The sequence below is a fragment of the Pristis pectinata genome, chromosome 37 (assembly GCF_009764475.1).
Source record: "Pristis pectinata isolate sPriPec2 chromosome 37, sPriPec2.1.pri, whole genome shotgun sequence".
Classification (NCBI taxonomy): domain Eukaryota; kingdom Metazoa; phylum Chordata; class Chondrichthyes; order Rhinopristiformes; family Pristidae; genus Pristis; species Pristis pectinata.
Window position 1 is genome coordinate 9,678,783 of NC_067440.1, and position 70,507 is coordinate 9,749,289.

Genomic DNA, 70,507 nt, shown 5'->3' on the forward strand with positions numbered 1-70,507 from the left:
CGTCACGCTTCTATGCCTTTTTTTGGAATATGGGAGGAATCTGGTCAGACCACACTTGGAGTACTGTATTCAGTTCTAGTCGCCTCATTATAGGAAGGATGTGGAAGCTTCAGAGAGGGTGCAGAGGAGATTTACCAGGATGCTGCCTGGATTGGAGAGCATATCTTATGAGGATAGGTTGAGTGAGCTGGGGCTTTTCTCTTTAGAGAGGAGGAGGATGAGAGGTGACTTGATAGAGGTGTACAAGATGATAAGAGGCATAGATCGAGTGGACAGTCAGAGACTTTTTCCCAGGGCAACAATGGCTAACACGAGGGGTCATAATTTCAAGTTGACTAGAGGAAGGTATAAGGGGGATGTCAGAGGTAAGTTGTTTACACAGAGAGTGATGGGTGTGTGGAACGCACTGCCAGCAGAGTGGTGGAGGCAGATGCACTAGGGACATTTAAGAGAGATAGCCACATGAATGATAGAGAAATGGAGGGTTATGTGGGAGGGAAGGGTTAGATAGATCTTAGAGCAGGATAAAATGTCAGCACAACATCATGGGCTGAAGGGCCTGTACTGCGCTGTAATGTTCTGTGTTCTATGAAACCGGAGCACCCGGAGGAAACCCACGCAGTCACGGGGAGAATGTACAAACACCTTACAGACAGCAGCGGGAATTGAACCCGGGTCGCTGGTGCCGTAATGGCATTACGCTAACCGCTACACTACTGTGCCAACATTACACAACTGTGCTGCTTCATGTCTTGCATTGTACTGCTGCCGCTAAACAACTTTCACGACCTTTGTCAGTGATATGTCAGACCTGATTCTGATTCTGATCTTATTCTCTCATTTGCCCATCTGATTCCTTTTGAAAGTCCAGTCATCCATAAACTGCAGACGACTCACAGCGTAAAAAAACACCTCTTCCTTTGAAACTTTTGACCAAGTTTTTAAACCATGTCTCCTGGTCCTTAATTCATATGCTAATGAGAACAGTTTCCCACTACCTCCCCTCTCTAAATCTTCCATAATCTTCTCATTGCTACACAACATGGGAACAGACCCTTCGGCCCACTGATTCCCTGCCAGCCATCAAATACCAACTGACTCTAATCCTACACTAATCCCATTTTATTCTCCCCACATTCCCATCAACTCCCCCCAGATTCTCCCTCTCACTTACACACCAGTGGCAATTTACCCACCCACCCGAACGTCCTTGGGATGTGGGAGGGAACAGGAACACCCAGGGGAAACCCACGCGGTCACAGGGAGAACGTGCAAACTCTGCACTGGGGATCAAGGTCAAACCTGGGTCTCTGGAGCTGTGAGGGAGTGGGTCAACTGGCTGTGCACAGTGCTGTTCTAACCTGTTCTCCCCTCAAACTCCTTTCCTCCAGGGAGAACACCAGCTTCTCCTTTCTAACAAAATTCCACATCCCTGGAGTCTCTCTGGAAAATCTTCCCTGCACAGGTTTGCAGTGCAGGGAATTATGACTTATTGGGAATTTGTGAAGGGACAGAGGGTGTTGAACCAACGGCATGTGACCAGTAGGGGGTAGCAAAGACCAGGGGGTGTCCCTGATAAATGCACAACTTCATTGAAACAGAACTGGTAATCCCAAAGGTGATCAACATTCAATTTGGTCTCATGAGGAGACATTATAGCAGATGGCCAAAGATGTTGTCATGGAGGTAAATCTTCTGAAAAGAGGAGAGGGAAGTTAGAAGCAGAAACAGATTTATTATCACTGACATATGTCGTGAAATTTGTTGTTTTGCGGTAGTAGTTCTGTGCAAGGCATAAAATAATTACCATAAATTTCAAAAGTAAATAAATAACACAAAAGTGGAGAGGTTGAGGGAGGGGTTGCTGGAGTTTAGGGCCTGAGCACCTTCATCAGAAGGAACAGCAGTGGTCTTCATCCATAATTGTAACCACATTCCTGTCAACCCTTCAGTAAACTTTCACCGCTTGGCCCTGACCTCCCAGTCGCTGTCACTTTCATGCTCCGTCCCACACTCATTCTCTTCTCTGCTCTTACACTGTTCCAATGAAGCTTATTGCAAACTCAAGGAACAATATCTCTTCTGCTGTCGGGTCATGTTACAGCCCTCAGAACGTACTTTGCCAATTTCAGATAACAAGCCATTCCAGTTTGTTTCTCACATTTCCCAATGCTTCAGATTTTCTCATTTCACAGATACTTCTCATTATTCACCAGCTTTCACCACTCTCATTGTTTGGCACCATCTCTGCTGACCACATTCTCTCAGGCTCCCCACCTCTTGTTCTCATCACTGCACTCCCCCCGCCCCCCACCCTCCCCCAATCACCTACCCACGATCTCTCTCATAATCTGTTTTGACTTCAAAGAAATCTGGTGAATGTAGATAAAGATCTGGAATATAAACAATGCCTCAGTTACAGTAACCCTCCAAGTACTGGATTGTCAAATGGCTTGTGAATGTCATTTTTATTTTTAGATTTTGAAAATTTATTTTCATGTAGAGTTCTACAGCACAGAAAAGGCCCTTTAACCCAACTTGTCCGTGCTGACCAAGATGCCCTTCTAAGCTAGTCCCATTTGCACATATTTGGCCCACATCCTTCTAAACCTTTTCTATCCATGTACCTGTTCAAGTGTCTTTTAATGTTGTTAATGTACCTGCCTCCACCACTTTCTCTGGCGGCTCGTTCGGTCTGGGTGAAAAAGTTGCTCCTCAGGTTCCTATTAAATCTCTCCCCTCTCACCTTAAACCTATGCCCTCTTGTCCTTGATTCCCCAACCCTGGGAAAAAAACTGTGTGCATTCACCCTATCTATGCCCCTCATGATTTCACACACCTCCATAAGATCACCCCTCAGTCTCCTACACTCCAATGAATGAAGTCCAAGCCTGCCCAACCTCTCTCCATAACACAGTCCCTTGAGTCCTGGCAACATCCTCTTAAATCTCTGCGCACTTTCTAGCTTAAATGGCATCTTTCCTATAGCAGGGTGACCAAAACTGAACACAATATTCCAAATGCAGCTTCACCAACATCCTGTACAACTGTAACGTAACATCCCAGCTTCTATACTCAGTGCCATGACTGATGAAGGCCAGTTTGTCAAAAGCCTTCTTCACCACCCTGCCTACCTGTGATGCCACTTTCAGGGAACCATGTACGGTTATTGGTATTGGTTTATTATTGTCACTTGTACCAAGGTACAGTGAAAAACTTGTCTTGCAAACTGATCGTACAGGTCAATTCATTACACGGTGCAGTTACATTGAGTGAGTACAGAGTGCATTGAGGTAGTACAGGTAAAAACAATAAATGAACAGAGTAAAGTGTTCCTTGGTCCCTCTGTTCTACAACACTCCCCAGGACCCTACTGTTCACTGTGAAAGTCTTACCTTGGTTTTGTCTTCCCAAAATATAACGCCTCACACTTCTAAGATTTCTTTATTAGTCACATGTACATTGAAACACATAGTGAGATGCATCTTTTTTGTGTAGAGTGTTCTGGGGGCAGCCCGCAAGTGTCGTCACGCTGCCGGCGCCAACATAGCATGCCCACAACTTCCTAACCCGTACGTCTTTGGAATGTGGGAGGAAACTGGAGCACCCGGAGGAAACCCAGGCAGACACGAGGAGAACGTACAAACTCCTTACAGGCAGCGGCCGGAATTGAACCCGGGTCACTGGCGCTGTAAAGCGTTATGCTAACCGCTACACTGCCTGCCCTCCGAATTAAACCTCATTTGCCATTCCTTGGCCCACTTACACAGCTGATTAAGGTCTCTCTGTAAATCCTGAGAACCACCTTCACTGTCAGTGACACTACCTATCGTAGTCAAAAACAGTTTCGGATTATACCTGAAACACTTGCTCTGCGATCTAAGGCACCTAACAAAATGACACTCGACGCAATTGGTATAACTGATGACAAGTCCGAGACATCTTTGCTCCATTCACAGACGTTTAGCTGTTAAGATGCCTCCAGGATCCTTTTAGCACGCGAGCTCTCAGCAGTCAAACCAATCAGATGGTTAATAGTCTAATTCATTATTTGTTTGACAAGATCCATGAAGGGAAAATACAGGGTGGGGAAGGAATGGGGAAGGAACCAACCTGTTCACTCAATCCGATCACATTGGATCCAAAGGTTCATTATTTCCTTTGATAAAAAGACGTAGCTGGAAGGCAACACTTGTGGAATGTACGATACAAACGAGACAGCCGGTCTCGTTGTCCTGATGCAACTTTCAATGCTTTCCTTTCTACTTTAATTGTGGCTGCCTCTGACAACCTGATCTTTTCCTCTGTCTTAGTCCAGTGGAGAGTTTCAGGGGACAAGAAATGTCACCCTTACCCTATCTGTGACTGTGGACACGCCGATCCGGTTGATGTTTAACTGACCCCTCATTTCAGGGGGAGCTGGGGATGGACAACAAACAATGGTGTCGTTGGCGATGTTTACGGGGTGACACAGTGCCACAGCTGGTAGAGATGGTTCGATCCCAACCTCCGGTGCTGTGTGTGTGTGTTTGTGTGTTTGTGTGTTTGTGTGTGTGCATGCGTGTGTGTGTGTGTGTGTGTGGAGCTTGTATGTTCTCTCTGCGACAGCACGTGTTTCCCCCTGGTGCTCCAGTTTAGAATGTAGAACATAGAACAACACAGCACAGGAACGGGCCCTTCGGCCCACGATGTTTGAACCAAATAAACTAGTAATTAAAAGCCAAACTAAACTAATCCCTCCTGCCTCCACAAGGTCCGTCTCCCTCCATTCTCTGCACATTCATGTGCCAATCTACAAGCCTCTTAAATGCTTCTGTTGTATCTGCCTCCAACACCACCCCTGGCAGCGCATTCCAGGCACCCACCTCTCTCCAACACCACCCCTGGCAGCGCATTTCAGGCACCCACCTCTCTCCAACACCACCCCTGGCAGCGCATTCCAGGCACCCACCTCTCTCCAACACCACCCCTGGCAGTGCATTCCAGGCACCCACCTCTTACACAAAAAGTTTGCCCTGCACATTTCCTTTGAACTGACCCCCTCTCACCTTAAATGCATGCCATCTAGTATTAGATATTTCGACCCTGCAAAAAATACACCGGCTGTCTACTCTATCTGTGCCCCTCATAATCTTATAAACTTCTATCAGTCTCCCCTCGGCCTCCGCATTTCCAGAGAAAACAACACAAGTTTGTCCAACGTCTCCTTATATTTGCCCTCTAATCCAGGCAGCGTCCTGGTGAACCTCTTCTGCACCCTCTCCAAAGCCTTCACAATCATATAACGCGGCGACCAGAACTGAATGCAATGCTCTAGATGCGGCCTAACCAGAGTTTTATAAAGCTGCAACATAACTTCCCGACTCTTGAACTCAGTGCCTCGACTAACAAAGGCAAGCGCGTCACACACCTTTTTCTACCTTTATCAACCTGTGCAGCCACTTTCAGGGAGCTGTGGACTTGGACCCCAAGCTCCCTCTGTACATCAACACTGTTAAGGGTCCTGCCATTAACAGCGTACTGTCCCTTTACGCTTGATCTCCTGAAGTGCAACACCTCACACTTGGCCGGATTAAACGGTATCTGCAACTGATCTATATCCTGTTGTATCCTCTGACAGTCCTCCACACTATCCACACCACCACCAATCTTTGTATCGTCTGTGGACTTACTAACCCACCCGTGTACAATTTCATCCAGGTCATTTATATATATCACAAACAGCAGAAGTCCCAGTACAGATCCCTGCGGAACACCACTTGTCACTGACCTCCAGCTGGAATAAGTCCCATCAACCAATGTCCTCTGCCAATTTTGAATCCAAACGGCCAAGTCACTGGGGATCCCATGCATCTCAATCTTCTCAATGAGCCTACCAGGAGGGACCCTGTCAAACACCTTACTAAAGTCCACGTAGACAACATCCACAGCTCTGCCTTCGTCAATCATGTCGTCACCTCCTCAAAAAACTCAATCAAGTTAGCAAGATAAGTCTCGCCCCACACAAAGCCCTGTTGACCATCCCTAATTAGGCCATGGTTTTCCAGTGCTGATAAATCCTATCCCTAAGCATCCTATGTAATAGCTTCCCTACCACTGATGTGAGACTCACCAGTCTATAGTTACCAGGATTGTACGTATTTCCCTTCTTAAACAACATTAGCTACTCATCAGTTCTCCAGGACCTCACCTGTACCTAGGGAGGACAGGAAGATCTTGCTCAAGGCCCCAGCAATCTCAGCTCTTGCCTCTCTCAATAACCTGGGGTATATCCCATCAGGGCCTAGGGACCTATCTTCCTAAATGTTCTTCAAGAAACTATCTTCCTTAATCTCCAAATTTCCTCGCATATTAGCACGCTCCACACTGATCTCCCTATCCTCCACTTCCTCCTCCTTGCTAAACACCAGAGCAAAGTACTCATTTTGGACCTCACCCACATCCTCCACCTCCAAGCACATATTCCCTCCTTTATCCTTGACTGGTCCTACCCTCTCCCTTGCTATCCTCTTGCTTTTAATATAGGTATAGAATGCCTTGGGACTCCCTTTAATCCTACTTAATTCACGGCTCCTCCTGGCTCTCCTAATTCCCTTCTTGACTTCTTTTCTGGCTTCGTTATAATTCAGAAGAGCTCTGTTTGACTTTAGCTTCCTAAATCTTACATACATTTCCTTTTCATTCTCGACTAAACTCACTACCACTCTCGTGATCCAAGGATCCCTTTCCTTGCCATCCTGGTCCTTCCTTCTCACCGGAACATACCCGTCCTGTACTCTGTGCAGTTGGTCGTTAACCACCCTCTACATGTCAGATGCGGACTTGCCCAAAATCAGCTGCTCCCAATGAACTCTCCCTAGTTCCTGCCTGATACTCTCGTTGTTTCCCCTGCCCCAATTTAATGCTCTCCCGTAAGGTCCATGTTTATCCTTATTCATAGCTATCTTAAAACTTATGTTCACTGTTCCCTAACTATTTTCCCACTGAAAGGTCGGTCACCTGGCCAGGCTCATTTCCCAACACCAGGTCCAGTATGGCCCCGTCTCTAGTTGGACCATCTACATACTGATTTAAGAAACCCTCTTGGATGCATCCAACATATTCTGCCCCGCCTAAACCCCTTGCACTAAAGAGGGTCGCAGTCCACACTGGCGAGGTTCAAGTCACCTGCGACAACAACCCTGTGGTTCCCTCCCACATCCCAAAGACGTGCTGGTCAATGTAAGTTGACCAACTGGCTGCTGTAAGTTGTTCCTGGTGCTCAGGGAGAATAGTTACAGGGACAGTTACTCGGGAATGGAATTGCTCTGTGTGCCGGCATAGACTCGACGGGCTGAATGGCCTTCCTGTGTCTTGTTGGGAATTACAGAATAAAAATGGGATTAATTTAGGATTAATGCAATTGGATGGTTGATGGTTGGCATGGACTTGATGGGCTGAAGTGCCTGTTTCTACATCCAGAGGAACATTTCCTTTCTTTCTACCTGTCATACTGGCATTGGTATTGGTTTATTATTGTCACTTGTACTGAGGTACAGTGAAAAACTTGTCTTGCAAACCGATCGTACAGGTCAATTCATTATACAGTGCAGTTACATTGAGTTAGTACAGAGTGCATTGAGGTAGTACAGGTAAAAACAATAACAGTGCAGAGTAAAGTGTCACAGCTACAGAGAAAGTGCAGTGCAATAAGGCGCAAGGTCACAACAAGGTAGATCATGAGGTCATAGTCCATCTCATTGTATAAGGGAACCGTTCAATAGTCTTATCACAGTGGGGTAGAAGCTGTCCTTAAGTCTGGTGGTACGTGCCCTCAGGCTCCTGTATCTTCTACCCGATGGAAGAGGAGAGAAGAGAGAATGTCCTGGGCGGGTGGGGTCTTTGATTATGCTGGCTGCTTCACCAAGACAATGAGAGGTAAAGACAGAGTCCAAGGAGGGGAGGCTGGTGTCCTTGACACGCTGGGCTGTGTCCACAACTCTCTGTATTTTCTTGCGGTCACGGGCAGGGCAGCTGCCGTACCAAGCCGTGATGCATCCAGATAGGATGCTTTCTATGGTGCATCAGTAAAAGTTGGTGAGAGTCAAAGGGGACAAACCAAATTTCTTTAGCCTCCTGAGGAAGTAGAGGCGCTGGTGAGCTTCCTTGGCCGTGGCATCTACGTGATTTGACCAGGAGAGGCTGTTGGTGATGTTCACCCCCAGGAACTTGGAAGCTCTCAACCCTCTCGACCTCAGCACCATTGATGTAGACAGGTGCATGTACACTGCCCCCTTTCCTGAAGTCCATGACCAGCTCTGTTGTTTTCAAAAGTTTAAAACTAAGGTTGATTTTATCGAAATTCAGGAGATGGATGTCAGTGGCAAGATCAGCAGTTATTGTTCATCCCTAATTGCCCCTTGAGAAGCAAAATAACTTCCACAACAAACTAAACAACGATAAACATAACGACACTAGTGCAAGTTGAGGGAAATCGAATCTGAGGTAGTGTTGGGGGTTTTTAGGTGGGTTCAAGAACCTGACGGCAGTGGGGAAGAAGCTGTTGTTGAACTGTGAGGTGTGGGTCTTCAGGCTCCTGTACCTCCTGCCTGATGGCAGCATCGAGAAGAGGGCACGGCCCGGATGGTGGGGGTCCCTGATGATGGATGTCGCCTTCCTGAGACGTCGCCTCTTGTAGACATCCTCGACGGTGGGGGGAGCTGTACCTGTGATGGAACTGGCCGAGCCCCACCACTCTCTGCAGCCTCTTGCGATCCTATGCATTGGAGCCTCCGTACCAGGCTGTGACGCAATCAGTCAGAACGCTCTCCACTGTACATCGGCAGAAGTTTGTCAGCACCTTCGATGGCAGGATGGCCGAAGCCTGTGGTCTCTGGGCCTCCTGGATCGATTTACTAACTTGATTGAGTTTTTTGAGGAGGTGACGAGTGTGATCGATGAAGGCAGAGCTGTGGATGTTGTCTACATGGATTTTAGTAAGGTGTTTGACAACGTCCCACATGGTAGGCTCATCCGGAAGATTGAGATACATGGGATCCACGGTGACTTGGCAGTTTGGATTTGGAATTGCCCTCCCAGTAGAAGAGGGCAGGGGTGAATGGGACCTATTCTGACTGGAAGTCCGTGACTAGTGGTGTCCAGCAGGGGCATAAGAGGCATAGATGGACAGTTGGTATCTTTTTTCTGGGGTCAAAATGTCTAATACTAGAGGCCATGTAGTTAAGGTGAGGGGGGAGGGGTGGGCAAGTTTTTTTACACAGAGAGTGGTGGGTGCCTGGAACGGGCTGCCAGGGGTGGCGGCAGAAGCAGATACGATAGAGGGGTTTAAGAGGCTGTTAGATAGGCACGTGAATATGCAGAGAATGGAGGAATGTGGACGTTGTGTAGGCAGAAGGGATTAATTTAGTTAGGCATGTAATTCCCAGTTTAATTAGTTTAGCGCAGCATCGTGGGCCGAAGGGCCTGTTCCTGTGTTGTACTGTTCTATGTTCTGTGTCCTGTGGCAGTTCTCACCCCTCTCTCCTGAGCCAGTCCCACCTGAGGCTCTGGCAGAGTGCCTGCACAGTCCCTTGCAGGTTGAGGCAGGAATGATTGCACAGAACTTAAGTTGCAAATTAATCTTTCCGTGAAACACAGGCTCCCAGGTAACCTGACACGACTTGTCAGTGGAATGTGCAAAGAACTCAACATATTGGATTTGCGGTTGGCCTAAACTCATACAAATTGGTGGTTTAGTCCTTTCCTCTCTCTGTAACCACCCACTGCATCTGAATTCGGAACAGATAAAGGCTATTTGGCCCGTCAAGTCCACTCTGCTATTTGATAAGCTCATGATCTGATGTGACTTCAACTTCACATCCCTGCCTCTCCTCAATCACTTTTCACCCATCGCCACTTCCCTCCATCTTAATGATGTTCACTTCCGCTGCCCTTTGAGGAAGAGAGCTCCAAAGACTCACTGCCCTCTGGGAGAAAGAAAACATTCGTTCCATCCCACACGTCTGCCCTCATCTTCCCAAACAGAACAGTGATAGAGTTCCCTTGGTCTTCACATTTCACCCCGATCAGCCGCCGCATCCAACACATCATTCTCCACAACTTCTGCCAGCTCCAACGTCACCCTACCATCCTGAGGAAGGGTCCTGACCCGAAATGTTGACTGCCTGCTTTTCTCCACGGATGCTGCCTGGCCTGCTGAGTTCCTCCAGCATCGTCGTGTTCTTCATCTAGATTGCAGCATCTGCAGTCGAAGGACCCCCACCATCTTCCCCCCCTCCTCCCCTTGCTGCCTACTGCAGGGACCACTCTCTATATGACTCCCTGGTCTGTTTGTCACCTCCCACCCACCCCTCCCCATCCCCATGCCCAAGCACTTGCCTCTGCAGCCACAGGAGGGGCAGCATTCGTTCCTTCACCTCCTCCCTCACCACCCCCCAGGGTCCTAAACCACCCTTCCAAGTGAGGCAGAGAACCCGGAGGTTCACCTGCACCTCTTCCAACCTGCTCTGCTGCATTCAGTGCTGATGTGGCCTCCTCTACATTGGTGATCATCTTACAGGGCACCTGCACTCTGTCCGCAATGGCCGTCTGCAGCCTTGCGGTGCGCGTCAGTTTAACCCTCCTTCCCGTTCCCACGCTGAGCTGTCTGTCCTTGGCCTTCTCCATTGCTGCAGAGAAGCCAGACACAAACTGGAAGAACAACGTCTCATATCCTGCTTGGGTAGCTTACAACCCAAGGGTATGAACGTTGAATTTTCCAATTTTTGGTAACCCTCGCCCCTGCTAATTCTTCTCCATTCCCTGCCCATCTAGTTTGCTTCTCCCTTTGCTCACCTTCCCATCCCATACTCCTCCCCGCTTGGTACCATCTGCCCGTCATTCCCTCTCCCAATATGGTTCCACCAATCAGCTACCAGCTTCTGTCCCTCTCTTCCCCCCCCCCCACCTGGTTCCATCTGTCCATCATCTCCTCCTCATATGGTTCTACCAATCAGCTACCAGCTTTTGCCCCTCTCCTCTCCCCCACCTGGTACCATCTGTCCATCATCCGCTCCCCATATGGTTCCACCAATCAGCTACCTGCTTCTGTCCCACTCTACCCCGCCCCCCCCACCACCACCACCTGCTTCCATCTGTCCATCACCCCCTCTCCATCTGGATCCACCTATCACCTACCAGCCTCTGTCCCACCCCTCCCTTGTACTGCTATATACTGGCAATCAGAAGTCCTGGTGCAAGGCCTCGACCTGAAACCTTGATGTACACCTTCTGCCTCCACAGATGCTGCTTGACCTGCTGAGTTCTTGCAGCGTTCTCTTTTCTTTGTTACAGACTCCAGCATCTGCAGTCTCTTGTGTCTCTGCATCATCTTTGCCTTAAATAGGTGGTCCCTTAGTCTTAAAGTGTCTCGCAGTTGTTGGTTCTCCCACAAGAGGAAACATCCTCTCCACACCCACACTGTCAAGACCCCTCAGGATCCGATATACTTCAATCGTCCCCCCTCACTTCTCTAAACTGGTACCTAACCTGGCCAACGTTTCCTAACAAGGAAAGCCACTCATTCCAGGTGAGAGGGAGTGGTTGAAACAGCTAAGATCCGAAGGATGACGGTGAAGATGTTTCTTCCTCGTGGGATAATCCGGAACTAGAGGTCACTGTTTAAAAATAAAGTCGCCCACTTAATGCAGAGAGGAAGTAGATATTCTTTCTCCCAGAGTGTTGCCTGTCTTTGGAACTCTCTTCCTCAAAAGGACAGTATTTTTAAGGCAAAGGGAAATAGACTCTTGACAAGCAAAAGGTCACTCAGAGGATAGGGAGTAGAATGGAGGGGAGGCTGCAAACAGACCGGCTGTGATCTCATTGAATGGTACAGCAATCTTGAGGGACTGAGTGACCCACTCCTGCTCCTAATTCATGTCATCATACGAAGCGTTAACCATCCCCTCTCCTCTCTGCGCCAGTGCTGTCTGAGGTTCCCAAAGCACGACCAGCATTGGTGGCCCTTGGGGAGTTGTTTGTGGGATCCTGCTGTGCGCAGGCGGCAGGCTTCCTGGCGCCTGTATAACCCCTGCAGCTCTGGGTCAGATGAAACCTCTCGTGACATCGCTCACAGATTTGGAAGAGAGTTAGTCTGTGTTTATTTCTAGGAGCGTGGGATCACTACAAGCCAGGCATCTGGAGCACATCCTGAGCTGTCCCGTTAATTATTAAATTCCTAGCAGACGTCCTGTTGAACGGACATGGGCGCTGTGTGATAAGAGGATCCTTCTTTATCTCCCCAGCCAAAGGGAATGGTACTGAGCGTCCCACTGGGCTAGTGGTTCAGAGACTTGACCCTACCAGGGGTAGTTCAGAGGGGCAACAGATGCCAGGACTGGGTATACTTGCAGCCTCTGATGAGGGTAGTTGAGGCGTAGATGCGATGACCACGTACTCCCCCAGCCCCTCTTCAGGGGGCAATACATGCTGGAGGTGTGTATTCCCTTCACCTCTATGCAGGGGTGGATAGAGGTGTAATAGACACTGGGACTGACCTCAGGATCTACCTTGTTGTGACCTTGCACCTTATTGCACTGCACTCTCTCTGTAGCTGTGACACTTTACTCTGTACTTATTGTTTTTACCTGTACTACCTCAATGCACTCTGTACTAACTCAATGTAACTGCACAGTGTAATGAGTTGACCTGTACAATCGGTATGCAAGACAAGATTTTCACTGTACCTCGGTACAAGTGATGATAATAAACCAATACCAATACCAATGCTTGCAGCCTCTGGAGGAGGGTAGTTAGTGGGGTAAAACCTCTTCTGCCTACACTTCTCGCTGCCTCGGTAAAGCACCCAACTAAGACCCCTGGACATTCTCTCTTCTCCCCCCTCCCATCGGGCAGAAGATACAAAAGCCTGAAAGCATGTACCACCAGGCTTAAGGACAGCTTCTATCCCGCTGTTATAAGACTACTGAACGGTTCCCTTTTACAATAAGATGGACTCTTGCCCTCACAATCTACCTCGTCGTGGCCCTTGCACCTTATTGTCTGCCTGCACTGCACTTTCTCTATAACTGTAACACTTTATTCTGCATTCTGTTACTGTTTTCCCTTGTACCTCGATGTACTGATGTGGTGAACTGATCTGTATGGATGCATGCAAAACAAAGTTTCCACTGTAGCTCAGTACATGTGACAGTAATAAACCAATTACCAATAAACTCTGGGCCTCATCCACAACATCCTGCATTTAGAGAAATAAATGTGTTATGGCTTACAAGGAGGCCACTCGGCCCACTGAATGTATGCTGGATCACCATCTGTCCCATTCCGCCACCTATGTCCCTGTAAACCACTCTCTCCCGTGCCCCATCAACTCCCCCACATTCTGCCCCTCACCCACACAACAAGGGGGCAATTTACAGTGGCTGATTAACCCACCGACCCCGCACGTCGTTGGGATGTGGGAAGGAACCGGAGCACTCGGGGGAGGAAAACCCACAGGGAGAACGATATCTTTATTAGTCACATGTACATCGAAACACACAGTGAAATGCATCTTTTGCGTAGAGTGTTCTGGGGGCAGCCCGCAAGTGTCGCCACGCTTCCGGCGCCAACATAGCACGCCCGCAGCTTCCTAACCCGTATGTCTTTGGAATGTGGGAGGAAACCGGAGCACCCAGAGGAAACCCGCGCAGACACAGGGAGAACGTACAAACTCCTTACACACAGTGACGGGAATTGAACCCGGGTCACTGGCGCTATAATAGCGTTACGCTAACCACTACGCTACCTTGCCTGCCCATCGAACCCGTGTCTCTGGAAATCTGAGGCAGCCAATTCTTGTGACACTTTCTGCCCTTTTCTTGGCCTCTCCCAAGGCTATTTGGTCTTTTCCTGCATTCTGGGTTGCAAGAGTCACAAATTCAGCGTAGATGGGGGGAAGGCACCTTGTTTCCGGTCTCCTACTAAAGACTATGAGGTCGGAAGCTGCCAATGGCAACTTCCAAAGCAACTGGAGCCAAGTCCACAAAAGGCACTGGGAGTGTCCTGACAGACTGCGCTCGTTGCAACAGGAATGCAGCTGTTATTTGTACAAAGTGCTCCGGCCCTGCCTTGGAAAGTGTTTTATCTGTAACAGGACCCAGAGTGCTGGCATTCACTCCTCTGGTACTGCCTTTGCCGCAGTCAGGATCTCCTTCTGTCGCCAGGAGAGATGGTCACCTACAAGGTCACGGTGGCCACTGGGACTTCATACTACTCAGGAACCAATGACTACATCTATGTCACGCTGGTGGGAGAGAAAGGATCGAGCAAGAGAACCATCCTGGATAAATGGCTGTTCAATGACCTGGAGAGAGGAAGTGTAAGTGGAGGGAGGGAGGGATGGAGGGAGGGAGGGAGGGAGAGAGAGTGAAGGAAGGAGAGTGTGGTGAGAGAGGGGGAGAGAGTGTGTGAGGGTGAGAGACAGTATTGTGAGAGAGAGGATAGGGTGAGAGAGTGTGTCTGAGGGGGAGAGTGAGAGAGTAGGTGAGGAAAAGCAGGGTGTGTGAATGTTTGAGAGCAAGAGAGAGAGTGTGAAGTCTATGTGGAGAAAGGACATGTGTGCAGAGTGTGTGGAGGGAGAGTGCGTGCGTGGAGGGAGAGAGTGCGTGTGTGGAGGGATAGAGTGCGTGTGTGGAGAGAGAGTGCGTGTGTGGAGGGAGAGAGTGCGTGTGTGGAGGGAGAGAGTGCGTGTGTGGAGGGAGAGAGTGCGTGTGTGGAGGGATAGAGTGCGTGTGTGGAGAGAGAGTGCGTGTGTGGAGGGAGAGAGTGCGTGTGTGGAGAGTGCGTGTGTGGAGAGTGCGTGTGTGGAGGGAGAGAGTGCGTGTGTGGAGGGAGAGAGTGCGTGTGTGGAGGGATAGAGTGCGTGTGTGGAGAGAGAGTGCGTGTGTGGAGGGATAGAGTGCGTGTGTGGAGAGTGCGTGTGTGGAGAGTGCGTGTGTGGAGGGAGAGAGTGCGTGTGTGGAGGGAGAGAGTGCGTGTGTGGAGGGATAGAGTGCGTGTGTGGAGAGAGAGTGCGTGTGTGGAGGGATAGAGTGCGTGTGTGGAGAGTGCGTGTGTGGAGAGTGCGTGTGTGGAGGGAGAGAGTGCGTGTGTGGAGGGAGAGAGTGCGTGTGTGGAGGGAGAGAGTGCGTGTGTGGAGGGAGAGAGTGCGTGTGTGGAGGGAGAGTGCGTGTGGAGGGAGAGTGTGTGTGTGTGTTCGGAGAGGGAGTGTGCATGTGGAGGGAGATCGTGTGGAGAGTGCGCGTGTGTGGGAAGAGAGAGTGTGTGAGTGTGTGTGTAGAGAGTGTGTGTGGAGAGGGAGAGAGTGTGAGTGCGTGTGTAGAGAGAGGCACATGACTGTGTGTGAGGGACGGATGTAGTGTATCGATGTGTGTAACAAGAGCACCTTTATTCCTGACCATTCGCCACTGACCCTCCCCTGCCTCAGCAATGGCAACACAGCTTCCCCTTGGCAACGATCATCTCTGGAAAGGTTTTGCTGGGAGGGGCACCTGCTGTTTCTAAATGACCTGCTGGTTCAGGTAACCAGTGAGGCCCCGACCACACGAAGGTGTCTTACAAACTGCCTGCCGCACCAGTCGTGGGTGGCAGCGGGGGAGAAGCTCTACCCCTCTTTGCTGTGCGCATCTTTCCGTCGCTCACTGGACTCTCTGAGCTCTCGGGTCTGTTGTAAGACAGGTGCTGGGTCCGCGGAGGGCGGAGGGCACTGGATGCCAATGTGCCTTGTGCCACAAGCCAGCAGGATCAAGAGGGAGTCAAGTAAAACCTCCAGCACCAGTGGTCCGTCCAAGAACATAAGCGATAGTAGTGCGAGTGGACCACTCAGCCCCTCATTCCTGCTGTTCATGACTGTTCATGGCTGTTCTTTTACTTCAGTACCACTCTCCTGCACGATCTCCCTACCCCTGGTAACATCTAAAACATCCGACCATCTCTTTCATATGGCACAGAAACCAGCCCTTTGGATCATCACTTCCATGCCGAACGTTTGGCTCATCCAGAGGGACATAAGTGAGTGAATGGATGGGATTGTTCTGGGAGTTGGCCCGGCTTCAATAGACTGAATGTCAGAATCAGAATCAGGTTTATTATCACTGACATATGACGTGAAATTTGTTGTTCTGTCGCAGCAGAACAGTACAAGACATAAAAATTACTATATGTTCCCAAAAAATAAATAAAATAGTGCAAAAGAGGAATAACAAGGTTGTGTTCATGGGTTCATGGACCATTCAGAAATCTGATGGCGGAGGGGAAGAAGCTGTTCCTGAATCATTGAGTGTGGGTCTTCAGGCTCCTGTACCCCCTCCCCGATGGTAGTAACGAGAAGAGGGCATGTCCCAGGTGGTGAGGGTGCTTAGTGATGGATGCTGCCTTCTTGAGGCACCGCCTCTTGAAGATGTTCTCAATGGTGGGGAGGGTTGTGCCCGTGATGGAGCTGGCTGAGTCCACAACCCTCTGCAGCCTCTTGCGATCCTGTGTTGGAGCCTCCATACCAGTCAGAATGCTCTCCGCTGTACATCTGTAGAAACTTGCAAGTGAGCAATACAAAACATGTACACTTGAATTGTATAACCTCAAGTTAGAAAGTAAAGTGCTTAAAATGTCCGTCACTATTGATGCACATGAAGAGTTTATTTTCTTTGGTGGAGGAATCTCAACCAGAAAAGTGAAGAGCCAAGCCACTCAGGGAACCAGAAACAAAGGCAGGAAGAGGCCATTCAGCCCTTTTGTGTGTGTCCTGCCATTCAGTAAGACAATTACCCAGTACCCAGTACCATTACCCTGCACTAACCTTGTATTCCTCAATTCCCACTTTTTCACCAGAAACCTTTCCCCCATTCCCTCCCACCCACCAAAGCCATTTGAGGCTGGGAGTCGGCTGAAGTTTATCATGTAGTAGGCTTTTATGGGTGTGGAGGGATTGGGTGCCAAAGTGAGTCAAGGTACAACTCAACTCAAAGACATACTGGTAGGTTAATTGGCCAATGGAAATTATCTGTAGGGGGATTTCTCCGGCTGTAAATTACCCCTAAGTATATTACTCTTTCTGTAAATTACTCTTAGTGTGTTACCCCACTATAAATTGCCCCTTGTGCATTACCCCTGCTATAAATTACCCCTAAATGTGTTACTCCTGCTGTAACTTGCCCCTAGTGTGTTACTAGAACATAGAACAGTACAGCACAGGAACAGGCCCTTCGGCCCACAGTGTTGTGCTGAACAAATTAAGCTAATGACACCTAATCCCTTCTGCCTGTGTGAGATCCATCTCCCTCCACTCTCTGCACATTCATGTGCCTATCCAAAAGCCTCTTAAACACCTCTATTGTAAATGCCTCCACCCCCACCCCTGGCAGTGCATTCCAGGCACCCACCGCTCTCTGTGTAAAAAAGAACTTGCCCTGCACATCTCCTTTGAATTTACCCCTCCTTCCTTAAAATGCATGCCCTCTAGGGTTACATATTTCGACACTGGGAATAAGGTACCGGCTGCCTACTCTATCTATGCCTCTCATAATTTTATAAACCTCTATCAGATCTCCCCTCAGCGCTCCAGAGAAAACAACCCAAGTTTGCCCAACCTCTCCTCATAGCACACGCTCTCTAATCCAGGTAGCATCCTGGTGAACCTCTTCTGCACCCTCTCCAAAGCCTCCACATCCTTCCTGTTAACTCCATTGTGATTTATCCCTGCTGTAAATTACCTCTTGTGTGTTACTCCTGTTATGTGTTACCCCTTAGTGCAGGTAGGTAGTATAACAACTAAATGGGATTTGATGGGCATGTGTGAGGGAATAAATTGTAGGGAAATAAGGAAAGGGGGAAAGGGACTAGTGGGATGGCTCTGCTGGGAGCAGAGTTGGGTTAATGGAGCCCATTAACCCAATGGGCCCAACAGCATGAAAGCAGTTGAGTTAACTAAATGTTGGGCTAGGCTGCAGAGAGGATCAATGGTCTCTGACCACAAGTGGGTGCTTGCTGGAATAAGGAGAAAACATTTGCAGCTACCTGAAGGTGGATTAAGACTGCTGTTATCTTTGTTGGATCATTTAATGGTATTTGTGCAAGTAGGTGCAGTTCTCAGGGAATAGCAGTCAGCTTGGAGACACAAGGGACTGCAGACATGGAACCCGGAATGTGTAAAAAAAACAAACTGCTGGAGGAACTCAGCAAGTCAGGCAGAGCATGTGGAGGGAAATGGATGGTCACCATTTCAGGTCGAGACCCTTCAGCTGGATTGATGAAGTCAGCTTGCTCTCTCTCGATGACAGTAGCTAGCAGTGTGTTGGCTTCTTCCCAACATGGGAACACACCTCCTCCATCCCTGCTTCTAATTCTCGTGCTTCTGCGGTTGCTTGGAGCACCTCCAGCTGCCTGCCTTTGGAATTCCAGTTATTTGGCCACTGACCAACTCACCTCCGCAGCCAGAGTTCTGGGTCATTGATTGAGAGTTGTGAGTTCAAATCCCACCATGGTTTCTGGGGAATTAATTAGTTAATTAGTTCAATTAATTAGTTAATTTGTCTTTTAAAAATCTGGTTTTACTAACGGTATCCAAGTAACTAATGGATTGTTGTTTAAATGCCAGAATGCCTCTAATCCAGGCGTCATCCTGTTGAACCTCTTCTGCACCCTCTCTAAAGCCTTCTCATCCTTCCTGTTTACTCCATTGTGATTTACCCCTGCTGTAAACCCTGCTCTACCCCTGCTTTAGCCAGAAAATGCCGAAAGCATTCAACAGGTCAGGCAGAATCTATGCAAAGAGAAACAGAATTGATGTTTCAGATGAAAGATCCTTCACCAGATTGTGATGTTAAAATAGAAGCTGAAATATCAAAAGCAAGCATTAAACACTACTTTTTTATTTTAAATACCCATGTAATTTTGACATATTTTTGCAATGGTTTTTTCACAAAATGTCAACCCCGTTTCACTTTCTGAAGATGCTGCCCGACCTGTTGAGTGTTTCCAATATTTTCTGTTTTTATTTCAGATTTCAAGCATCTGCAGTTTTTAAAATTTACTGCTGTAAAAATTCATTTGATTAATTTACATGGTCCAGCCTTCACGTGGCATCAGTCCACTTGCGTGTTTGAGTCTTAAATGCCTCCTCTGGGGCAATTAGGGATGGGCAATAAATGCTGGCGTAGCTAGCAGATGCCACCTCCAGTGAGTGCATAAAAAACAAGAAGGATTTAGGGAGGGAACTCAAGGCCTGTGGACAAGATGGAATGATTAAATGTGATGTAAATTGTCACCTCGAGGTTCCTGCTAGGTACTCCTCTTTGCTCCCCTTTCTTATTCTGTAACACGACCTCTGCTTCGATTGGCCAGGTGCATGAATACAAGGTCGAAAGTGAGACGGACCTGGGCTGCATCTGGTGGGTGCAGTTGGACAAGGAGAGGTTCCTGGTGGAGGACAACTGGTTCTGCAGCTATGTGATGGTGCGGACGCCTTCAGGAGAAAGCCTCGTCTTCCCCTGCTACAGGTGGCTGTGTCATAATGACAGCGTCTGCATTCGGGAAGGACAAGGTGAGGCTGTGAGACAAGGGGGTGGGGAGGTTGGGAGGTGGGGAGGGTTTGGGAAAGAATTCCAGAGTTCAGGATTGAAGGCACAGACACTAGTGTTTAATCGTGGTGGTGAGCTGGTGGGAGAAACTAGAAGAACATGGAGATCTTAGAAGATTGTAGGGAACCCCAGTCCCTGTGTATATTGTTATGTACCAGCAACAAAAGAAACACACCGTCATGTATGTTAGAAACTATTTTATTAATAACTACTTATATTAATAAGAAAAGTAAAAATGTTAGATATTAAACATTAACCCCAAAACTAAACTCGAAGTGCAAATTCCCAAACCCCAAGTCCAGGAATAAGTCTCAAAGTTCAGTTCAGCAAGTCATCAGGTGAACCGTGAGCAAAGGCTTTTGCAAAACCACCGTTGACTGAAGAGAAAATGTAGAGAGAAATTACGAAATCCACATGTTCCACGATGGAACCCATACCACACCTCAATCACTGATGATCTCTATTTACTTTGTTCCAAAGTATCTGCCACCCCTAAGGCATTCGATATGTGGCCGTCCACACAAATACCTGTCTCCCGCTACAGGTTAACGACAAAGTGGACTCCACTTGTTTGCTCCAAAAATCCATACATTGTAGTGACGACATAGCCATTGTTCCTCATCCATTGTTATGGAGACCAGCAGTCAGTCTCTCTCACTCTCTCTCTCTCTCTTCTCTCTCTCTCTCTCTCTCTCTCTCTCTCTCTCTCTCTCTCCCCCCCCTCCCTCCCTCCCTCCCTCCCTCTCCTCACTGACTCACTGAGCAAAAACTTCAGCACGTTGTAATCTGCTTGCTGCCGTGATTACACCACACACACACCACTCTACTATACTATGTCTTAAATGAACATTCACCAAATAGCAACCTGATCCGTAACAATAGAGAGAACACCAGTCCCTGTGTAAATTACAGCGAACAGCAGCCCCAGGTATATTATGGAGAACACCAGACCCCATGTATATCAGAGAACAGCAGTCCCTGTATATGTTAGAGAGAATACCAGTCCCTGTGTATATTAGAGAGAACAGCAGTCCCTGTGTTTATTAGAGAGATTAGCAGTCCCTGTGTATGTTATAGAGACCATGTCCCTGTGTGTATTATAGAGAAGAGCAGTCCCTGTGTATTATGGAGAACACCATCCCCCTGTATGTTATGGAGAACACCAGTCCCTGTGTAGACTATAGATAACAACAAACGCTGTGTAAATTACAGACAACGGCAGTCCCGGTGTGTATTTCACACAACAGAAGCCCCTGCTTATAGCAGGCTCTGAATATATATTAGATAGAGTCGCAGTCGATAGTAGCGCTGTGTATGTTACAGGCAGTAGCGTCTGTGTAAACATATAATTTAATGTCAGACCTTGTGCAGATTATACCAGTTTCTGTAAGTCTGATTTCCCGAGCATGCCTGTGGACTGTATCATGTAAGCAGTGCTCTTCTCCCCACAGCTAAGCGACCCTACGATGACTCCCTGCCTGCTTTTCAGTCACACCGCCAGCAGGAGCTCGTGGAGAGGCAGAAGCTCTACAGGTAACGGGCGCTGTCAGCTCACCTGGGAACCTGAGGAAGGTCAAGCGTCCAGATCTGTTCCCAGAGACTCCTTCCCCAGGGAAGTTAATCCCAGATTCCATACCTCTGGATCTCCTACCATTGTGGGCCATGTGGCACTGAGGTTCTGTGGAGAAGTCCCCCTCTCTAATCCCATCCCATATAAATATTAGGAATCCCCATCCATTTAAACAGAGATCCCTTGCCTACAGATTAGAAGGAAAACATATTTATTTTTCAGTATATTTTGATGTGGTTTATTGCTGTTCATGTTTTTTAGAATGATTTAAAATAGTAAAAGCAATTTTAATAGTTTTTTTAAAATTCCCTGCAAATCAGTGATATAAGCATTAAACCACTTACCAAATGCAGGCAAATTGGAGTAGCTTAGATAGACGGCTAGGTCAGCATGGATGAGCTGGGCTGAAGGGTCTGTTTCCGTGCTACATAACTCTATGACTTATTATTGCAAAGCCCCAACAACCATGTGACTCTTGACAGGAGGTTGAAGCCCTAACCCTAATTTTGCCTCCTGTCAAAGGCCATCTGGTGTCCTGGGGTCTTGGGAACAGGAGCAACTCAGGCTGAGGCCTTCTCACCACCAAAGCCTGTTTAGGCACCTCCCATGTGCAGAGGATTAACCTGATTGGCTCTAGTAGGTGGGCACAGAGCGCAAACCCAACTGTAGCACCCGGGGGAACCCACGCGGTCACAGGGAGAACGTGCAAACTCCACACAGACAGCATCGGAGGTCAGGATCGAACCCGGGTCTCTGGAGCCATGATCCTGACCGTGTGGAGCACCGTGTGGATTTCCTCCCCGGGTGCTCCGGTTTCCTCCCACATCCCAACAACGTGCGGGCTCGGTGGACTAATCGGCCGCTGTAAATTCCCCCTAGTTGTGTGGGTGAGGGGTAGAATCTTGGGGGGTGGGAGAGTTGGTGGGAAGGTGGGGAGAGTAAAAGAATAGGGTTAATAAAGATGAACTCCTGATCTTCCAATCTACCTCGTCATGGCCCTTGCACTTTATTTGTCTACCTGCACTGCACTCTCTCTGTAACGCTATATTCTGCTATTCTGTTATTTTTTACCTTTTGTAACACCTCGAGGTATGTATGTACGGAATGATCTGTCTGGATGGCACGCAAAGTAAAACTTCTCATTGTATCTTGGTACATGTGACAATAATAAACCAATTACCATTTAGTATTTGATGGCCAGTATGGACTCAGTGGGCTGAAGGGCCTGGTTCTGCTGTATCACTATATAAATAGTGAGCAGGATCTTTTATCAAGGCCTGAGGGCACATAACCCATCCATAATGCGCCTGACTATCAGTGTAGGTTTGCAGTTTCGGGTCTCCGGAGGGGGATAACCTTCTGAATTTGGAACAGGGGTCTTTTCCCAGTGAGTTAGTGTCAGTACGTACACAACCACTGCCCACACCGTGTGCCGACGCAGCCTGCTTTGTGTTCTGCAGATGGAAGGTTTGGAAGCCTGGCATCATCAGGTGCATTGCCGCTGAAACAGAGGAGGATCTCCATCCAGATGTCAAGTTCGACAATGACAAGCGGACTGACTTTGAGAACTCCTTGCACTTGGCGTGAGTGCAGTGTTTGTTCTGACTCTTTCCTTGGGCTGCGGGGATTACGTTCAAGTGCGGTTGCAACAACGTAGGGTTGGGAAGGTGGGAATAGTTCCAGCGTGGAGGGAATCCATTCCCTGCAGGATTGAACCCGCGACACTGGAGCTGGTTCTACCAGCTGTACCACCCATAATGAGAACATTAATCAGCTCCGCTCTAAGTTATGGGGCCTGGGATTTTGGGGAATGGAGGGCAGGCCATGGCAGTGACCATTAGGGAGGCTGGAGAAGGAGAAGAGAGATCCTGGGACTGGACAACAGAGAGGTCAGTGTTCCCCTGGGAGTGGGTTGGGCAAACTGACTTATTACAGTGGATGCGGTGGGATCCATAATTTCCACAGGATTACAACTTGGGGAAGGTCTTGGACATTAATGATGTCTGGAGGGGTTTGGTGTACAGAGGGATCTCAGGGTCCAAGTCCATATCTCCCTGAAAGTGGCCAGGCAAGTAGACAGGGTGATAAAGGAGGTGTATGGCATGCTTGCCTTCATTAGTCGGGGCATTGAGTATAAGAGCAAGGAAGTCACGTTGCAGCTGTATAAAACTTTGTTTAGGCCACTTGGAGTACTGTGTGCAGTTCTGGTCACCCCATTACAGGAAGGATGTGGAGGCTTTGGAAAGGGTGCAGAAGCGGTTCACCAGGATGTTGTCTGGATTAGAGGGCATGTGCTATAAGGAGAGGTTGGACAAACTTGGGTTGTTTTCTCTGGAGCAGCAGAGGCTGACAGGAGACCTGATAGAAGTTTATAAAATTATGAGAGGCATAGATGGAGTAGACTTTTTCCTGGGGTAGAAATGTCACGTACTAGAGAACAAGCATTTAAGGTGGGAGGGGGAAAGTTTAAAGGAGATGTGCGGGGCAGGTTTTTTTACACCGAGAGTGGGGGGGGTGCCTGGAACGAGCTGCCAGGGGTGGAAGCAGATACAACAGTGGTGTTTGAGAGGCTGTTAGACAGACACATGAATATGCAGGGCATGGAAGGACATGGATCATGTGCAGGCAGAAGAGATTTAGTTTGATTTGGCACAGACATGGTGGGCTGAAGGGCCTGTTTCTGTTCTGTACTGTTCCACATTCTATGATGTTTCTTCTCCTCAGTTTAGGGGAACTCTTCCTGAAGAAGTTTGTGAACATGTTCGGAACATCCTGGCACAGTCTAGAGAGCTTTCAGAAGATCTTCTGGAGAGTCAAGAGTCCCATAGGAAGTAAGAAATTTGGAAATTGTGCAAGGATAAACACAAAGCCCAGGAGACTGGGCACAATGGTCAGGTTGCCAGGTGAATTGTCCATCCCAACTCTCGTAGGGTTCCAGGAAACCCTTTATCGGAATTTCAGGCCCATTGTCCTTTTCTCTCATGTTTACTTACGATATAGAGGGATTTGGCCATTTGATCCATTCAGTCTATTCTCAGCGCGATCCCGTCAACCCTATCCGTCATTCTCAGCAAAATTCCCTGTGGCCTATCCCTTGCACATTCCTCCCACCAGCCCCTGGAACAATTTACAGCGCCCAACTCACCACATCACTGGGATGGTGGAGGAAAGTGGAGCACCCAGTGGTAAACCCCTGGGTGGTGACAGGGAGAACGTGCAGACTCCGTGCACACACACACACACACACACACACACACACACACACACACACACACACAACCCAGTAGAATGCATTTTTCTAACAAAGAACATCACTCATCTGGTGAAATTCCTCTTATTTCTCCCCTGCCTCCACCATTTTCCAGTCTACGTGGTCAACCATTGGAAGGAAGATTGGTTCTTTGGGTACCAGTTCAAAAATGGTTGCAACCCCTGCTTGATTGAGAGGTGTAGGGAGATCCCAAAGAAGTTCCCTGTGACGGACGCGATGGTCAACCAGTTCCTCGGGGGATCCACATTGGAACAGGAAATGAAGGTACATCCTTGTGGCTGTTATTGTATTTGCTGCGTTACAACACTTCAAAGCAGTACGAGGGCAGCACAGTAGTGTAATGTGTAGAGATGCTACCTCGCAGCGCCAGAGACCCGGGTTCGATCCTGACCTCTGGTGCTGTCTGTGTGTGTGTGTGTGTGGAGTTCACACGTTCTCCCTGTGACCGTGTGGGTTTCCCCCGGGTGTTCCAGTTTCCTCCCACATCCCAAAGACGTGCAGATTTGTAAGTTAATTGGCTAGGCTAGATACAGTCCCAGGGCAGGGACATCATGGGTCACATGCGGAGTAAAGCTCCCTCTACACTGTCCCGTCACACACCCCCAGGGCAGTGACACCATGGGTTAGACACAGAGTGAAGCTCCCTCTACACTGTCCCATCACACACTCCCAGGGCAGGGATATCACAGGTTACTCACAGAGTGAAGCACTCTCTACACCATCCCATCACACATTCCCAGGGTCAGACACAGAGTGAAGCTCCCTCTACACTGTCCCATCACACACTCTTGGGGTTAGACACATAGTGAAGCTCCCTCTACACTGTCCCATCACACACTCCCAGGGCAGGGATATCACAGGTTACTCACAGAGTGAAGCACTCTCTACACCATCCCATCACACATTCCCAGGGTCAGACACAGTGTGAAGCTCCCTCTACACCGTCCCATCACACACTCCCGGGGTCAGACACAGAGTGAAGCTCCCTCTACACTGTCCCATCACACACTTGTAGGGTCAGACACAGAGTGAAGCTCCCTCTACACTGTCCCATCACACACTCCCAGGGCAGGGACAGCACAAGTTAGTTAATTCTATCCTCTTGAATTGCCACTGGTTTAAAGTTCTGTGCCAGAATTAGGAAGGACTCTCTGCTGGTTGTGGGGTGAAAGTTGCTCTCGCTCCTCTGTCGCTCAGTGCGGGTCTCCCTTGTCTGTGCACAGAAGGGAAACATTTACATCGTGGATTACAAGATCTTGGATGGAACTATCGGCAACGTGATCAAGGGGAAGCAGCAATACGTGGCAGCCCCCATCTGCCTGTTGTTCCAGGACCCCCAGAACAGGCTGATGCCTCTTGCCATTCAGGTAGGTCAGGGGAGGATTGGGGGATGTTGGAGGGACCATTACCTCGGCGTGGGGAATGTGCAGCTAAAGACAGGGAGGTGGAGAGAGGAAGAGACAGGGTGAAGGAGTGAGGAAGTGGGAGGGTGGCAGGCAGGGAAAGGAATGGAGAGAGGGAACAGGAGTTAGGAGGGAGGGAGAGAGAGGGGTAGGGGAGGAGGGGAGGGGGGACAGAGGTGGGAGAGAGGAAGAGGGAGGTGAGGAAAGAAAGGGAGTGAGGAAACAGGAGGAAGGGAAGGGGAGGGAGGGGAGAGGGATGGTGGGAGATGGGGAGGGAGGGGAGAGGGAGGGGAGAGGGATGGTGGGAGATGGGGAGGGAGGGGAGAGGGAGGGGAGAGGGATGGTGGGAGATGGGGAGGGAGGGGAGAGGGAGGGGAGAGGGATGGTGGGAGATGGGGAGGGAGGGGAGAGGGATGGTGGGAGATGGGGAGGGAGGGGAGAGGGAGGGGAGAGGGATGGTGGGAGATGGGGAGGGAGGGGAGAGGGAGGGGAGAGGGATGGTGGGAGATGGGGAGGGAGGGGAGAGGGAGGGGAGAGGGATGGTGGGAGATGGGGAGGGAGGGGAGAGGGAAGGGAGAGGGATGGTGGGAGATGGGGAGGGAGGGGAGAGGGATGGTGGGAGATGGGGAGGGAGGGGAGAGGGAGGGGAGAGGGATGGTGGGAGATGGGGAGGGAGGGGAGAGGGAGGGGAGAGGGATGGTGGGAGATGGGGAGGGAGGGGAGAGGGATGGTGGGAGATGGGGAGGGAGGGGAGAGGGAGGGGAGAGGGATGGTGGGAGATGGGGAGGGAGGGGAGAGGGAGGGGAGAGGGATGGTGGGAGATGGGGAGGGAGGGGAGAGGGAGGGGAGAGGGATGGTGGGAGATGGGGAGGGAGGGGAGAGGGAGGGGAGAGGGATGGTGGGAGATGGGGAGGGAGGGGAGAGGGAGGGGAGAGGGATGGTGGGAGATGGGGAGGGAGGGGAGAGGGAGGGGAGAGGGATGGTGGGAGATGGGGAGGGAGGGGAGAGGGAGGGGAGAGGGATGGTGGGAGATGGGGAGGGAGGGGAGAGGGAGGGGAGATAGATGGTGGGAGATGGGGAGGGAAAGGGACAAGAGGATGAAAAGTAAAGGGGAGGAATACAGGGAGGGAGAGGAGAGGAGGAGGAAGGCAGATGGGAGAGGGAGAAGAGGGAAGGAGACGGGGAGAGAGACAGAAAGTTCGGAGATGGGGTGCGAGAGGTGAAGACGGAGAGAGGGCGATGGAATGAGGAAGGCAGAGAGGGAGGGAGGGAGACGGAGGGAATGGGGGAAATTGATTGAGGAAGAGACGGAGAGAGGGTCAAATAGAGACAGAAAGGGTGCCTCAGAAAGTGAGAGAGAGGGAGGGTGGGGGGGAGAGGGACTCCCATGGGGCAAGTTGAGAGTAAAAGTGAGATTGAAGCTGAGGGAGAGGGAAGGAGGGACAGGGAACCAGCCTCGACTCAGTGGGCTGAATGGCCTCCAGCGCTGTGAGGGAATGGACAGCAACCAGAAGGGGACTGGGAGAGGGACTGGGAGAGGGACAGGGAGTGGGCACCATCAGAATCCCGGGGTCAGAGGCTCCCATTCCGGCCCAATATTCATGCCTTCAACCTCCCTCCTCCACAGCTCGGACAGCTCCCAGGACCCAACAATCCCATCTTCCTGCCCTCGGATCCGGAGAACCTCTGGCTGCTGGTCAAGATCTGGGTGCGGAGTTCCGATTTCCAGCTGCATCAGGTCGGCTTCCACCTGTGTGGGACGCACCTCCTCGGGGAGGTGTTCTGTGTCGCCACACTGAGGCAGCTTACCGCCGTGCACCCCGTCTTCAAGGTGAGGGGCCCCTTCCCTCTCTCCCTCCCTCTCTCCATCACTCTCCTCCCTCCCCCCCCTCCTCCCTCCCCTTCCCCTCCCTCCCTCCCCTTCCCTCTCTCCCCCTCCATCCCTCCCCTTCCCTCCCCTTCCCTCCCCTCTCCCTCCCCTCCCCTCCCCCCTCCCTCCCCTCCCCTGCCCTCCCTCCCACCCTTCCCTTCCCTCCCCCCTTCCCCCTCTATAGGGATAGGTTGCGGTCCCAAACCTGCCCTGGACAACCTGGTGACCCTTCCTTTCTTTTCTTAGCTTCTGACTCCACATACGAGGTACACACTGGAGATCAACACACGGGCCAGAAACGAACTCCTGGGCAAGAATGGTGTCATTTCCAGAGTAAGTCACCCCTTTCTTCTCTTGATCTCTTGAAACTTATTCACCAAGAGCTTCCGAATCCATCTATGCAAGGTTGCAAAATCTGTTTGACCAGCTCTCGATGCATGCAGAGTCTCTTTGCAGTCTTCTAGAATCTTCTACAACCCCCTGATGGGACAGAAGGGGGCTTTAGTTCAATGTCTTATCTAGAAGGCAGCACCTCTGACACTTCCAGAGGGGATAGGGAGGATGTGGAGAGGATGTTTCCTTGTGTGGGGAATCTCGAACATAGAACATTACAGCACAGGAACAGGCCCTTCAGCCCACGATGCCTGAGCCGACCATGGCGCCAACTTAAACTGTATATCTGCCTGCACGTGGTCTATATGGGCAGGCACGGTAATGTAGTGGTTAGCGTAATGTTATTACAGCGCCAGCGACCTGGGTTCAATTCCAGCCGCTGTCTGTAAGGAGTTTGTACGTTCTCCCCGTGTCTGCGTGGGTTTCCTCCGGGTGCTCCGGTTTCCTCCCACATTCCAAAAAGGCGTTTGGGTTAGGAAGTTGTGGGCGTGCTATGTTGGCACCGGAAGCGTGGCAACACTTACGGGCTGCCCCCAGAACACTCTATGCAAAAGATGCATTTCACTGTGTGTTTCAATGTACATGTGGCTAAGAAAGATATCTTATCTTATCTCCATTCCCTGCCCGTTGATGCATCTGTCTAAGCGCCTCTCAAACATTGCTGTCGTATCTGCCTCCACCACCTCCCCAGCAGCCCGTTCCAGCCACTCACCACTCTCTGTGTATAAAAAACTTGCCTCATAAATCTCCTTTAAACTTTCCCCTCCTCACCTTAAAGCTATGCCCTCTAGTGTTTGACATTTTCACCCCGGGAAATTGACTGTCTACTCTATCTATGCCTCTCATAATCTTAAAAACTTCTATTAGGTCTCCCCTCAGCAGCTCTGACACTCCAGAGAAAACAATTTTCTCCTTAAGGTTAATACTCGCCAAGCCAGGCAACATCCTGGTGAACCTCTTCTGCACCCTCTCCAAAGCCTCCACATCCTGCCTGTAACGGGGCGACCAGAACTGCACACAATACTCCACATGTGGCCTAATCAAAGTGTTATACAGCTGCAATGTGGCCTCCTGACCTTTATACTCAACACCCTGACCAGTGAAGGCAAGCATGCCGTATGCCTTCTTCACCACCCGATCTACTTGTGTTGCCGCTTCCAGGGAGCTGTGGACTTGCCCCCCAAGATCCCTTAAAACGTGTCCCCATCTAAGATGAGGTGAATCTTTGGAACACTCTTCCTCAAAGGGTGGTGGAAGCAGAGTGTGTGAATATATAAGGAAAGCAGTGGTGCAGCTAATTGAACCAACACCAGAGATCCAAGTTCGATTCTGACCTCCGGCGCTGTCTGTGTGGAGTTTGCACGTTCTCCCTGTGACCGCTTGGATTTCCCCCGGGTGCTCTGGTTTCCACCCACATCCCAAAGACGTGTGGGTCGGTAGGTTAATTGACCACATTAAATGGAGGTGAGTGGTAGAATCCGGGCAGGAGTCACTGAGAATAAAAAATGTTTTTAATATAGTATTGGTGTGAATGGGTCGGCACGGATTCAGTGGGCTGAAGGGCCTGTTTCAGGCAGAGGGAATTCGCTTCTTGAAAAGCAAGGGGGTGTAAGGTGACCAGGGTTGGCTTACTGGGGGCAAATGGGTACATAGAGTTGAGCTTATTATGCAGTGGACCAGGTTTGAATGGCTCTTGGTTTGTATACATCTCTAATAACAATTAAATTCTGAATGGAGGAATCTGCTTTGCTTTTTCCCAGGTGGTGGCCTCAGGTGGGCCTGGCCTGGATGCAGTTGCCCTGAAGGCCTGTCAGTCGTTCACCTACAGGTCCATGTGTCTCCCTGATAACCTGCAGGACCGTGGGGTCCTGGAGTTGAAGGAATACTTCTACCGTGATGATGGACTCCAAATCTGGTCTGCAATCAGCAAGTAAGTGCAAGACGGGGAGATCTGGATTACTTCTTTTAGTTGGGGACACAAGAGACGGGTCAGGCAGCATCTGTGGAGGGAAATGGACAGTCAACGCTTTGGGAATCAGAAGCTGGGGTGGATGAAGTGGGTTTCCCTGTTGATAAGAAGCCAAGACACACTGCCAGCCACTCTCATCTGAGAGGGAGCAAGCTGACTTCATCAGACTAGATGAAGGAGCTTGACCCAAAACATCGACTGTCCATTTCCCTCCATAGACGCTGCCTGACCCGCTGAGTTCCTCCAAGTGTTTTGTATCTTACTTTGTTAGATCTTTGCTGGGGCTCTTGGTGTTGTCCAGCACCCATCCCCTGAAGGCAGTGCTGAGCTGCCTCCTTGCTGTACCCCTGTCTGTCAAAGGGGGATGTGTTCTGCAATGGAGTACTCCTTTATTTTGTGGAAGTCTAATGCAGGGCCCATTTCTGTTACTTGGTGGTTAGCGTGAGCTCAGCCTCTGAATACAAGCGCTGTCTGTCCACAACTAGCCCCCAGAGAATGTGGCCTGCTTCCCATATCCTGGGTGCCTCCTCTCAGGAAGCGCAGTATTAATGATGAAATTTGCCCTCAGTGCATCGGACTTTGGCTTCCTGAGGAAAAAAGTGCATGAATGTCAGGACTCCCTACCTCATGGTCTACAGTCAGTCGTCATCCCTGCCTCCCCTTATTATGAGGCTTGCACGACCCACAACAGGTATGGCAAAGCACTGGAAAATTGCCATCTCTGCAAAATCCACCAAATTCCTCGGAAGGTCACGTGGACCGAAGTTAGTGCTCCCTCCCAGGTCAACATTCCAAACATTGAATTGGAATTGGTTTTCAGGGGCTATGGACTTTAACCCCAAGTCCCTCTACTTTTTAATGCTCCTTAGTGCCCTACCATTTACTGTATATGTTCTATTGAATTGAATTGGTTTATTATTGTCACATGTACCGAGGTACAGTGAAAAACGTGTCTTGCATACCGATTGTACAGATCAATTCATTACACGGTGCATGAGGCCTCAGTGATACTCAAGTTCACCTGCCCAACATCAAACTCCCAAAATGGACCATCCGACTTCTGTTGTGGGAAGAGATGACCAGATGAACACAGGAAAAGGTTCAAGGATGTGCTCAGAGAAGGGGTGCAACATCCCCATTTGGAAATCGCTGGATCACAGCGACTCAAAAGTATAGAAGGAGCATTCAGGATGGTGTTGAGAACGTTACCTCTCTGCCAAGAGCACACAGAGGTCCTTGAAGGATCGCACCTTTCTCCCAGACTCTCCCGCCTGTGGCAGGTCTGTGGGCTCCACTTGGAAGTGCACAGGCTGAAGTGGAGACAAGTCGTCCTCAAATCCCCAGGAGACACAAGAGACCTCAGGTGGAGCAAAAGAAAACTGAGCTGCTGGAAGGACTCAGCAGGTCGAGCAGCATCCGCGGAGGGAAATGCACAGTCGGTATAAAGAAGTGAGGGGAAGGAGTGGGGCAGGAGCTGGCAGGTGATAGGTGGATCCAGGTGAGGAGGGATTGATCCGCAGAAGGAGTCAGGTGAGGGAGGGAGGGTGGAAATAGTGATACTACCTGTCGTTTGCCAGCTCTTGCCCCGCCCACCCCCCTCACCTCTTTATACTGGCCAGATGAAGGGTGGCGACCCAAAGTGTCGACTGTCCATTTCCCTCCGCAGGTGCTGCCCGACCCACTGAGTTCCTCCGGCAGCTCGTTTCTTGCCCACAGGTTTGGCCTGAGGAGAGGAGAGAACTGGCAGCAGAAAACGAGGCCATTCTGCCCATCGACTCTATGCTGGTAGAGCAATTCCACCAGCCCCATGTCCCTGTTCTTTCACTGTCGTCTGGCAATTTATTCATCAAGTGCCTCTCCCATTTCCCTTCAGAAAACCTCACCCTGGATCATTGCCTCTCCCTGTACTTTTTCCACATTTTCCTCACCAACCCTTTGTCTCTTCCACCTAAAATTCCTCCTTTCTGGTCCACTCAACTCTCCCGCACAAGCCCGTCTTAAGTGGCTGTGGCTCCTCTGGTGAACAGTGCTGTTTGGGGCGAGAGTCACAGGGCTCAGACCCACGGACGATGGAGGAAGGGCGATGTATTTCCAAGTCGGGACAGAGTAGAGGGGCGGGCGTAGGTGGTGGTGTTCCTTGGAGAAGGGACAAGATGGCAGGGACTGCTTAACCGTTGCCCTGTCCCACAGGTACGTTAAGAACATCATGGGGCTCTACTACAAGAGTGACCGCGATGTGCTTGAAGACGTGGAGTTGCAGGCTTGGATGAAGGACGTGGTCCAAGAGGGGTTCACAGATCTTCCTGGAACTGGTGAGAGAAAGCTCCGGCTTTGAGGTATAGTTGGGTGGGAGGGTAATCGAGTGAGCGTAGAGAGACGCCAGTTGATGACCCCACTGTTAACCTCTCTGAAGAAGTGGACCTCCTCCTGAACCAATGTATCCCCTCTGTGTTTGGGACCTGAGGTCCGAGGGATGAAGTGACCACCAGGCTTTTACTGCTCATAGGCTGAGGACATTGATGGCGACACCAGCATTTATCGCCCATCCCTCATTTTCCCCTGAGCTGAGGTGGCGGTTAAGGGTCAACCGTCATGCTGGGTATGGAGTTAAGTAGAAGATGGATGCGTAAGAGCAGCCGATCTCTGTCCGTGTGTGAGCTGAGGTTTTTGTTGTGGCTTCAGGGTCAGTGTGTTATGACAGGGTTTATTTAAGGACCCAACTACCATAGTGGGAGGGTGCATCTCTATAAGTAGTCCAGCCGATCGGACACTTGGCCCGTACCTTTTCCCTGCTTTCTCCCGTGATACTGAGGGCAGCACAGTGGCACAGCGGGCAGAGCCGCTGCCTCACAGCTCCAGAGACCCAGGTTCAATCCCGACCTCCGGCGCTGTCCGTGTGTGGATTTTGTCTGCTCTCTCTGTGACTGCGATGGTTTCCCCCTGGTGTCACAGACAGTCATGGAGCATGGAAGCAGGCCCTTTGGCCCATTGAGTCCGTGCCGACCATCAAGCACCCATTTTACACCAATCCCAATTTATTCTCCCACATTCTCATCACTTCCCCCCTCCCCACCCCCCAGATTTGACACCTCACCCACGCACTAGGGGCGATTTACAGCAGCAAATTAACCCACCAACCTCCAGGATCCCGGGATGTGGGTGGAAACCAGAGCACCCGAGGGAAACGCACGTGGTCACAGGGAGAACGTGCAAACTCCACGCACAGACAGCACCTGGAGGTCGGGATCGAACCTGGGTTGCTGGAGCTGAGAGGAAGCGCCTCTACCGACTGTGCCACTGAAGGTGCTCTGGTTTCAACCCTTATCCTAAAGACGTGCAGGCTGGTATATCAATTGGCCGCTGTAAATTTCCACTAGTGTACCGGTGAGTGGTAGAATGTGGGGGGAGCTGGTGGGAATGTGGGGGGAATAAGATATCTTTATTAGTCACATGTACATCGAAACATACCGTGAAATGCATCTTTTATGTAGAGTGTGCTGGGGGGCAGCCCGCAAGTGTCGCCACACTTCCGACGCCAACATAGCATGCCCACAACTTCCTAACCCGTACGTCTTTGGAATGTGGGACGAAAACGGAGCACCCGGAGGAAAGCCTCACAGACACGGGGAGAACGTACAAACTCCTTATAGACAGCGACGGGAATTGAACCAGGGTCACTAGGGCTGTAATATTGTTACGCTAACCGCTACACTACCGTGCCCTAGTAATAAAGTTATCGATGAGGATGGGACTTGAACCCACGCGTGCAGAGCACAATGGATTAACAGTCCATTGCTTAACCAATAGCAAAAGATTAGTGAAGTTAGTTTATTATCGTCACTAGTACTGAGGTACAGTGAAAAACTTGTCTTGCATACCGTTCATACAGATCAATTCATTACAGAGTGCATTGAGGTAGTACAGGGTAAAACAATAAAAGAATGCAGGATAAATTGTCACAGCTACAGAGAAAGTGCAGTGCAGGCAGACAGTAAGGTGCAAGGCCATAACAAGGTAGATTGTGAGTTCAAGAGTTGTGGACTCTGGATGTGCCGGGGACCTGTTTCCATGCTGAATAATTCCAGCTGTTGCCTATCGAGGTTAAGCCGATACTTAACCTATTTTCTTGCTCCAGGAAGCTCAGGGATATGACCAACAGCTTGGCCAAAGAGTTAGATTTAAAGGTGCCAATGTCTCCAAGAAAAGAAAAGGGGTGGGGAGGCAGAGAGGTTTAGGGAGGGAGTTCCATAGTTTAGGGTCCAGACAGCCGAAGGCAGGGTCACCACTGGGGAGGAACTAAGAACCAGAGGAGTATAGAAGGGGGTTCTGTGCGAGGGATGGTGTTGGAGACCAAGTAGTGACGACAGAAACACTCAGCAGTTCCAGCAGCAGCATCTGTGGAGAGTGGACAAGTCAGCCTGACGGCCTTTCATCAGAACCTAGCAGCTCGCCGCTGCTTGTCTCTCCGCAGCTGCTGCCCGACCTGTGGAGTGTTCCCGGCATTTTCTGTCAGATTTCTGTCATCTGCAGAATGTTGCCTTTCAGGGACTAGGAGTCTGAAAGTTTGGAAACCCCCCCTCCTTCTTCCCAAACTCCTGGAGGGACCGTCTTTTCCTGGAGAGGGGAAGGTGCACTTGGGGCACTGCTACGAGAGGCGTCGACTGCCAGAGAGGAGAGGAAGAAAGGCAGGGAGGAGGAGGAAAAGGGGGTGGGATGAGGCTAGGATTGAGTGCAGGAATGGCAGTGAGTCCGATAGAATTGTGGGTAGCAACCAGGAAAACGGATTGTCCTGCAGGGACTCTCCCGAGGGGTTTTGTTGGTGTCTGTTGTCTAACACTATTTGCATTGGCTTCAGGATTCCCGGAGAGCTTTCAGTCCAGGGAAGAGCTCTTCAAATTCCTCACCACGGTGATCTTCACCTGCTCTGCCCAGCACGCTGCGGTCAACAATGGGCAGGTAAGGGCTCCTTTTCATTTCAGGTCCTCCCCACTTCCACCCCTCCCCAACGTGCCCCCTCCCCCGTCCTCCCCATTGGGGGTGGCGGAGGGGAGGAAATCTTGACATGCACCAGCTCCAGGGTGGGTTGTCTGGTTCTCAGTGTGAGGGGACGGCTGTTGAGCAGCACTCGGTGTGTGGGGGGGGGGAAGAATGGGGGTGGGGGTGGGGGGAATGGGAATTGGTGGGGGGGGGGGTCTGCTATCAGACAGGCCAATCAGAGCCAAGGGCTCATGCCTGCTATCCAGTGTCCTGGGGTGGGTGGGTGTGTTCCTGTCTCAGTAGAAGTGTCCGGAGCGTCAATGGGAAGGATCTCACTCTTAGCTGAACACCAAGGGGTACTGATTTAAAGTAACCAATAGACACAAGAGGCTGCAAATGCTGGGATCCGGACATTATCACCCATTTTCATCCCCCTCCCACTCCTGGGTCCGTCCACCTATCATCCACACGCTTCACCCACCGGAATCCCTCCCCCATCTGGATCCACCTGCCCTACATCTCTCCCCTAATGGTTCCTTCCTTCCTTATCAGAATCCAGCACTGCCAGCGCTTTGTGTTCCCACTTATCACCCTCCAGCCTCTGTGTCCACCTTCACCCTCCCCTCAGCTAGCTCCATCCGCCCCCTTTTACTTCTTCTGTCACCCACCTGCCTCTGTCTCCCCCTTCCCCATTTGTCCATCGTCTTTTATTTCTCCTCGGTCTACCAATCACCTACTGTCCCCTGTCTCACCCCTCCCCCTTTCTTCTTTGTACTGGCTATCTTCCTCCTCCAGTAGAACACCCTGACCTGCAATACGCAACACAGCTCACTTCTTTGTCACACATTAACAACTTATCCTCACAGCAACCCTGTCCTCACCCTATCACAGATATCTCCTTCGTCCTATCCATCCCTGTCCACATCTTCTCTCCAAATTAAAACTAATAAGAACAACAAATGCCAGAAACACTGGAGAATCTGTGGAAGGAACAACAATGCCAATGAGTCAATTCTATGGCCTTAGAACATGAAAACATCAGCTCCGTTTTTCCCTCCACAGATGCTGCCTGACCTGCTGAGTGTTTCCAGCATTTTTTGACTTTGTCTCAGATTTCCAGCATCTGTGGTTTTTTTTTCATTTTGATGATGTTCCGTCGTTGCACTCTTGACTCTTGAACATTGACCTTTCACCTGACAGTATGATTGGAGTTGTTGGGTGCCAAACTCGCCATGCACCATGAGGGAGCCTCCACCCACCTCCAAAGGAGACCGCTCAATAGATCAGCTCATGGATACCCTGCCCGATATGAGCCAGTCCGCTGTACAGATGGCGTTCACATGGCACCTGGGTCGACCTTTACCTAACAAGGTAGGCGATGCGACTGTGTGTGTGTGTGTGTGTGTGTGTGTACATATATATGTGTCTGTGTAGATGTATGTGTGTGTGTACATAATGTGTGTGTATGTGTGTGCGCGCGTGTATGTTTGTATGTACAGGTGTGTATATGTGTGTGTATCTATGTATGCACGTGTGTGTGTGTGTGTGTGTGTGTGTGTGTGTGTGTGTGTGTGTGTTACAAAGCCTGTCCAAACTTAAGGGGCCGAGGGGGTGTTGAGGGATTCCATTGTCAGAGGCTGAGGAAGGGTCGAGGGAGTACCTCGCCGGAGGTTGGTGCAGGTTCCGGGCACTCCCTCGTCCCCTAGACTGAGATGCAGCTGTAGCACCTCTCCCTACAGAGGTCACTTCCTGCCCTGCGCCCTGATCTCTCTCCACCACTGCTCTGATGGGCTGCCCCATCTGTCCAACACCCCACCCCAACCCTAACCCCTGCCCACCCTCACCGTGCCTCTACACCTCCCCCATCCCGCCGATCGGAGCAGGCCGTACCCTGACGCCCCGGATCAGACCAACAGCTGACCCTGGTGTATGTCGGGGCATTCCCTGCAGTAAGTCTCAAGGTAGCCACGTGTGGTGTGGAAATGCCCATGTTAGCTCACTCGTGGATGTTCGTGTGCACGTGTGTTGAATGAGCACATGGACTGTGTTACAGGCCTGTATGACTTTATCGGGAGGGTTCGGATGGCTGGGGGAGCTGGGAGGGTGGTCCGCAGTCAGCTGGGCACGATCACTCAGCCTGCTTGTCCACTCCCTGCCTGGCCTGTTGTCCATCAGGTTGGGAATGGAGCACACCCAAACCTGTGCTGCATCAATGGGGTTACACCCCTTCCCTCGTCCTCTTCCCCTCCCAACCCCTCCCTTCCCATCCCCGTCCCTCTCGTCTCCCTCTCCGTCTCTCCTCCTTCCTCTTCCCTCCCTTCTCCCCCTCCCCCTCACCCTGTTACTCTCCCCCACCCTCTCCTCTCTCCCTCTTGCCCCCACACACCCTCTCCCCTCGCACCCTTTTCCCCTTCCCGTCCCTGCTTGCCATCTTTTCGTCCCCACTCTCCCCTCCCTCATCCTATTCCACTCCCCTCCCACCCTTCCACTTCCCTCCCATGACCTATTCCCCCTCCCCTCCCTCTCCCCCTCCTCTCCTCCTCTCTGCTGTGCCTCCATTCAGACTCCTGTCCCGGGACGATGGGGCACCACGTCCACATAGAGTCACTCGGACAGGGTGCAGCCCAGCTGCTGGGGACTATCAGGGAGCTAAGCTCGTCCGATCCCGTAGAAATTCCACCCCTCTGTAACCCTTCCCGTCTGTAACCCTTCCCCCAGATCCTGCTGGGCAGTTTCGAGGAGGAGTACTTCACCGAGCCGGATGCCAAAAAGGCCATGATGGAATTCCAGGAGGACCTGAAGGAGATCGAGCGACGGATCGAGGACCGAAACCAGGGCTTGGACCTCAAATACCAGTATCTGCAGCCCAGCAATATCGAGAGCAGCATCAGCATCTGAGTCCTGCTCTCCCCACACCCCAACCACTCTCCACTGGGACCCCCAGTCATAGCGGGGAAGAGGAGAGTATCCCTTCACCTCCTAGGCTCTGTGTTGGAGATAGAGGTGGGGCTTGGGGTTGGAGTTAGGGGGTTAGGGTAGGTGATTAGGGGTTGCGTTAGAGGTTAGAATTAGGGGTTGGGTAGAGGTCACAGCAGTTAGGGTTCGGGATTAGGGTTAGGTGTTGGGGTTAGTGTTAGGGGTTATGCTTAGGGACTAAGGCTCTGTGTTACAGGTGGAGGTTATGGCTAGAGTCAGTGGGTATGGTTAAGGATGTGGGATAGGGTCGGACTTTGAGTTTAGGGTTGGGGTTAGAGGTAGGAGTTTGGGTTTAGGGTTGCGGTTCGGGGTTGGTGTTTGGGTTTAGGGTTGGGGTTCGGGGTTGGAGTTTGGGTTTAGGGTTGGGGTTAGGGGTAGGAGTTTGGGTTTAGGGTTGGGGTTAGGGGTAGGAGTTTGGGTTTAGGGTTGGGGTTCGGGGTTGGAGTTTGGGTTTAGGGTTGGGGTTAGGGGTAGGAGTTTGGGTTTAGGGTTGAGGTTCGGGGTTGGAGTTTGGGTTTAGGGTTGGGGTTAGGGGTAGGAGTTTGGGTTTAGGGTTGGGGTTTGGGGTGATAGTTTGGGTTTAGGGTTGGGGTTAGGGGTAGGAGTTTGGGTTTAGGGTTGGGGTTCGGGGTTGGAGTTTGGGTTTAGGGTTGGGGTTCGGGGTTGGAGTTTGGGTTTAGGGTTGGGGTTAGGGGTAGGAGTTTGGGTTTAGGGTTGGGGTTAGGGGTAGGAGTTTGGGTTTAGGGTTGGGGTTCGGGGTTGGAGTTTGGGTTTAGGGTTGGGGTTAGGGGTAGGAGTTTGGGTTTAGGGTTGAGGTTCGGGGTTGGAGTTTGGGTTTAGGGTTGGGGTTAGGGGTAGGAGTTTGGGTTTAGGGTTGGGGTTTGGGGTGATAGTTTGGGTTTAGGGTTGGGGTTAGGGGTAGGAGTTTGGGTTTAGGGTTGGGGTTAGGGGTAGGAGTTTGGGTTTAGGGTTGGGGTTCGGGGTTGGAGTTTGGGTTTAGGGTTGGGGTTAGGGGTAGGAGTTTGGGTTTAGGGTTGGGGTTAGGGGTAGGAGTTTGAGTATCAGGTTGTGGTTGGGGGTTGAGTTAGAACATCCTTCGTGTAGCGGGACAACAGGATGACACGCAGTGCTCCAAGTGTGGCTGAACTAAAGTTTTGTACAGCTGCAACATGACCTCCTGACTCTTATCTCAACACCCCAACCGTCAGAGGGAAGTCGGTTTTTCACGGAGTGTAGGGTTCAGAGTTAGGGGTTATAGTTAGGAGTTGTTGAGCTGGCATCTGGCTAACCTTCGAGAGACGTGCATTAGGGTTAGGTGTATGGTCACCCTCCCAAGTCTACGCAGGGAGCTTGAGGTGTAATGGAAGGCTCCACACCAGACATGCACGATGGCAATGTTGGTTGGGGAGGGTTGGGTTTTGGTATCTTGGGTTATTTAGAGTTTCATCACCACGACTCAACCCAGAACATGGGACTCCAGACATCTTCTCCCTCTTTCCTGACCACCTCCACTCACCCCCAGTGGACCTGACCCATCCTCACATAGGATTAATAAGGGGAGGGGAGAGGGGATGAGGAAAGAGCAGGTAGCTCACGAGCCTTCTCCCAGACACTGAAGGATTTCTGGACTTCTGCCTTTCAAGACATAGAAGTAGGAGGAGACCATTCAGCCCCCTCATACCTGCTTTCTCATCCATGGCTGGAGTACTTATGGATACATTTGACCTCTTGCTTCTGCGTCTGAGGTTCCCACTTGCTTCAATAAGGCATCCATTGTCCCAGTGCCCAAGAAGGGTGAGGTGACCTGCCTCAATGACCACCGTGTCGCCTTCCTCACTAACCCTATAACTGTTGGTTCCCTCAGAGTCATACCGAGATACAGCAGTGAAACAGGCCCTTCGGCCCACCGAATCTGTGCTGACCACCATGCACCTATTTTTACACTAATCTCACCCTAAACCATTTTATTTTCCCCACATTCCCATCAACTCCATCCAGGTTCTACCACGGGGGGCAATTTCAAGTGGTCAACACACTTGCATATTCTTGGGATGTGGGAGGAAACCAGAGCACCCGGCATAAACCCACACGGTCACAGGGAGAACGTGCAAACTCCGCACAGAGACAATGCCGGATGTCAGGATTGAACCCAGGCCCCTGAAGGCATAAGGCAGCAGCTCTGCCAGCCGCACCACTGTGGCACACCAAATTTCTGGAAGGTCTTTTAGCCCCATTCTTCATTAAGCTTCTCCCCAGTGATGAGATAATCGATCCCTTGCATTTGTAGAATGAGTTGTATCATGTGAGCAGATCCCTCAAGATTCATTTTATTAACATTACTGTAGATCTTTGTAACTTCGCAATATCCCTGCTATTGATTGAAGAATGCAAATTATTGTGATTTTTAAAAAAATTTCATTTTATATCGTTTCACCACTATTGATATCCAATAAAACACAATTTTCCAACTGCTGTGTCTGGGTCCAAAGGTGATGTAAAACTGTTCTGATACTACTGAAGAATGATTGGTGATCTTCATGAAATGTATAAGATCTTGACAGAAGTTATGACATGGTAGATGGTGAGATGTTTCCTCTAGTGGGAGAGTCTCAAACAGGGGGACATTGTCACTAGATTAGGGGGCAGACATCTGAGATGTGGACAAACTTCTTCTCACAGAGGGTGGTGAATCTCTGGAGTTCTCTATTCCCATGGGATCTGGAGGCTGGATCTCTGGGGGTATTTAAAGAGGAGTAGCTCATCACCACCTGTGATTCGTCCAACGACAGTGGTGTCATCAGCGAGTTTGTGAATAGCATTGGAGCTGTGCTTAGCCACACAGTTGTGTGTGTATAGGGAGTAGAGCAGGGGGCTAAGCACGCAGCCATGAGGTGCACCTGTGTCGATGGGCAGCCCGGAGGGGATGTTGTTACTGATCCTCACTGACTGAGGTCTGCTGATGAGGAAGTCGAGGATCCAGTTGCAGAGGGAGGTACAGAAGCCCTGGTCTTGGTGATGAGTTAGGATGGGATGATTGTGTTGAATGCCGAGCTGTAGTCGATGAACAGCAGCCTGGAGTATGTGTTCCTGTTGTCCAATGGTCCAGGGCAGGGTGAAGAGCCAGAGAAATCACATCTGCTGTTGTGTTGACCTGTTGTAGCGGTGGGCAAATTGGAGCGGATCCAGGTCATCTCTGAGGCAGGAGTTGATTCACACTGTAACCAACCTCTCGAAGCGCTTCAGTACGGTCGATGTAAACACTACCGGACGGTAGTCATTGAGGCAGGTCACCTTGTTCTTCTTGGGCACCGGTACAATGGATGCCTTATTGAAGCAGGTGGGAACCTCAGACTGCAGAAGCGAGAGGACAAATATGTCCATAAATACTCCAGCCAGTTGGTCTGCACAGATCTTCAGTACTCGGCTGGGTACGCCATCTGGACCAGACGCCTTTCATGGATTCACCCTCTTGAAGGATGCCTGGATGTCGGCCTCAGAGACTGAGATTCCAGGGTCATCCGGAGATGTGGGGCTCGTGTGGGTGTGTCATAGTTCTCCCTATCAAAGCGTGCATAGAAGGCACTGAGCTCATCGGAGAGTGATGGGTGGCTGTCATTTATGCTCCCCGATCTCGCTTTGTAGGGAGTTATGTTGTTCAAGCCCTGCCACAGCTGTCGGGCATCCATCTGTGATTCCAGTTTAGTCTGAAATTGCCTTTCTGCACTTGCAACGGCCTTCCAGGGGTTATACCTGGATTTCTAATATGACTCTGGATCACCAGCCCTGAGCTCCACAGATCTAAGCCCTCAGCAGCTTACGAATCTCCAGATTCATCCAGGGGTTGGAATAATGGAATAAATCAGATTTCGAAAGTCGATGTGATTTTTTTCCCTCCATTACTGACCTAAAGCCTTCAGGGGAAACATTAAATGTGCTTTAAATCCAAGAACTGTATTTTTTAAATTAAATTGAAACTTTGACCCTTGAAAACCATAAGTAAAACCCACAGCGTACTGTATGCAGAACTGAGTGATTCTGAGTAGGGTGTTCTGCATTCAACACACGGTGGTGCAGTAGAGCAACTGCTTCACAGGGCCGGAGACCAGGGTTCGATCCCGACCTCCGGCACTGTCTGTGTGGTGTTTAACCGTTCTCCCTGTGACTACGTAGGTTTCTCCCGGGTGCTCCGGTTTCCTTCCACATCCCAAAGTCATGCAGGTTGCTGGGTTAATTGTCCACTGTAAATTCTCCCTGGTGTGTGTGGGTGAGGGGTAGAATCTGGGGGTACTTGATGGGAATGTGGGGAGAATAACATGGGATCGGTGTAAATGGATGGTTGATGGTTGGCACGGACTCGGTGGGCCAAAGGGCCTGTTTCTGTGCTGAATGACTCTACGGCCTTGTTGTTTGTGGAGTGAGAAACGCAGTCACAGGGAGAACGTGCAAACTCCACACAGACAGCTCCAAAGGTCGGGGTCGAACCCGGGTCCCTGGAGCTTTAAGGCAGACAGAATGAAGGTTCAAGTTTATTGTCATGGGCATAAATAGCCAGCGTATAAATGCCACGAAAGTGAGCTTTTAGCAGCAGCAGCAGCACAGTACATTACAAACATAAATTACATAAATTTAAATAAACAGAAATTACACACAACTGACGCCACAAAATAAACAGAACGACACTGGTGCAAGTTGAGAGAGAGAAAAAGAAATCTAGTCCCAGGTAGTGTGAGGGTTTTTCAGGCCAGTTCACGAACCTGATGGGAGTGGGGGAAAAAGCTTGATCTGCGTGTCTTCAGACTCACCTCTTGTGAATGTAAAAGAAACTACAGTAAAATCAGAAGGCATTTTTTTGGGTATAAATCGAAGTGCAGATCTCACCAAAAACACATCTCAACAACCAGACACTGAGCCGAGAGTGCTGGAATTTTGGCCGAGAAGTCTTTAATTTTATTTTTTAACCAAAACAAATACTATTAATTCCAAAATTGTTTTTACAAAATAAACTTTATTCATAATAATAGACAAACTATATACAATTACAAAACAGAGCAACCCTTTACATTCTTGTACAGATTATTCATTAGTGTTACCTTTTTATATAGAAAACAGCACCGATGCCACACATGTGGCTCCCTGGCCCCTTATTTACAATATTTAGGGGCTTTCTCGCCTGTCTCCCGCCCCTCCCTCTCCAGTGGCAGAAAAACCCTAAACTGTAGTCCTTCCCCACCGAGCCTTTGCATTGGCTGCGCCCAGCTTCAGTGCGTCCCTCCTGTACCCCAAAATAGGTTAAAGATTGGCGAGAATCACCCAAATCACTTTACGAGTTCTGCCCTCCACCGTTCACCCTTTAAGAGTCACATGATGTTCAGCAAGTGATACACTGGGGCTGTGCCACTGTAGCACAGGCGAGGGAATGTTGGCTGCGAGGAGATAAAAGGCTCTGACTTACTGCTGAGTGACATGCAGTTGATCTGTCCAGAGTGTATTGAAGTATAAATATGTGTTTGTTGCAGGGGCCGTGCGGCTGTTTTTAAGGGGGTCTGTATTTTTGATTGCTGGGATCCTCTCTTCAGCCCCCGCCCCCCCCCCCCCCCCCCGTCAGTCATTGTGTCCAGGGTTGATCCATTTCACAATCAGCTGGTTTGTTACATTCGCTACCAGGAAGAGGAAGGAAGGGGCGGCCGACAGCTGGGAGATGGCGTCTCTCTTGTGCTGTGGGCCCAAGCTGGCGGCTTGTGGCATTGTCCTCAGCATCTGGGGAGTCATTATGTTGGTGAGTCACCTTCACTCCGGGTGCCCAGGGGAGAAACTGACCGCCGGGAACCCGAGTCAGCTTCACATGACGGTTTCAGGCACATTCTGGGGACCGACTGTGAAGCGTCGGTGGAAAGAGTTAACGCTTCAGGTCGAAGGTTTAGCTGGTATACATTCTGTCTCCTGCGGCTCTCTACCCTGCCTTTTGGTTTGAGTACCATTCGGGTTGGGCTGCCCCCTCCTCTTAACCCCAATTCGAGTATTTCCAGATTGGTTTACTTAATCCAGGTTTCGTCTGCTCCCTCGGGGTAGGTGGAGAACCCCAAGGTGCTGGGGAGAGGGGTTATTCCCGTTTCTTCCACGCCAAAATGAAAATAACCTGGCTCTTTATCACATTGATCCTTAGACTGAGGAAGGATGTACTTGACTGAGAATTTCTCTTCACTGTTTCCAACCAAGGGATGGGGGAAGAGCAATGCAAACTGGATAGGAAAGGTTCAGGGGTATATAGGCTAAATGCAGGCAAATGGAACTAGTGTAGTTGGGAATCTTGGTTATCGTGGACCAGTTGGTCTGTTTTTGTTATGTATGACTAAATATTTATTTGCCTTATTCCCACTTTATTGGTAAATCACTTTTTTTGTGTATTGCTGCAGTATCTACAGAATTTCTTGTCACTGTTTATTGGTACCAAGCATTGTTTTGTGTATTGTAATTTTTTTTTGTTTGGATCTGAGTTACTGGTAAGGCCACTGTTTAATAACAATCCCTAACTGCCCTTGTGGTGGTGAGCTGCCCCCTCGAACTGCTGCAGTCCTTCTGGGGAGGCGATGAAGGGACGATGATGTATTTCCAAGTCGGGTTTGGTGTGTGATGTGGAGGTGAACCTGCAGGGATTGGTGTTCCCGTGTCCCTCCTTCCACTGACCTCAGTGGTGGAAGTCACAACCAAACGTAAGTAATAAACACTCCCTTGGATGATCAGATCAACAGAGAGTAAAGTAATACAAAAGAAAGGCACCTGATGAATGTTGTAAAGAATTTGTGATGCAGATTGAGGCCATTCGGTCCATTTCAATTGACACAGATGCAAAAGAATTGCTCAGCCTAATCCCTGCTCTCAGTACTGGGTCCGTGACCCTGCAGAACACTGCTCTTCACGTACACACCCAGGTACTGTGATGGTCTCTGTCTCCACCACCCCCTTCAGGCTGTGAGTTCCAGACCCCCCACCACCCTTCTTTCTTACACTGGGCACGGTTGGAATCTGGAACAGACTGCCTGTATGTGTGGTGGAGGCAGGTTCCTTCATGGACTTCAAGAGGGGATTGGATAAATATTTGGTGATGGATAAACTTTGCAAGTCCCTGGAGAAAGGGATGGGGCTAGAATTAGGGAGCTAGTACAGAGAAGATGGGTTGCATGGCCTCCGTCTGCACTGTAACCACTTTGAAGGCCATCTCCTGAGAGCAGAGGGTCGTACAGCACGGAAAAAGGCCCTTCGGCCCAACTGGTCCATGCCGACCAAGATTCCCATTTAAGCTTGTCCCGTTTCCCTACGTTTGGCCCACATCCCCCCTCTAAACCTTTCCTATCCATGTACTGTCCAAGTGCATTTTAAATGTTGTTAATATACCTGCCTCAACCATTTCCTCTCGCAGCTCGTTCTATATATGGACCACCCTCTGGGTGAAAAGTTTCCCCTCGGGTTCCTGTTAAACCTCTTCTCACCTCAGACCTATGCCCTCTAGTTCTTGATTTCCCCAATGCTGGGAAGCAGACTGTGCACATTCGCCCTGTCTATGCCCCTCATAATTTTATATGGGGGAAAAGAAAGCTCAGGGGATCTGGAGCAGGCTGCTCGGTGCAGGAGTTTTGTGTTTACACTCCAACTATATAGGCCTGCCACAAACAAGCTTGGTCTAAACCAGCACATGCAGGACTGGACGTTGTCTGCGATCTGCACTTGTGCGAATCTTTCGTTTTGCAGAACCTTTTTTTTTAACCCAGATATCGGTGGGAGCAGGGAACATGCTCCCACTGGGAATGGCTGAGGTGCACGTCCTTTGAAGAGTAGAGTTCAGAGTTCAAGGTTATTGTTGTGGGTACACATACCCAGGATATAAAACCATGAAAATTAGTTTTTTTTGCAGCAGCAGCACAGTATATTAGAAGAAGATTTCTTTATTAGTCACATGTACATCGAAACACACAGTGAAATGCACCTTTTGCGTAGAGTGTTCTGGGGGCAGCCCGCAAGTGTCGCCACACTTCCGGCACCAACATAGAATGCCCACAACTTCCTAACCCGTACGTCTTTGGAATGTGGGAGGAAACTGGAGCACCCGGAGGAAACCCATGTAGACACAGGGAGAATGTACAAACTCCTTACAGACAGCGGCCGGAATTGAACCTGGGTCGCTGGCGCTGTAATAGCTTTACGCTAACCTCTACACTACTGTGCCTGCCAACTTGCACAACAAAATGAACATAATGACATTAGTGCAAGTTGAGGGAAATATAACGTTTGATGGCTCTGGGCCTGTACTTGCTGGAGTTTAGAAGGATTGGGGGGGGGCGCGGGGGCGTGGGGGATCTCATTGAAACCTACTGAATATTGAAAGGCCCGGATAGAGTGGACGTGGAGAGGGTGTTTCCAATAGTGGGAGAATCTAGGACCAGAGGGCACAGCCTCAGAATAGAAGGATGTCCCTTTAGAACAGAAGAGGAGGAATTTCTCCAGCCAGAGGGTGGTGAATTCTGTGGAATTCATTGCCACAGACGGCTGTGGAGGCCAAGTCATTGCGTGTATTTAAAATGGTGGTTGCTAGTTTCTTGATTAGCGAGGGCGTCAAAGGCTACGAAGAGAATGAGGTTGAAAGGGAAAAATAAATCAGTCACGATCGAATGGAGGAGCAGACTTGATGGGCCAAATGGCCTAATTCTGCTCCTTTGTCTTATGGTCTCATAGTCTGAGTAGTGTTGGGGGTTTTCAGGTGGGTTCAAGAACCTGACGGCAGTGGGGAAGAAGCTGTTGTTGAACCTTGAGGTATGGGTCTTCAGGCTCCTGTACCTCCTGCCTGATGGCAGCATCGAGAAGAGGGCATGGCCTGGATGGTGGGGGTCCCTGATGATGGATGTCGCCTTCCTGAGACGTTGCCTCTTGTAGACGTCCTCGACGGTGGGGAGAGCTGTACCCGTGACGGAACTGGCTGACTCCCACCACTGTAGCCAGGTTTACAGAGGGGAAACCCAGCAGATGGTACAACCACAGCTGGGGCACTGCATCTGGTTTTAGCCTGCATGTTTTAAGGGAGGATAGGTTGTCACAGGAGGCGGTTTGCTGGGTTGACCTCCTTTTGAGCAGATTCGGGCCCAAATTCAATAGAACGAGAGGTGATCTTACTGAAATATCTAAGATTCTGAGGGGGCATTGATTGGGTGGGTACCCTTGTAGGGAGGGTAAGCTGGGGGCATGGTCTCAGATCAGGGGGAATGTCATCTAAGATGGAGATGATTTCTTTTCTATGTTCAGACAGCCGTGAGTCTTTGGAATTCTCTCCCACAGGGAGCCATGAAGGTGTAGTCCCTGAGTGTATTTGCGGCAGAGGTGGGCAGATATGTAGAGAGCTGGGTGTTCTGGGGAAACGGGCAGGAGTGTGGAGCTGAGGCCGTGGATGGTAGAACAGGCTGGAGGGGCGGATTGGCCAGTTCCTGCTGCTGTTTACGTGTGACGTAGGCCATTTGGCCCATTGGTCCGTGCTGGTTCTCACCAGACCAATTGCATCAGTCCCATTCCCTCTGCCTAATTCCCTGTATCCCGCAACTTGCTCTCTTTCATAATTCCCATCGATTTTCCCCCTTTGATGCTTTACGTTCACTCGGGGTAACAGTGGCCAATTAACCTCCCAGCATGTCTTTGGGATGTGGGAGGAAATGGGGAGAATGTGTGCAAACTCCACACGAACAGAGTATCTGGGGCTGTGAGGCACTGACTGCTCCAAAGCTTTCACGTCCTCTCTGTAATGGGGCGACCAGAACACCACACAGTTCTCCAAACGTGGCCTAACCAAAGTTTTCTTCTGTTTAGCTGCAACGTGACTTCCCAGCTTTTATACTCAAATGCCCTGACTGATGAAGGCAACTTTGGCTCCTACCTAGTTATGTTGGGAAGTGAGTTCTGAATGGGCAACCAACCTTGTATTATTTAGATATTTAATGTTTTTATTAGTCACATGTACATTGAAGCACACAGTGAAATGCATCTTTCTGTGTTACTGAGAGTGTGCTGGGGGGTAGCCCGCAATTGTCGCCAAGCTTCTGACGCCAACAGGGCATGCCCACAGCTCCTATCCTGGAAGTCTTTGGAATGTGGGAGGAAACTGGAGCATCCGGAGGAAACCCATGCAGACATGGGGAGAACATACAAACTCCTTGTAGACAGCGGTGGGAATTGAACCTGGGCTGCTGGCGCTGTAATAGCGTTACGCTAACCGCTACACTACTGTGCCGCTATACTTCTGGGCCACTGATCCAGCGGTATTGGCTCAAAACTAGAGGGCATGGGTTTAAGGTGAGGCACTGTGAGATGTCCATAGGGGAATGCTGCCGACTAGCACATTTGAGGCTGCAGGAGTACACGCTGTGGGATGCACTGAAGCTGGGTGTAGCCAACTCAAGGGCTTGATGGGGAAGGATGACAGCTTAGGGTTCCGCCACAGGAGAGGGAGGGGTGGGGTCAGGTGAGGAAGCCCCTTAAATATTGTAATAAAAATGAGTTTAAGGTGTGAAGGGAAAGGGGTCCTGAGGGGCAGGATTTTCCACAGAGGGTGGAGGGTATATGGAACGAGCTGGCAGAGAAGGTTGAGGACAATGACTATAACTTGGCAGCGCCAGCACTTATCTCCATCCTTAATTACCCCTGAACTCAGGAGGACCATTGGAGTCTCAAATGCTGGCCTTATCCAGGATGGCCTCGAACCCTCCTTAAAACTCATTGGTTTGCCAGATTTTTACTCGACAACAATTCAGAATCATGGTGCCTATTTCCAGAGTTAATCACAGGAACTTAAATTCCTCGTTGACCTTGGCTGGATCTGAATTCTTGTCTCCGACTTGCTGGTCTGTACCTTGAAGACTCATGGAGGGTACGGCGCAGAAACAGGCCCTTCAGCTCATTGAGTCTGTGCGGTACATCCACCCATTGACACTAATCCTGTATTATAGGAACATAGAAAACCTACAGCACAATTCAGGCCCTTCGGCCCACAAAGCTGTGCCGAACATGTCCCTACCTTAGAAATTACTAGGCTTACCCAAAGCCCTCTATTTTTCTCAGCTCCATGTACCTATCCAACAGTCTCTTAAAAGACCCTATCGTATCCGCCTCCACCACCGTTGCCGGCAGCCCATTCCACACACTCACCTCTCTCTGAGTAAAAAACTTACCCCTGGCATCTCCTCTGTACCTACTTCCCAGCACCTTAAACCTGTGTCCTCTTGTGGCAACCATTTCAGCCCTGGGGGAAAAAGGGCTTTTTAATCCCATTTTATTCTCTCCCACATTCCCATCAACTCCCACCCCCCGCCCCTGATTCTACCCCTCACCAAACATACTAGGGTGACAATTTACAGCAGGCAATTAACCCACTGACCCCCCCCCCCCCCCCCCCCCCCCCCACACACGTCACGGATGTGGGAGGGAACCGGAGCACCCGGGGGGGAAAACTTGCGCGGCCGCAGGGAGAACGTGCAAACTCCACACACAGACGGTGCCGGAGGTGGAGATTGAACCCGGGTCTCTGGAGCCGTGCTGTACATCCAATGAAAGTGATCCATCAGAAGTCCAAGAAAGGACGGGCCGAGTGGCCTGCACCCCCGTGTGCGGGGTGTGGAGGTTTGGGTAAAGGAGCAGACAGTGGTTGCTGGGGTAACGTGTCTCTCCGTCACATTCTAGGCCCTCCTCGGAGTCTTCTTCAATATCCACTCGGCGGTGCTGATCGAAGATGTCCCGCTCACTGAGGAGGACTTTGTGGAGTGAGTGTTTTGGTGGTGGGGAGGGGAGGTGTGGACTGGATGATGTGGTGTGGTGTGGGGTGGGGAGGGGAAGGGGAAGAGTTTGGAATTGCTTTCTCCTGATTGGCCCACGCCGTGTGGTGGATCGGCACGAGAAGCTGGTGAGTGATGGCGGGATTGATGAGGCGTTGGACCGCGCTGCCCTGCACTCTTGGGGGCTCGTGGTCTCAAACCCTTGGTGGTGCCAGCTGAAGGCATGGCTCTGACCTAGCCGGTGTCCGGAATCCTGCTCTCCCCCTCCTGATAGACAGCCCAGAGACGTCCACCATTTGAGAAGATGGCGTCCCTTTCTGACCTCCAGCCCCACGCCCACCACCTCTCCACAGCCGTGTGTGGTCCGTGGACCATTGCTGATGGCACTGCATTCAGAAAGAGGTCCTGAGCTGTGACTCCATTGACCAGTTGCTGTTGGGGAAAGCCAACTGCTCCCTTGGATCTCAAAGGATCTTTCTGTGAAGGAATCCTCGCTGGTCAGACTCTGCCATGCTCTCCCCTTCCAGGCGTTGCCCTTGGAGATTGGTTTGTCTTCTGGAGTGGCAATAGAGTGAATAAAGGGTTAACTTGCAAGGACAAACTGGGCTTGCATTGTTGGGGGGGGGGGTTAATTGGGGTGTCGATGAGGTGGGGAGAGAGACCTTGGGGTGGGGAGGGGTAGAGGCATCTGCAACTGGGGTTTGTGGGGGTTGGAAAGTGGGGAAGGGAGATCTGAGTCCGGGAGGGATGGGAGGGCGTCGGGATGTGGAACTGCTGGCTTGCTGATGGTGGAATGGGGTTGGTGGGTCCAGAGTAAGTAGTGATTAGAACCATAGAACAGTACAGCACACTACAGGCCCTTCGGCCCACAATGATGTGCCGACCTTCAAACCTCGCCTACGACTATCTAACCTCTACCTCCCCCATATCCCTCCCCCATATCCCTCTATTTTAAATTCCTCCATATGCTTATCTCGCAATCTCTTGAATTTGACCAATGTACCTGCCTCCACCACTACCCGAGACAGCGCATTCCATGCCCCAACCACTCTCTGGGTTTAAAAAAAAAACAACTTCCTCTGATATCTCCCTTGAACTTCCCACCCATTACTTTAAAGCCATGCCCTCTTGTATTGAGCATTGGTGCCCTGGGAAAGAGGCGCTGGCTGTCCACTCTATCTATTCCTCTTAATATTTTGTACACCTCTATCACGTCTCCTCTCATCTTCTCTCCAAAGAGTAAAGCCCTAGCTCCCTTAATCTCTCCTCATAATCCATACTCTCCAAACCAGGCAGCATCCTGGTAAATCTCCTCTGCACCCTTTCCAACGCCTCCACATCCTTCCTATAATGAGGCGACCAGAACTGGACACAGTACTAAGTGTGGTCTAACCAGAGTTTTGTAGAGCTGCATCATTACCTCGTGGCTCCTAAACTCGATCCCACAACGTATGAAAGCTAACATCCCATAAGCTTTCTTAACTACCCTATCCACCTGTGATTGGAGGGTGGGACAGATTTTGAGCTGGAGGCTGGGTGTGGTTTGTACAGTGGGGAAGGGGAGGGGGAAACCAGGATGGTCAGCTGAGTGGGTGGGTTATTTAGACTTTTAACCCTTTAACCGACATCTACTCTCTGCCTCTCCCACAGGAAGTCCCCGGCACGAATCTACCGACTTTACGAGCAGGTCAGCTACAACTGCTTCATTGCTGCTGGAATCTACCTTGTGCTGGGGGGCTTCTCCTTCTGCCAGATCCGCCTGAACAAGCGCAAGGAATACCTGGTCCGCTAAAACCGACCCCTCTCCTTGCCCCTTGATTTGATGGAACGCCACACCCTCCCCTTTAAGTGACCTGCTGTTACCATTTAATCATTCATTTGAAATCTTGCTGCTCTAACAAAAAAAAATTGTCTGATATTTCACTAGCTGGAGGGAGGGAGGAGGAGCGACTGAGTTAAATGTAATTAAATTTGTTTGTCTTGTTTTTTCTTGTGTGTGCAGAATAGGGGGTGAGTGGGAAAGTGGGGGGGGGGGGGGGGAAATCCTCCCTGATCTGCCCAAGTGAGGGTGGAGGGCAATTCATAAGGGACCTGGGGAAGTTTCTACTGTTGATATTCTTAAAGAGGCCACTGGTAGTTTGTCATCCATCCCCATTTTGATCAGGATAAATCCCTCCCAAGAACTGGCCCCTTTTTCTTTGGGATTGCCTGCGAAGCACCAGGACAGGTGAAACAAACAGCTTGCAGATTTATGTCCTTGTTTCCATGGACGCTGTTTAATGGGTTCATTGGAATTTCCTGCCTTTTTTTTCCTCTCTCTCCTCTCCCACAGGTCCAAATTCCAGTCCTTTTTTGAGAATGTGGGAGCAGTGAACCATGGAGAGTGTGTTTGTGTTTTAACTTGAATCTTTAATGAAAATTAAACATCTTTTAATTTTGTATTTGAAGATTAAATTACTGAGATACAATTTTGTTAAGTACGGAGACACTACCCATTTTGTAAAATCCGATTCTGGGGTGCACATCACTACCTGCCCCTTTAAGATCTTTTATTTCCCCTTCTCAATCTGCACCGTCCCCATTCCATTGTGACTAATTCTGCAGCCATACACGTCTGCAAATGTTCAGCTGAAACCCTTGTGGGTTTATCTGTGTCTAAACGCTATGTAGTTGTTTCTGGTTCAGTTTTGATGTTGGTGTGTGTGAAGACACCATTTTTGCACAAATGTCAATGATCCATTGTTTGGAAGAACAAATAGAATTGCAATAAAATGGTTGCCATTCAGCCTTGCGTGGGTTAACATGGTTTCTCTACAGTTGTTTGGGTGTGCCTGCTGTTGTGTGAAAATGCATGCTTGTCCTGCAAAGAACACAACTGATCCTGATGAAGGGTCTTGACCTGAAACGATGACTGTCCATTTCCTTCCATAGATGCTGCCTGACCCGCAGAGTTCCTCCAGCATCTTGTCTATTGCTCCTGACCTTCTCCAGATCTCTGCGTTCTGGCCGTGAAATCTTCCCTGCTTTTAACCCTTCCACCACTGGTCGCTGTGCCTTTAGCTGCTGAAACCCCCAAAGCTCTGAAATTTCCTCCTGAAACCCTTAAGATACTTTTTATTTATATATTAAAAAAAAAAGAAAACTTGGCTTTTTATTAAGTATCTGCTAGTGTGGCACTCTGCCAGATTTTACCTCCCTGTTACATTGGAGGAAGGCCATTTGGCCCATTGTGTTTATGCTTAACCTTGGAACCCATTATCCTGTAATCTATTCTGTCGAGCATGCCATTCAATGTTTTGTTTTCCCTGCCCTCCTCTCCTCCACCACCACCCCACCCCCCAACCCCCCAAGCGCAATTTGCAATTCTCCTGCACTGGGGCAACTCGTAGTGGCCAGTTTACATTCCAGCACACCCTTGATGTGGGAGGAAACCAGAGTACCCGGAGGTTGGGAAGTTGTCACGGAGAGAACGCAGGCCACCGGAGGTCAGGATTGAACCAGGGTTGGTGCAGCTGAGAGGCAGTAGCTCTACTTGCTTTGCCACCTTGTGTTAGTACTTTGTGTGAAGCCTCTTGGAGTATTATCACTACCCAGGTTCAATCCCGACTTCAGGTGCAGTCTGTTTCCTCTCTGTGTGAATGTGGAACGGTACAGCACTAGAAAAGGCTCTTTGGCCCATCAGATCTGTGCTGACCATGATGCCAATCTAACTTGTCCCATCTGCCTGCACATGATCCACATTCCTCCATTCCCTGCCTGTTTGTGTGTCTGTCTAAATGCCTCTTAAACATTGCTTCTACCACCGAACCTGGCAGCAAATAGGGGAAAAAAAAACCCAGCCCCGCACCTTTCTTTTAAACATTTTCCCTCGCTGGCCTTAAACCTATGCCCTCTAGTTTTTGACATTTCCATCCTGGGCAAAGAGACTGACTATCTACTGTACCTATGCCTCTCATAATTGTATATTCTTCTATCAAGTCACCCCTCGGCCTCTGATGTCTCAGAGAAAACAATCCAAGGTTGTCCAACCTCTCCCTGTAGCTAATACTCTCCAATCCAGGCAGCATCCTGGTGAACCTCTTCTGCACCCTCTCCAAAGCCTCCACATCCTTCCTGTAATGGGGTGACCAGAACTGCACGTGGTTCTCCAAGTGGGGCCCAATTAAGATTTTATAGATCTGCAATGTGACTTCCCAACTTTCATACTCAACACCCTGATCCATGAAGGCAAAAATGTTCTACTTACTTTGCGTTGCCAGTTTCAGGATTGGCAAGCAGCAAAGGAAGCCATTTGGCCCATTGTGTCTGGGCTGGCTCTTTCAGGCTGAAAATCTATCCAGCCTGATTTGGTTCTGGGATGAGGGATTACAGCTTCCAGACTAGATTGGAGAAGCTGGTGATGTTCTCCCTGGAGAGAAGGTGGTTGCCAGGAGAATTGAGAGGCAAATTTGAGGTGAGGGTGATAATGTTTCCATTAGCTGGTGCTATGTGAAGCAGGGTGTCTAGATTTAAGATTGTGGGCAAGTTTGGGGTTGGGGGGGACTATAGGATGTGAGGACAAGCTTTTATACAAATTGAGTGGCGCAGCAGGTAGAGCTGCTGCCTCGGAGCGCCAGAGACCTGGGTTCAATCCTGACCTCTGGCGCTCTGGGTGTGTGTGTGGAGTTTGCGCATTCTCTTGGTGACTGTGTGGGATTCCCCTGGGTGCTCTGGTTTCCTCCCAAAGAAATCCGGGTCAGTGGGTTAATGGGCTGCTGTAAATTGCCCCCTAGGTGTGTAGGGGAGTTGTAGAGCCTGGGGGTAGTTGATGAGGAATGTGGGAGGAATATATAAAGAACCAGGATTAATGTAGGATTAGTGTAAGTAGGTGGTTGATGGTTGGTATGGACTCAAAGGGCCTGTTTCAGTGCTGTATCCCTTGTTGACTCTGCTATTCAGTGGCATAAGCAGAGGTGGTCAATGATTTCAAAGCACAATTAGAAAAGACCTTGAGGAGGAATAAACTTCAAAGTAAGAGGGTAAGATTGGGTCTGGGTGAATCATGCTGTGGAGAATTGGGATAGATTTGTTAGGTTCAATAGTCTCCACCTGTGCTGATATATATATTTGCGGAATCATTATGGTTTTGCACTGTGTCTTTCTCCAGTATTTATCCAGTTCTTTTACTGCCTTCTTTGGATAGCATTTTCCAGATCACAACAACACACTGTTTTTTTGCTTTAAAGAAATGATTCTCCTCATACTTCTGTTCCTAATTGACTACATAGCTTGCTGTAACTAAGAGTCACCCACATCAATGCGAAGGCTAAACTAGATAAAGATGACCAATTCTTGGCCTTGAAGGTTGTTAGTGACCTGGATAATTTTCACAATAATCGGGTGAAGTCAAGGTCAAAGTTGATTTATTGTCATAAGCACAAGTATATGTAAGCTTTACATTGCTCCTGTGCAAACTTGCAGCACTTCACAGGCCTGTCACATCATATAAGCACCATTCAGAAGGAAAAAATAAATTAAACATAAATTATACACAATTTTTACAAGAAAAAGCACGATTAGAAAAAAAAACAGGTCCATTTTAATGCAAAGTGATCAGAGTGGTCACAGTGTTGCTAAACTGTAATGGTGATTAAGGTTTTGCTGGTTGGTTCAAGAACCGAATGGTTGAAGGGAAGTCGCTGCTCCTGAACTTGGTGGTGTGGGACTTCAGGCTTCTGTACCTCCTGCCCGATGGTAGCTGCGAGAAGATGGTGGGGTCTTTGATGGTGGATGCTGCCTTCTTGAGGTAGAGCCTCCTGTAGATATTACAGATGGTGGGGAGCGATATGCCTGTGATGCATTAGACAGTGTCTTACATTCCTGTGGATGCACATGGTTCTTGTTAATGATTCTGATTTAATTATGTGAATTTAAAATGTCCAAGTTGGGATGGTAGGATTTGAAATTCTGTTTTGGGATCAGTTCTTCATATCTCTGGATACTAGGCTAACAGTTTAACCACCAACTTGCAATTCATTCCACATACTTTTGAAGGCAACTGCAGCTAACAGTCATGTACCATTTAGTGTTGGTGACCAAAGCTAACTTTCTTAAATACCTAATTTTGACTAATTTTTGCTCTGCCTGCTTCATACTGACTTGTGAGAGGCCACATTAGAGTAGGGGGGATGGATATTTTCAAGCCAGAAAATATTTATCCATTCATTCTTATACTTACAGGAGGGGAAGACTTTGCATCCTCCAAGCAAGTCATGATAGGAACAATTAGTTAATGAATTATGCTGAGGGCTATGTTCAGACCAGATGGTACAGACAATCTCTGGTTCTCATCGATCTAAGGTTGTACATCAAATACAGTCTCAATCTTTGCTTCAAGGAGAACAACTTCAACAATAACACTCAACGTCAGCAAGACCAAGGAATTGATTGTGGACTTCAGGAAGGGGAAGTCCGGAGAACACACACCAGTCCTCACTGAGGGGTCAGCGGTGGAAAGGGTGAACAGCTTTAAGTTCCTGGGCAGCAACATCTCAGAAGGCCTATCTGGGCCCAATACATTGATGCAATCATGAAGAAGGCTCGCCAGTGCCTCTACTCCGTTAGGAGATTTGGTATGTCACCAAACACTTGCAAATTTCTACAGATGGAGAGCATTATGATTGGTTGCATCACTGCCTGGTATGGAGGTTTCAATGTGCAGGAGGCTGCAGAGGGTTGTAGACTCATTCAGCTCCATCATAGGCACAACCCTCACTGCCATCGAGGACATCTTCAAGAGGCGGTGTCTCAAGAAGGTGGCATCCATCACTAAGGACCTTCACCATCCAGGACACGCCCTCTTCTTGTTACTACCATCGGGCAGGAGGTACAGGAGCCTGAAGACCCACACTCAACATTTCAGGAACAGCTTCTTCCCCTCCGCCATCAGATTTCTGAACGGTCCATGAACCCATGAACACCACCTTGTTATTTCCTCCTTTGCACTATTTATTTTTGTAACATAGTAATTTTTACATCTTGCACTGTACTGCCACCACAAAACGACAAATTTCACGACATATGTCAGTGATCATAAACCCGATTCTGATTCTGAACTTCCAAGTTTTCCGGTGTAACCCTGTAGCTGAGGTCATTGGAAACCATTCCAGTAAATCATTTTTTGCAGCCTTTCCTACCTAAATTTAAATGACCAGGATAGGACACAATGCTCTTGTGCTGTTTAGAGTGGCCTCATAGTTCTAGCAGCCCAGGTTCAGTCCTGACCTCCAGTGCTGTCTGTGTGGAGTTTGCATGTTCCCCCTGTGATCTCTCCAGCTCTTTGACCATGTGCTCACTCAGACTCACTTCCACAGCCACGTGTTGATTCCTCGAACATCTGGTAAACCCCCCTCCTCTCCCCTTTTTCCCCTTCCCCTGCCCTCATGACCTGCCCATCTATTCCCCACCTACATCCCTTTATTCCATGGTCCACTGCCCTCTCCTACCAGATTCCTTCTTCTTCAGCCCTTTGCCTCTTTTACCTATCACCTCTCAGCTTCTTACATCTTCCCCCCCCCCACCCACCCACCTACCTACCTACCTACCTACCTTCCCCCTCTCATCTGAACTCACCTATCACCTGCCTGCGTGTGCTCCTCCCTTTTCCCCTTACACTCTGGCTTCCGCCTTCTTACTTTCCCGTCCTGATGAAGGGTCTCGACCCAAAACATAGACCATTTATTTCTCTTCCTAGATGCTCCCTGACCCGCTGAGTTCCTCCAGCACTTGTTGGGTGTGTTGCTCCCTGTGGCCCTGCTGGTTTCCTCCCACATCCCAAAGATATGCCAATAGGTTCAATTAGTTGTGCTAAATGACCACTTTGTGTAAGTTAATGGCAGGAGGGGAGCTGATGAGCCTGCGTGCAAGAGTTGCAGGAAGTTGGGAATGGGACTACTCCTGTGGGAGCTGAAGTGGGTTGATGGGCCAAGTGGTCCCCTTCTGTGCTGTTATAAAAGATTACACAACCTCTATTTATTAAGCCCAGCGCGTCCCAGGCCAGTTAGCCACTATGTGAATGACGCCATTTGCACCAGCAAAAATCTGAGCCTCTGTCCGCTCCTACTGACCTCCCAGCATCAGATGGCGCTGCAGCTCCTCGCTCACCCACCCACCCACGGAGGCGGGAGCAATCTCTGATTGACGGCGGGACATAGCTAATCAACATCGAATGCTTGGTTGTCAATCATCCAGATGCCGTCTTCCCATTGGGAAGGAGGAAAAGACGTGAGCCCAGTCCAGCTTCGCTTTTATCCAATGAGAGTGAGGTGAAGGCGGAGTTTTATTATTGATTAATATGCAAACTAATCTCAAAATCGAACACGATTGGCGAATGGTTGAAAGCTGACGGCGAACTTCTTTAGTATTTTGGTTTTTATATTTCCAAACTAAACCTTATTTATAATAATATATAGATACAACATAGATATATGACGTGCACTGAATGCGGAGAACAGATGGAAACTAATCCAATGAAAATGATATTGGACATAAGGGGCGTTTCATATGTATTAATAATACCCAATCAAAGCATGGATTTCATAATGACCATCCAATGAGAACGAGCGTGAGTTGGGAGGGTGGGGCTTAGTGGTTGATTGACAGGGGCAAATGAAATGAAAAAGAGCTCCGGCTGCGGGGGGGGGTGTTGATTATTGATTGATGTTTCCTGTGACCAATCGACTCTTCGGGCGATCAGACAAGCGCGAAGGGCGGTGGAGCTTTTGGTGTTTGATTGATGTGGCCTTTAGCCAATCAGACTGCAGACATGTGGGAAAACATCCAATAGCATGGCGGATTTCCGGAAGGAGGCGGGATTGATGTATTTGTTGGCCAATTGAAACGGAGGACGCGGAGAAGCTATCCAATGAGAGCGAAGCAGAGGTTGCTCTGGGAGACGCGGGGAGAGCGGCCTAGCGGAGAGGCTGTGATTCAAGAAGCGCGGGATACAACTGGTGGGGGATCAAGGACCTGGGTATCCGGCTGAGAGTATCACTTGAGTCCGAGGACCTGTGCGGGTGGGGCCTAGTGACCGGCCTTCTGCGGGGAAGCGGCCTGCAACCGATCCCCGGGCTTCAGGGTGGGAGGAGGCCTGGGGTCCCAGGGCATTAAATCGTATTTCAAATTCAAAGGGCGACTAGCTACATTGGGAGATTGCAAGTGGACCCCTGCAGTCGGCTGTCTCTCTGCTAACTGCACTGGTGCAGTATTGCATTGGGGCCACTGGATTTTACTGGGTAGCATTTAACAGAGGTCCCCTGGATCCTTTGCATTGCATTGCCTTCCAGTGCATTGCATTGAGAGCTTTTGCATTGTACTGCATTTGCATTGCACTGGGATCCTGTGCATTGCCTTGAGGTCGGTCCTCTTGCATTGTACTGCATTTGCATTGCACTGGGATCCTGTGCATTGCCTTGAGGTCGGTCCTCTTGCATTGTACTGGATTTGCACTGCACTGGGATCCTGTGCATTGCCTGGAGGTCGGTCCTCTTGCATTGTACTGGATTTGCATCGCACTGGGATCCTGTGCATTTGCCTTGAGGTCGGTCCTCTTGCATTGTACTGGGTTTGTATTGCACTGGGGCCCTGTACATTGTCAACTGCCCCCACCAACACACAGCACATCCAATTCCATACACCCTAGAAGAAATTAAAAAAAATCAGTAGCATTTCAAACATTGCTCAAACAAAAAACTCGTGGAACTTTCAAGTTAAGAATTTTGCCTTCGAGCTTAAAATTCCCATTAGCTGAGGAGAAGGGTTCTACAGCTATACAAGGACTTTGATTTGACGCTGTCTACCTATCTGCCTCGAGGCCTTTGCTTGCTTGCTTGCTGGCCCTCGCCAGTTGTTCTGCCTGACGGGGTCTAGAGAAAGCAGATTGGACCATCAGAATGACCTCTGCATCTACTAAGGTAAGCTGTGTCATTTTTTAAGCCTAACAAGTTCAATAAGATGTTAAGTGTACAATAATGAAGAATAGGATGAGATGCCCACTGTAAAGTCCATTGCTGCTTGCAAAAAATTCATGAACTAGGAGTCATATTTAACGAGCTACAAACCACTCCATCACTCAGATCACTTTACTAAATCGTTATTAAATCCCGACGCAGGGTCTCGACCTGAAACATCGGCTATCCCTTTGCCTCACAGGTGTTGCTTGACCCACTGAGTTCCTCCAGCAGTGTGTTTTCTGCTCTGGATTCCAGCATCAGCCACCTCTTGTGTCTCCTTATTAAATTATTGATTCACAGAATGAGGATGGCATTTGTTGTCCTTCCTTAATTGTCCTTGAACTGAGGAAGAATTTGCAAGGTCAGACTTGGTAAAGACAGCGGTTTCACTTCCCTCCAGAGCAAAATAAATGCAGATGCTGAAAATCTGAAATAAAACTAGAGTATGCTGGATATGCCTTCCGCTTATCGGAAGCGTTAACTCTCGACACTGCTGTGTGATGTGCCAATTATTTCCAACATCCTTTTCTATTCAAGGTTTACATCACTGAAGAACACTTGTGAACCAGGAGGGTGGTTTTGTCGTTACTCTCAGTGAGGCTGGGCAGCATAATGGCGCAGAAGGAAGTGCTTTTGCTTCATTGCTCCCATGACCTGGGTTCAGTCCCAATCTCCAGTTTGCTCTGTGATCGTATGGATTTCCCCCCTAGGTGCTCCACTTTCCTCTCACTTCCCAAAGGTGTGTGGGTTGGTAGGTTAATTAGCTACCGTAAGTTGCCCCGAGTGTGTAGCTGAGTGGTAGAATCTGGGGGGAGATTTGATGGGGATGTCGTTAGAGTCACAGAGCAATACAGCACAGATACAGACCCTTCAGCCCAACCTGTTCATGCCGACCATGGTACCCACACCAGCTAGTCCCAATTTCCTGCGTTCGCCTCATATCCCTACAAGCCCCGCCCATCCATGTACCTATCCAAGTGCTTCTTAAATTATACTGTTGTACCTGCCTCACCCACTTCCTCTGGCAGCTTGTTCCATATACTCACCACACTAAAGTTGCTCCTCAGGTCCCTTTTAAATCTTTCCCCTCTCACCCTAAACCTATGCCCCTGGTTTTGGACTCACCTACCCTGGGGAAAAGACTGTTACCGTCCACCTTATCTCTGCCTCTCATAATCTTAAACACTTCTATAAGGTTGCCTCTCGTTCTCCTACGTTCCAAGGAATAAAGACCTAGCCTGGCCAACCTCTCCCTATAATTCAGGGCCTCTGGTCCTGGCAACATTCTCGTGAATCAAATGTGGGGAGGGTAAAATGGTTTAGGATGGGATTAATGTACGTGGTAGTGTAGTGGTTAGCACAACGCCATTAAGTGCCAGTGACCCAGGTTCAATTACTGCCGCTGTCCGCAAGGAGTTTGTACATTCTCCCCAGGTGCTCCGGTTTCCTCCCACATTCCAAAGATGTGTTGGTGCCGGAAGTGTGGCGACACTTGTGGGCTGCCCACAGAACACTCTATGCAAAAGGTGCATTTCACTGTGTGTTTCAATGTACATGTGACTAATAAAGATATCTTTAAATAAATAGGTGGTTGGTGTGGTCTCGGTGGGCTGATGGACCTTTTTCCATGTTGTATGTCTCTCCATGAATCTCTTCTGGACTGTCTCCATTTCAGTAGACTATGATGATGATATTGCTATCATTTATTGAATATATGTACCCAGAGAGAGAGAGAGCAGTCTTTGCTTGCTTGCAATCAGGCCCTGACTACCTTTTAGCCGTGTACCTGTGGAGAGGGGTGAGGGGTTGCCTTGTCTCCTGACGCTGCACACTGTCAGACCAGATCACCCCTCAACAGAATGCTCACCTTCCTTCTGACCTTGCAGGTGGGCGAGATATTTTCAGCGGCTGGTGCTGCCTTCACCAAGCTGGGAGAGTTGACCATGCAGCTTCACCCGGTGGCGGATTCCTCACCTGCTGGGTAAGTGGATTTCTACGGAAGTCTGCACAAGGCGACATGTTTAAGGATCATTTCCTCCTCCAATTCCTGGCCACCCAGCCACTAAAGTTTGCCCCTGGTACCTTGCAGGCCACCATGCCCTTGGGGTAAGGTCTATCTTCTGTTAACTGAAGTGTGCCACTCACCCCGTAAAGAGGGACAGCGTGGAACCTGTTTAATGACAAGAGCCTTTCCTGCTTTCTGCAGTGACGTCCAGATGTGCTGGGTGGGGTGGTGGGAAGGCTCCTGGCCATGGGAGGTAGTGAATAAGTCAGAGGAGAAGGGGGCGGAAAGAAACTACTCATTTTTGTCATTGTGGCCCTGGTAAACGTTGAGAGATTGGGTCCCCTGTGGTGCGTGACGTACTTGAGACCCTGAACCAATTCACACGATCAAAAGACAAGGGAGCAGAAGTAGGCCATTCGGCCCATTGAGTCTGCTCCGCTACCTCACCATGAGCTAAACTATTCTCCCATCTCGCCCCAATTCCTGGCCTTTTCCCCATGTTCCTTGATACCCTGACTAATTAGATACCTATCAATCTCCGCCTCAAACACCCCCAATGATCGGGCCTCCACAGCTGTATGTGGCAACGAATTCCATAAATCCACGACCCTCTGGCTAAAGAAATTTCTCCTCATTTCTGTTTTAACTGGGTCCCCTCTAATTCTAAGACTGTGCCCTCTAGTCCTGGACTCACCCACCAAGGTAAAAAGCTTAGTCACATCTACTCTGTCCAGTCCTTTCAACATTCGAAATGTTTCGCCACCAACTGTAAGTCAGAATGCTTTCCAGTTGAATGGAAGAGTCCAGTATCACTAGAGGCATTTGAAACCATCCAGGACAAAGCTACCCCCTGACTAGTGCTCCACCCACCATCCTAAACGTTCATTCCCTCTCCTATCAGTGTACCATGGTTGCAGTGTGTACCATGTGAAGATTCCTCTGCAGTCTGCTCTGACGGCCCCACCCAAGGCCACAACCTCTATCAGCAAGAAGGGCGGTGATGCAGCTGGATCCTCACTGCTCCATCGACTTGGGTTTGATTCTGACCTCCACTGCTGTGTGTGTGTAAGGGGGGGGGGGGGGTTGTTTGCACGTTCTCCTTGTGGCCGCGTGGGTTTCCTCCAGGCGTTCTGGATTCCTCCCACGTTCCCAAAAGCATGTGGGTTGTGAGGTTAATTATCGTCTGTAAATTACCCCCGGCGTGTAGTTGTGTGGCAGAATCTGGGGGGAGATGACGGGAGGAATGTGCGGAGAACAAAATGCAGTTTGTGTGGCTGGGTGGTTGATGGTCAGTATGAACTCAATGGGCCGAAGGGCCTTTTTCTGTGTTGTATGACCTTTGACAAGGGGAGCATGTGTAGGGGAACACCATCTCCCTCCAAGTTGTACACCATCCTGACTCTGAATTACAGTATATCTCCTCTCCTTCATCCTGGAACTCCCCCTCCAAAAGCACTGGGAGAGCAACTTCACCACATTGGACTGCAGTGGTTCAACAACCTGACTAACCTCCACCTTCTTATTGGGTGGGCAATAGTTCTTGGCCTTGCCAGCAACACCCACATCAATGGCCTCCTCTAGTTCCTCAGTTCCCTCTGGCCCCATTTTCTGACTTGTAGTTAAGGTAGTTACATGGTAACAGTGCGGTCTGATGAGCGAATACTCAGTGTGATTTGGAAATATTTTTTAAAAATGCATTGGGGGAAGTTAAATATAATAGTCTGACTTAACAGAGAGAACTAAACCCCATTAGAAGGTCAACGTTTCGGGTCAGGACCCTTTTTCAGGACTGAAAAGGGGAAGCCCAATATATAGGAGGGAGAAGCAGAGCAGTGATAGGTGGACAATAGAGGGGAGGCGGGGTGGGCACAAGGTGGTGATAGGTAGATGCAGGTAAGAGATAGACCAAAGGCAGACTGGGTGACCGTTTCGTAGAACGCCTGCGCTCCGTCTGTAACCGCGATCTGCATCTCCCCGTTGCCGGTCACTTCAGCTCCCCCTCCCACTCCATCACTGATATGACAGTCCTTGGCCTCCTCCACTGCCAGGAGAAGTCCAAACGCAAACTGGAGGAACAGCACCTCTTTTTTCCTCATGGGACCTTACAGTCTAACGACATGAACAACAGACTCTCCCATTTTAAGTAACCCAACCTCCCCCCCCGCCCCACCCCCCCCCCCATGCCTCTCCTTTTCTTTGTCTTTCCTTTCCTAGCCTCTCTCTTTTTTCTCCTTGCTTATTTTATTTCTCTCCTCCACTACCCCCCTGGGGCGTCTGCCTCCACACCTGTGACCCAACCCCCAGTGGATCTGCTCTCCCCTCCTCCCCTGCACCTGCCTATCACTATCTCCTGCCTACGTCTGCCTATCACTGTCTCCTGCCTACGTCTCTTCCCTTTTCCTCCACCTCCGGTCCACATCCGGGACCTCAGTCCCACTGTTAATCAGAGTGGTTAGAACATAGAACAATTACAGCACAATTCAGGCCCTTTGGCCCACAAAGCTGTGCCGAACATGTCCCTACCTTAGAAATTACTAGGCTTACCCATAGCCCTCTATTTTACTCAGCTCCATGTACCGATCTAACAGTCTCTTGAAAGACCCTATCGTATCCGCCTCCACCACCGCTGCCGGCAGCCCATTCCATGCACTGACCACTCTCTGAGTAAAAAAACTTACCCCTGACATCTCTATACCTACTCCCCAGCACCTTAAACCTATGTCCTCTTGTGGCCACCAATTCAGCCCTGGGGAAAAGCCTCTGACTATCTACCCTATCAATACCTCTCATCATCTTATACACCTCTATCAGGTCCCCCCTCATCCTTCGTCGCTTCAAGGAGAAAAGGCCGAGTTCCCTCAACCTGTTTTCGTAAGGCATGCTCCGCATCCCAGGCAGCATCCTTGTAAATCTCCTCTGCACCCTCTCTATGGCTTCCACATCTTCTCTGTAGTGAGGCGACCAGAACTGAGCACAGTACTCCAAGTGGGGTCTGACCAGGGACCTATATAGCTGAAACAGTACCTCACGGCTCCTAAATTCAATTCCCCGATTGATGAAGGACAATACACCATATGCCTTCTTAACCACAGAGTCAACCTGCATCACCATCGGTTGCTGGCATCGGTATTTGCCTTCTGCCAGTTTATGGATTATCCGCTCAGCAGCCAGGATGCCAGTCTGTGGATGCCGGTCTGTGGAGTCCAGTTCAAGTGTGTGGCTCCCCTGCATAAAATCCCCTCTGCGCTGGTCACTCCAGTTCATCTGTCAGTTGCGAGCTCCCGGTCGCCATCTCCTCTCCAGGACCCTAGTTTCAGCCTCCCACCCAATCCTGACTGCAGGAAACTGCTGCAGTCCCCGATTAGTTGGCGGGAAAAGCAGACCAGCTGACGTGGACGGACGCAGCTGGAGGGTTGACTCTTTGTATAGGCAGCTACACATTAGCTGAAGGGGGAATGAAGGGCTCTGTCAAGGGACATAACTGAAATTGGAGGGACCTTTCCTCTATCTTGAATTGCACTCTGCTCCTGTGTCCAGTGGTGGACAGTGATGGTAATGGGGTAACTCCCGTGGAGTAAGCAAGAATGGAGGAGAAGAAGAGTGGAGTGTGCCAGAGGTGCAGTGGGGAAATGAGAGAGGGATTAGGTGGATCGGTGTAGACTGGTTGGAGGGAAAGGCAAAAGGATTCACCAAAGTAGGAAAGAAAGCAAATATGGGTCTTTATCCAGGATCACTGAGATATGTCGTGAAATTCGATGTCTTGCACTGCACTGCTGCCACAAAACTCTTCCTTCTCCTCCCTTCTTGCTTTACCCTGCCTGCTTCTTTCCACTCTGCACCCTCCCCTCCCCATCTTCCCTCTTGGTCTCCACTTCCCCCTTCTCTCTCACCCACCCTCCCATCTGTTTCCTCTACCCACCCCATCTCCACTCTCCACTCCCTTTAGCGTCTCGCTCCAACCTTCCTCCTCTTCTCCCTTCTCCCTATTCTATTTTCTCTTGGTCTGCCCTATGTTCAAGTGTCATTTTGTAATAGTCTTTCCTCCACCACTATATAACACAGCTTGTTTGTTGGACACACATAAACGTGTGTGTACGTACACACATACAGTGTAGGTATGTCACTGCACTCAGTTCCACTGAACCTTATTCATTGCACAGTACCAATAGATTGCAGAAACAGTTATACCAAAGATCTCCTGAACCTCTCTTTATGTCTATCCTTGTAGACCTTGCAAATTTTTGTAGTACGTCTTCCACTGTTTAAACCTGTAGCAGAATGTAAGGCTTATGGTTGTTTGCTCTTCCAAAAGCTGACCTAACTCTGTGCAGACACAGGAGACTGCGGCTGCTGGAATCTGGAGCAACGCAGAAGGGGCTGGAGGAACTCAGCAGGTCAGGCAGCATCTGTGGAGGGAAATGGACAGTCGACATTTCAGGCTGAGACCCTTCCAGATGAATGGTCTCGACCTGAAACGTCGACTGTCCATTTCTCTCCATAGATGCTGCCTAACTTGCATTCCTCCAGAGCCTTTTGTGTTAAGTCTTTGCGTACTGGTATTGTAGGATGCCCAGAACACTGAGATACTTGGAAAGCCTGGGCTCCCATTTCCATGTGAGCCCAGATTGAGAGTGACTACAAGTTGCTTGTCAGAAGGGAGTCCTGAACTAGATCCTTAGTTTCGAACAGTCAGGAGTGCGTGTGATCAGTAGCGAAATTGTCGTTCCTAAGTCTGGGCATGTTAAAGCTGATTCTGGTCATCCAGCATTTAGTGGGAGGTTGTGAGTTTAAATCACGCTAGACACATCCTAAGCATAACACTCTAGGACGATGTTGGAGGTGCCGTTTTTCGGATGAGACATTATACCTGGATCATGCCATCTCACTCAGGACATTTGGTGCTATTTGTAGGAGGGTTCTACCCAGAGGCAAGGACCTGTATAATTCCTTATCCAAAATCATTAAAAAGCAGGTAACCTGTTTGTTAGCACATTGATTGTGGGATAATTGTCCGCTGTAAATTGCTGCTAGCGTGTAGGTGAGGGGTAGAATCTGGGTGGAGTTGATGGGCATGTGGGGAGAATAAAATGGAATTAGCGTGGATGGGTGCTTGATGGTTAGTGCAGACTGAGTGGGCCAAATGGCCTGTTTCTGTGCTATACGACTCCACGTAGAGTTTGGATCCCGCGTGGAATTTAATTTCGCACTTCCGGCTCTCCCACATTTTGTTTTCCTTTTTCTCTCTCTCCCCTCGCCAGCGCCAAGTGGACAGACACAGAGATTGAGATGCTGCGCTCGGCTGTAAAGCGCTTCGGAGAGGATTTAAACAAAATCAGCACCGTCATCAAAGACCGCACAGTGTAAGCCCGGGGAGAAGGGGCGGATGTGGAGGGTGATGTCCCGGGGAGAAGGGCCAGGTCTTCCCCTTCACCAAATCCTCGATTAGTAGGCTCCAAATTGAGTGGTTGATGGAGGCAGATACCCTCTTAACATTTAAGAAATAGCTAGATAAGCATTTGAATTACTAAGGCATAAAATGGGGTTGGTATTGATGGTCAACATGGATGTGATGGGCAGAAGGTCCCATTTCTGTACTGCTTTCTCTAAGGAGGTTCCTGGCATCCCGCAAGCCTGTCGCTCTAAGGCAATCTCACAGAGAGCAAACAGCACCATTTTTAATTAAACATTACACAGATAAAAATTGAAACTTTCTTTTATAAGCAGCTGAAGTATGTTGAATAAACTTTAAAATGTATTTTTATTAATCCTTTGCAGTTTGAAATGTTTTTGTAAAATTATTTTTTTTTTAGTCTACAATGTTTGCTAAGCTAATTATGGCTGCTATTCCATTAAGATCTTGCCCAAATGTAAGATTTCAGGGTATTGTACTGCGGGACTAGTTCATGAGCACCTAAAATTCATGTTGATTCAGGTAACTTTCCTTGATTCCATTGGAAAAGACTCCTATATGCATTAAACCACAGGTTAAATCTCAAAGTTGCTGCAAAGTTCGGAGGAATGATTCATGGAATTCACTCCTATACAATCCGTCCTATTGAGTTTCAAATGAATAGGCTTTTAAAACACATTGAGTGGAGCTGTCTAAGAGGAAGTTGTTCCTATACAAAGGAAAATAGAGGGTTAGGAGATGCAGGGATATAGGAGCATATAAAAAGCTAAGCATTCCCATGAGAACAGGCATCAAATTTTTGTTACACAAAACTATATAATTACAGAGAGTACTGATGGTATATAATGGAATACTGTGAGAAGGGCCCTGTCAGTTTGGCAGACTGTTTAAACCATGCGATTTTCTTAAAAGATCAGATGATGGAACCAGATGGAAGATGGTTTGAACAAAAATGTTTTACCTCGGTTAGATATAAAAGCTGTTTGCTGCCTTCAGAACAATTGTGAACAGGCTTGAATATGGTTGCTCCTCAGCAGTGAGTTTTGCATTGAGAGCTGATATGTGTGGGTGTTTAAAGTTAATCCTTTTCCAGTAGTAAGATGGTATTGGTTTATTATTGTCACTTGTACCGAGGTACAGCGAAAAGCTTGTCTTACAAACTGATTGAACAGGTCAATTCGTTACACAGTGCGGTTACATTGAGTTAGTACAGAGTGCATTGATGTAATACAGGTAAAAACAGTAACAGTACAGAATAAAGTGTCACAGCTACAGAGAAAGTGCAGTGCAATAAGGTGCAAGGTCACAACAAGGTAGATCGTGAGGTCCGAGTCCATCTCATTGTATAAGGGAACCATTCAATAGTCTTATCACAGTGGGGCAGAAGCTGTCCTTAAATCTGGTGGTACGTGCGCTCAGGCTCCTGTATCCTCTACCCGATGGAAGAGGAGAGAAGAGGGAATGGAAAGAAGTGCCAAGTGCATTACTGCCTCTTGTTTTTTTGAGTGTTTATCGGAGGAAGACAATAGAGCCTGTAATTGCCAAAGCATCTATTCTTGCTCATTCAGGATAACGGCTAGCTAAAACTTGCTTGTATTTTACGGTATAAACAGTGGTCTGAAATTCTTAATTTTTCATCCACTTCATGCCTCTTGATCATTCCAGAATTTAATCACTCTAGCATTCAGCTGCCTCGATCCCAAGCTCTGGAATTCTCTACCTCAGCTTCCTTTCCTTTGTCCTCTGGCACTCCTTTAAACCAGTCTCTTTTTACGAGCTTTTGGCATCTGTTCTAACAAGTGATTTGGTCTCAATTTAATGGGCGTGCTTTGAGAAGGTGATAACTGGCCTGTTATAGCATAATAGGGAGCCAGTGCAGAAACAGATGACCAAATCCGTGCCAGCGATTTGCGCTAATCCTACTGTCACCTGTTTAATTCTCATATTCCTGTTAACTCCCCCCAGATTCTATCATTTGGTTCGGGAAAGCAACCAACATCATCAAAGACCCCTCCCACCCTGGTCGTTCTCCCGCCTCCCCCTTTCCATTGGGCAGAAGACCCAAAAGCTTAAGACTCTTAGATAGCCACATGAATGATAGAGAAATGCAGGGCTATATGTGGGAGGGAAGGGTTAGATAGATATTAGAGCAGGATAAAATGTCGGCACAACATTGTGGGCTGAAGGGCCTGTACTGTGCTGTTATGTTCTATGTTCTAATACATACCAGCAGGCTCAAGGGCAGCTTCTATCCCACTGTTATAAGACTCTTGAACAGACTTCTTATACAATAAAGATGAACTCCTGCTCAATCTACGTCATAATAGCTCTTTCACTTTTTCTGTCTACCTGCACTGCACTTTCTCTAACTGTAACACCATATTCTGCTATTTTTTTTCCCTTTTGTACTACCTCGATGTACTTGCATATGGAATGACTTGTCAGGATGGTGTGCAAACAAAAGCTTTCCACTGTATATCAGTATATGTGACAACAATAAACCAATTACCAATCTAGGAGCAATTTACAGTGGCCAATTACCCTACCAGTCTGCACATCTCTGGGACATGGGAGAGAACCTGAGCACCCAGGGGAAACCCATGCAGCCACAGGGAGAATGTGCAAACTACACACACACACACACACACACACACACACACACACACACACACACACACACACACACACACACACACACACACACACACACACACACACACACACACACACACACAGTGACGGAGGTTGGAATTGAACCGGGGTTTCTGGAGCTGTGAGGCAGCGGCTCTACCAGCCGCACCACTGTGTCTCTGCCTTGAGCTACACCGAAGCCTGTATTGAACTTTAGTTACGTAAGATAAGATATCTTTATTAGTCACATGTACATTGAAACACAGTGAAATACATCTTTTTGCGTAGTGTTCTGGGGGCAGCCCGCAAGTGTCGCCACTCTTCCAGCGCCAACGTAGCATGCCCACAACTTCCTGTATGTCTTTGGAATGTGGGAGGAGACCCACGCAGACACTGGGAGAACGTACAAACTTCTTACAGACAGTGGCTGGAATTGAACCCGGGTCACTGGTGCTGTAAAGCATTACGCTAACCGCTACACTACCGTGCTGAAAGACTGTGCATAGTTCTGGTTGCTGTATTACAAAAAAAAATACCAGGGAGAATGCAAGAAAGGTTTGCGAGGATGATTCAAGACATGTTGGGACAAGGTGAACATGCTAGGGCACTGTGAAAGATGGTAGATGCCC

At 49.3% G+C, this 70,507-nt stretch overlaps 3 protein-coding genes across 7 annotated transcripts in view; all 3 read left to right on the plus strand.

Moving 5' to 3' along the window:
• Nucleotides 1-14,069: 14,069 nt before the first annotated feature.
• On the plus strand, nt 14,070-38,339 carry LOC127586576 (polyunsaturated fatty acid 5-lipoxygenase-like). The gene is made up of 14 exons (XM_052044635.1): nt 14,070-14,356; nt 19,375-19,573; nt 21,062-21,143; nt 22,641-22,763; nt 23,905-24,011; nt 24,546-24,715; nt 25,675-25,818; nt 27,482-27,685; nt 27,971-28,057; nt 29,878-30,047; nt 32,277-32,398; nt 34,942-35,042; nt 36,264-36,434; nt 37,782-38,339. The coding sequence occupies exons 1-14, from the start codon at nt 14,207-14,209 to the stop codon at nt 37,959-37,961; spliced, it is 2,010 nt and encodes a 669-aa protein (XP_051900595.1). The 5' UTR covers nt 14,070-14,206; the 3' UTR covers nt 37,962-38,339.
• Nucleotides 38,340-43,567: 5,228 nt separating this feature from the next.
• LOC127586579 (ribonuclease kappa-A) lies at nt 43,568-52,628 on the plus strand. The gene is made up of 3 exons (XM_052044641.1): nt 43,568-43,815; nt 49,752-49,831; nt 51,494-52,628. Exons 1-3 carry the CDS (start codon nt 43,738-43,740, stop codon nt 51,633-51,635), a joined length of 300 nt encoding a protein of 99 aa, XP_051900601.1. The 5' UTR covers nt 43,568-43,737; the 3' UTR covers nt 51,636-52,628.
• A 6,118-nt stretch (nt 52,629-58,746) lies between these two features.
• c37h17orf49 (chromosome 37 C17orf49 homolog) overlaps nt 58,747-70,507 on the plus strand; it is a 16,140-nt gene continuing 4,379 nt past the window's right edge. Inside the window, exons 1-4 of one of the 5 annotated variants that reach the window (XM_052044698.1) lie at nt 58,747-59,297; nt 59,359-59,793; nt 61,719-61,813; nt 67,096-67,197. In XM_052044698.1, coding sequence (XP_051900658.1) covers nt 59,773-59,793; nt 61,719-61,813; nt 67,096-67,197 — 218 coding nt within the window. In that variant the 5' untranslated portion in view covers nt 58,747-59,297; nt 59,359-59,772. Of the gene's footprint in view, nt 59,794-61,718; nt 61,814-67,095; nt 67,198-70,507 lie in introns of all 5 variants that reach the window. The other 4 variants (XM_052044697.1, XM_052044699.1, XM_052044700.1 and 1 more) reach the window with 4 other exon arrangements.

What these genes read in the sequence shown, in the direction of transcription:
- LOC127586576 (XM_052044635.1), top strand. Translation starts at nt 14,207, where the DNA reads ATGGTCACCTACAAGGTCACGGTGGCCACTGGGACTTCATACTACTCA. An exon ending in CATTGGAACAGGAAATGAAG is followed by an intron (nt 24,716 to 25,674) that starts GTACATCCTTGT and finishes GTCTGTGCACAG; the next exon opens with AAGGGAAACATTTACATCGT. An exon ending in CCGTGCACCCCGTCTTCAAG is followed by an intron (nt 27,686 to 27,970) that starts GTGAGGGGCCCC and finishes TTCTTTTCTTAG; the next exon opens with CTTCTGACTCCACATACGAG.
- LOC127586579 (XM_052044641.1), top strand. Translation starts at nt 43,738, where the DNA reads ATGGCGTCTCTCTTGTGCTGTGGGCCCAAGCTGGCGGCTTGTGGCATT. An exon ending in TCTGGGGAGTCATTATGTTG is followed by an intron (nt 43,816 to 49,751) that starts GTGAGTCACCTT and finishes GTCACATTCTAG; the next exon opens with GCCCTCCTCGGAGTCTTCTT. An exon ending in ACTGAGGAGGACTTTGTGGA is followed by an intron (nt 49,832 to 51,493) that starts GTGAGTGTTTTG and finishes CCTCTCCCACAG; the next exon opens with GAAGTCCCCGGCACGAATCT.